Here is a 72,089-nt window from a genome sequence, read left to right as displayed (position 1 = left end):
TATTATACGGGGTGAAGAAAGTCAGAAAGAGAAAAACAAATATCATGTATTAATGCACATATATGAAATCTAGAAAAATGGTACAGATGAACCTATTTCTAGGGCAGTAATAGAGATGCGTCCATAGAAAACAGACTTCTGGACTCAGTGGAGGAAGGAGAGTGGGGGATGAATTGAGAGAGTAGCATTGAAATACAAATATTCTCTTTATTTTTTAAGTTACTCTTTGGTTTAAAAAAAAAGAAAAACTTGCATTCAGATTTTTTTAATTCCACAGTTCTCCAATGGTACTGTGTTTCTTTGCCCCAAATTTTGTCTTCACTAATACATTTGCAGAAACATGGCGAGTACTGGACATGGACTGTCCTTAGAAGCATCCAATCTTGGTGGTAGCTTCTACAGTAGAAGAGAGTGAGGCTTACGTATCCTGAAGGTTATTGTAACCTTCAGGTGGTCAAAGCATTGGGGCTTCAGCTTCATCCTCAGTCCTTCCAATGAATATTCAGAGTGAATTTTCTTTAGGATTGACTGGTTTGATCTCCTTGCAGTCCAAAGGACTCTAAAGAGCCTTCTCCAGCACCACAGTTGGAAGGCATCATTCTTCGGCATCAGTCTTTTTTACTGTCCAGCTCTCACATCCATACGTGACTACTGGAAAAACCATAGCTTTGACTATACAGACCTTTGTCCGTATAGTCAAAGCAGAGCTCACAGTAAAGGCGGGGATCATGAAAGAAAAAGTGTAGACTTAACAGTCCAAGTTTATAATCTCTTCTGGATAAGGATAAACCCAGGGAGCTTCCCCATTATTTCGGGGTGTCCCAGCACCTTCTCTTATGTGTACAGTATAATACTCTCATGTGTCTGGCCCTTAGTACCCCAGACCAGCTGGGAAGGCACCACTGTTCCCGCTTCAGTATCTCTTCATGGTGGTGAGGGGTGAAGCTGGCAGAGATGAACTTCACCCTTCTCCTTAATGATGGTGCATACTCAGAAAACGTTGGGAGCCAAGTGAAAGTCCAACTGTCAGCATTATTAATGGGCAAACTAACTAACCCCCAAGGTATAGGGCTCCCTGGGAACCTGGAATGGAGAAAGTGGCTTGGCTTGAGGACACAGCTGCTGCTTCTCTAATTGCACGTCCTGAAGCTGCCTGTCCTAGCCTGCCTGAGGACAGGGACAGTGTCTGGGGCAGTCACAGTACCCAGCGCTCTGCTGTGAACAGTTTACAGACCCACTAGATGCTGACTGAATCACAACTCGTTTCGGTTTAGCAGCCTTAACATCTGCTCTGCTCTAGAATTTGATGGAAGCGATGAATTGAATTTAGAGCTGATTTCCTTTAAAAATATTTATAGGAACTCTGAAATTTCCTAATTATCGGAAAATGTTATTTTTACTGAGTTTTGCATTTTTGTTATTAAATATTTTATTTTGAGATAATTGTAGATTCACATCCGAGTGTAAGAAATAATACAGACAGATCTTGTAGCTCTCCCCAGTCCCCACAGCAGCAGGACATTGACATTGATACCATCCAGATACAGGACATTTCCATCACTGTAAAGATCCCTCATGTTGCCCTTATTTGCCACATCCACTTCTTTCCTGCCCCCACCTTTTGCTTAATCCCTGGCAACGACTCTTCCCCATCTATGTAATTTTGTCAATTCAAGATTATTAAATAATTTGCAGTTCAGTTCAGTTCAGTCACTCAGTCATGTCCGACTCTTTGCGACCCCATGAATCGCAGCACGCCAGGCCTCCCTGTCCATCACCAACTCCCGGAGTTCACTCAGACTCACGTCCATCGAGTCAGTGATGCCATCCAACCATCTCATCCTCTGTCGTCCCCTTCTCCTCCTGCCCCTAATCCCTCCCAGTATCAGAGTCTTTTCCAATGAGTCAGCTCTTCGCATGAGGTGGCCAAAGTACTGGAGTTTCAGCTTTAGCATCAGTCCTTCCAGTGAACACCCAGGACTGATCTCCTTCAGAATGGACTGGTTGGATCTCCTTGCAGTCCAAGGGACTCTCAAAAGTCTTCTCCAACACCACAGTTCAAAAGCATCAATTCTTCGGTGCTCAGCTTTCTTCACAGTCCAACTCTCACATCCATACATGACCACAGGAAAAACCATAGCCTTGACTAGACGGACCTTTATTGGCAAAGTAATGTCTCTGCTTTTGAATATGCTATCTAGGTTGGTCATAACTTTCCTTCCAAGAAGTGTCTTTTAATTTCACGGCTGCAGTCACCATCTGCAGTGATTTTGGAGCCCCAAAAAATAAAGTCTGACACTGTTTCCATGGTTTCCCCATCTATTTGCCATGAAATGATGGGACCAAATGCCATGATCTTCGTTTTCTGAATGTTGAGCTTTAAGCCAACTTTTTCACTCTCTTTCACTTTCATCAAGAGGCTTTTGAGTTCCTCTTCACTTTCCACCATAAGGGTGGTGTCATCTGCATATCTGAGGTTATTGATATTTCTCCCAGCAATCTTGATTCCAGCTTGTGCTTCTTCCAGCCCAGTGTTTCTCATGATGTACTCTCTGTATAAATTAAATAAGCAGAGTTACAATATACAGACTTGATGTACTCCTTTTCCTATTTGGAACCAGTCTGTTGTTCCATGTCCAGTTCTAACTGTTGCTTCCTGACCTGCATATAGGTTTCTCAAGAAGCAGGTCAAGTGGTCTGGTATTCCCATCACATTCAGAATTTTCCACAGTTTATTGTGATCCACACAGTCAAAGGCTTTGGTATAGTCAATTAAGCAGAAATAGATGTTTGCCTGGAACTCTCTTGCTTTTTCGATGATCCAGCGGATGTTGGCAATTTGATGTCTGGTTCCTCTGCCTTTTCTAAAACCAGCTTGAACATCTGGAAGTTCATGGTTCACGTACTGCTGAAGCCTGGCTTGGAGAATTTTGAGCATTACTTTACTAGCGTGTGAGATGAGTGCAATTGTGTGGTAGTTTGAGCATTCTTTGGCATTGCCTTTCTTTGGGATTGGAATGAAAACTGACCTTTTCCAGTCCTGTGGCCGCTGCTGAGTTTTCCAAATTTGCAGGCATATTGCAGCACTTTCACAGCATCATCTTCCAGGATTTGAAATAGCTCAACTGGAATTCCGTCACCTCCACTAGCTTTGTTCGTAGTGATGCTTTCTAAGGCACACTTGACTTCACATTCCAGGATGTCTGGCTCTAGGTGAATGATCACACCATTGTGATTATCTGGGTCGTGAAGATCTTTTTTGTACAGTTCTTCTGTATATTCTTGCCACCTCATCTTAATATCTTCTGCTTCTGTTAGGTCCATACCATTTCTGTCCTTTATTGAGCCCATCTTTGCATGAAATGTTCCTTTGGTATCTCTGATTTTCTTGAAGAGATCTCTAGTCTTTCCCATTCTGTTGTTTTCCTGTATTTCTTTGCATTGATCACTGAGGAAGGCTTTCTTATCTCTTCTTGCTATTCTTTGAACTCTGCATTCAGATGCTTATGTCTTTCCTTTTCTCCTTTGCTTTTCACTTCTCATCTTTTCACAGCTATTTGTAAGGCCTCCCCAGACAGCCATTTTGCTTTTTTGCATTTCTTTTCCATGGGGATGGTCTTGATCCCTGTCTCCTGTACAATGTCATGAACCTCCGTCCATAGTTCATCAGGCACTCTATCTATCAGATCTAGTCCCTTAAATCTATTTCTCACTTCCACTGTATAATCATAAGGAATTTGATTTAGGTCATACCTGAATGGTCTAGTGGTTTTCCCTACTTTCTTCAATTAAAGTCTGAATTTGGCAATAAGGAGTTCATGATCTGAGCCATAGTCAGCTCCTGGTCTTGTTTTTGCTGACTGTGTAGAGTTTCTGCATCTTTGGCTGCAAAGAATATAATCAATCTGATTTTGGTGTTGACCATCTGGTGATGTCCATGTGTAGAGTCTTGTCTTGTGTTGTTGGAAGAGGGTGTTTGCTATAACCAGTGCATTCTCTTGGCAAAACTCTATTAGCCTTTGCCCTGCTTCATTCCGTATTCCAAGGCCAAATTTGTATGTTACCCCAGGTGTTTCTTGACTTCCTACTTTTGCATTCCTGTCCCCTATAATGAAAAGGACATCTTTTTTGAGTGTTAGTTCTAAAAGGTCTTGTAGGTCTTCATAGAACTGTTCAACTTCAGCTTCTTCCGCATTACTGGTTGGGGTATAGGCTTGGATTACTGTAATATTGAATGGTTTGCCTCGGAAACGAACAGAGATCATTCTGTAGTTTTTGAGATTGCATCCAAGTACTGCATTTCGGACTCTTTTGTTGACCATGATGGCTATTCCATTTCTTCTAAGGGATTCCTGCCCACAGTAGTAGATATAATAGTCATCTGAGTTAAATTCACCCATTCCAGTCCATTTCAGTTAGCTGATTCCTAGAATGTTGACATTCACTCTTGCCATCTCCTGTTTGACCACTTCCAATTTGCCTTGATTCATGGACCTGACATTCCAGATTCCTATGTAATATCGCTCTTTACAGCATTGGACCTTGCTTCCATCACCAGTCACATCCACAGCTGGGTATTCTTTTTGCTTTGGCTCCATCCCTTCATTCTTTCTGGAGTTATTTCTCCACTGATCTCCAGTAGCATATTGGGCACCTACCAACCTGGGGGGTTCCTCTTTCAGTATCCTATCATTTTGCCTTTTCATACTGTTCATGGGGTTCTCAAGGCAAGAATACTGAAGTGGTTTGCCATTCCCTTCTCCAGTGGACCACATTCTGTCAGACCTCTCCACCATGACCTGCCCATCTTGGGTGGCCCCACACGGCATGGCTTAGTTTCATTGAGGTAGACAAGGCTGTGGTCCATGTGATTAGATTGACTAGTTTTCTGTGATTATGCTTTCTGTGTGTCTGCCCTCTGATGCCTCTCTCAACACCTACCATCTTATTTGGGTTTCTCTTACCTTGGGCGTGGGGTATCTCTTCACGGCTGCTCCAGCAAAGTGCAGCCGCTGCTCCTTACCTTGGACGAGTCACCCCTCCTGACCTTGAACATGGAGTAGCTCCTCTTGGCCCTCCTGCACCCATGCAGCTGCCGCTCCTTGGACGTGGCATAAATAATTTGCAAGGAGTAGGTAAATAAATTCCAGAAATCTAGTGCATGGTATATAGATTATAGACAACAACCATATTGAATTATAATCATCAAACTTCCTTAGAGACTAGATCTTAATTATTCTAGGCACAAAATAAATGATACTATGTGACATGATAGAGGTGCTAACTGTTGCTACAGCGACAATCATTCCACAATATATAAAAGTATCAAATGAACGTGTTGTACACCTTAGATTTACTCAATATTGTATGTCAAATATATTTCAGTTGCGAGTACAAAAAAGAATGTTATATAAAATGAAATGATATATTATATAAGCTTTTGGGATTGCCCTTTTTCTAACAGCACAATTCTCTGAAGATTCATCCAGGTTGTTGTGTATATCGATAGTCAGTCCATCGTCATTGTGGAAGTGTTCCATGGAATGGATGAACCACAGTTTAGTCACATATTGAAGGACATGCAGGTTGCTTCCAGTTTTGGACTAATTACAGAGATGCTATAAATGTTAGTGCACATGTCTTTGTGTGAACATAAGCTTTTATTTCTCTAGGATAAACAGAGGGAAATTGTTGGCTTGTTTGGTAATTGCATGTTTAGTTTTTAAAGAAACTACTCAGCCATTTTTCAGAGAGACTGTACCATTTTACATTCCCACTAGTGTTGTATGAGTGATCTTCACCGCCCATTGGTGGTGTCATTATTTTTGATTTAGCCCTTCAGATAGGTGTGTAGTGATATTTCAGTGTGTTTTTAGTTTGCATTTCCTTAATGGCGAATAATGTTGACCCTCTCCTCATATATCTATCTGCCAACTGTACACCCCTTTCAGTGAAATGCCTCTTTATGTCTTTTGCCTATTTTTTAGTTGGGTTCATGCTTTTTCAAATGCTGAATTTTATGAGTTCTTTATATATTCTAGATGCTAATTTTTTTCAGATATATGATTTGAGGATATTTTCTCCTTATCTATAACTTGTCTTTTAATTCTCTTCACAGGGTCTTTGACAGAGTAAAAGTTTTTAATTGTGATCAAATCCAGTTTGTCAGTTTCTCAGATCTAGAAAGATCTTGCTTTTGGTGTTAACTCTGTGAGTTTTTTGTTTTTTGTTTTTTTTGTCTAGCCCAAGACTGTGAAGATTTTTTTCCTATATTTTCTTCTAAAAATTTTATAGTTTTACATTTTATGATTAACTTGTGACCCATATTTTAGTTAATTTCTTTATAAGATAGGACACTTAGGTCAAGGCTTTTTTGAGTTTTGTTTGTTTCTTGTTTTTGTTTTTTTTTTTAACTTGTGAATGTCCAATTGCTCCTGCACAAGTTGCTAAAAAGGCTATTTTCCCCCAATTGCATTGTTTTCACGCGCTTGTCAAAAATGGGTTTAGCATGTTTGTGTGGGTCTATTACGGGCTTCTAAAAGGTCTTGTAGATCTTCATAGAACCGTTCAACTTCAGCTTCTTCAGCGTTACTGGTTGGGGCATAGGCTTGGATTACTGTGATACTGAATAGTTTGCCTTGGAAACAAACAGAGATCATTCTGTCGTTTTTGAGATTGCATCCAAGTACTGCATTTTGGACTCTTTTGTTGACCATGATGGCCACTCCATTTCTTCTGAGGGATTCCCACCCACAGTAGTAGATATAATGGTCATCTGAGTTAAATTCACCCATTCCAGTCCATTTCAGTTCGCTGATTCTTAGAATGTCGACATTCACTCTTGCCATCTCTTGTTTGACCACTTCCAATTTGCCTTGATTCATGGACCTGACATTCCAGGTTCCTATGCAATATTGCTCTTTACAGCATCGGACCTTGCTTCTATCACCAGTCACATCCACAGCTGGGTATTCTTTTTGCTTTGGCTCCATCCCTTCATTCTTTCTGGAGTTATTTCTCCACTGATCTCCAGTAGCATATTGGGCACCTACTGACCTGGGGAGTTTCTCTTTCAGTATCCTATCATTTTGCCTTTTCATACTGTTCATGGGGTTCTCAAGGCAAGAATACTGAAGTGGTTTGCCATTCCCTTCTCCAGTGGACCACATTCTGTCAGACCTCTCCACCATGACCCGCCCATCTTGGGTTGCCCCATGGGCATGGCTTAGTTTCATTGAGTTAGACAAGGCTGTGGTCCTAGTGTGATTAGATTGACTAGTTTTCTGTGAGTATGGTTTCAGTGTATTTGCCCTCTGATGCCCTCTTGCAACACCTACCATCTTACTTGGGTTTCTCTTACCTTGGGCGTGGGGTATCTGTTCAAGGCTGCTCCAGCAAAGCACAGCCATTGCTCCTTACCTTGGATGAGGGGTATCTCCTCACCGCCGCCCTTCCTGACCTTCAACGTGGGATAGCTCCTCTAGGCCCTCCTGCGCCCGCACAGCCACGGCTCCTTGGACATGGGGTTGGTCCTCCCGGCCACCGCCCCTGGCCTCGGGCGTGGGGTTGGTACCTCAGCTTTGCTTAAAACTGTATCTACAGTACCTTAGTTTTGCTTATGAAATTTAACCAAACCAAAACAAAACAAAACAATAAAGTCTATCCAAAAAAGGACATAAAAAAGTAATGCTCAAAATTCTCCAATCCAGGCTTCAGCAATATGTGAACCGTGAACTTCCTGATGTTCAAGCTGGTTTTAGAAAAGGCAGAGGAACCAGAGATCAAATTGCCAACATCTGCTGGATCATGGAAAAAGCAAGAGAGTTCCAGAAAAGCATCTATTTCTGCTTTATTGACTATGCCAAAGCCTTTGACTGTGTGGATCACAATAAACTATGATCTTCAAGAGATGGGAATACCAGACCACCTGATCTGCCTCTTGAGAAATTTGTATGCAGGTCAGGAAGCAACAGTTAGAACTGGACATGGAACAACAGACTGGTTCCAAATAGGAAAAGGAGTTCATCAAGGCTGTATATTGTCACCCTGTTTATTTAACTTCTATGCAGAGTACATCATGAGAAATGCTGGACTGGAAGAAACACAAGCTGGAATCAAGATTGCCGGGAGAAATATCAATAACCTCAGATATGCAGATGACATCACCCTTATGGCAGAAAGTGAAGAGGAACTCAAAAGCCTCTTGATGAAAGTGAAAGTGGAGAGTGAAAAAGTTGGCTTAAAGCTTAACATTCAGAAAACGAAGATCATGGCATCCGGTCCCATCAATTCATGGGAAATAGATGGGGAAACAGTGGAAACAGTGTCAGACTTTATTTTTGGGGCTCCAAAATCACTGCAGATGGTGATTGCAGCCATGAAATTAAAAGACGCTTACTCCTTGGAAGGAAAGTTATGACCAACCTAGATAGCATATTGAAAACCAGAGACATTACTTTGCCAACAAAGGTTCGTCTAGTCAAGGCTATGGTTTTTCCTGTGGTCATGTATGGATGTGAGAGTTGGACTGTGAAGAAAGCTGAGCACCGAAGAATTGATGCTTTTGAACTGTGGTGTTGGAGAGTCCACTCTCGAGAGTCCCTTGGACTGCAAGGAGATCCAACCAGTCCATTCTGAAGGAGATCAGCCCTGGGATTTCTTTGGAAGGACTGATGCTAAAGCTGAAACTCCAGTACTTTGGCCACCTCATGTGAAGAGTTGACTCATTGGAAAAGACTCTGATACTGGGAGGGACTGGGGGCAGGAGGAGAAGGGGACGACAGAGGATGAGACGGCTGGATGGCATCACTGACTCGATGGACATGAGTCTGAGTGAACTCTGGGAGTTGGTGATGGACAGGGAGGCCTGGCGTGCTGCGATTCATGGGGTCGCAAGGAGTCGGACACAACTGAGCGACTGATCTGATCTGATTACTGGGTTCTGTCTTCTGTTCCATTGATTTATGTGTCTATTTTTCTGCTGACCCTAAATAGTTTTGATTACTGTAAGGATAAAATAAGTTGTGAAGACGCATGGACTAATTCCTCCTCTTTATTATTCTCTTTTAAAAGTTGTTTTAGCTATTGTGGTTCTTTTGCTTTTCCGTGTAAATTTAGAATAATCTTGTTTATGTCTATGAAGAAAATCTTCCTGGAATTTTGATAGTAATTTCATTAACTCTATCAGTTGAGTCTTCTAATACATCAACATGATGTGCCTTCTCCATTTATTTTGCGTCTTCAATTTCTTTCATGAGCTTTTTGTAATTTGTAACACGCAAGTTCCATACATACAATTTTAGATTTACATCTGTATTAGCTTGCTAATAGGGCTGTTATAACAAAGTACCAGAAACTGATGGCTTAAACAAACAAAAAAATTTTCTCACAGTTCTAGGGGCTAGAAATCTGAAATCAAGATGTTAGCTGGAATCTGAAAAGTAAAACAAATGAGTGAATATGACAAAAGGAAACATTCACAGATATAGAGAACAAACCACTGCTTTCCAAAGGGGAGAGGGAAGAGTGGAGGGGTTAAGGTTAACAGTACAAACTACTGTGTATAAAGTAAATAACCTGCAAGGATGTATTGTACAACACGGGCACTGTAATATAGACAATATTTCATAATGATTATAGATGGCCTATTCGAGTCCTGGGTCGGGAAATTCCCCTGGAGAAGGGATAGGCTACCCATTCCACTACACTTGGGCTTCCCTGGTGGCTGAGATGGTAAAGCGTCCGCCTTCAATGCAAGAGACCTGGGTTTGATCCCTGGGTTGGGAAGATCCCCTGAAGGAAATGTCAACCCACTCCAGTATTCTTGCCTGGAGAATCCCCCTGGACAGAGGAGCCTGGTGGGCTACAGTCCATGGGGTCGCAAAGAGTGGGACACGACAGAGTGACTAAGCACTTAGAAGGAGTATGCGCTTTTGAAGCTGTGAATCACTATGCTGCTCCCTTGTAACATATATAGAATTCTACATTAACTATACCTCAATTTAAAAAAAATTAAATAGATAACCAAATAGAAACAAAAGATATTAGTTTAGGTATTAGAATTGTTCTCTTCTGAGGGCTGTGAGGGAAGGCTCTGTTCCAGGCCTCTCTCCTTGGCTTGCAGACGGCTGTCTTCTCCCTGTGATCTCTTCACATCATCTTTCCTTTCTGTGTGTCTACCTCTTTGACCGAGTTTCCCCCTTTATAAAGACGCTAGTCATATTGGATTAGGGCCCACTGTAATGACCTCACTTTAACTCAGTTACCTCTGTAAAGACCCATCTCCCAATAAGGCCCCATTCTGAGGGACTGAGGATTCGGACTCCAACAAATCTTTTTTAAAGGGACCCAGTTCAACCCGTAGCATCACCTGTCTCCTAAGTGAGATGCCAGGTTGACAGTTCTTTATCTTCATTCTTTCCTTCCGGACTCCATGGCTTCTGTTGAGAAACCCACTTTCGAAGTGTTTTCTCTACATAGATAAGATGTTGTTTCTCTGTCACTGATCTCAAGATATTTTCTTTGTTTTCAGTTTTCATGAATTTGACTGTGATGTGTCTTAGAATGGATTTCTTCAGGTTTATCCTGTTTGGGATTTGTTCAGCTTATTGAATCTGTAGGTTATTATTTTTTTTTGCCAAATTTTGGCAGCTTTGAGGAGTTACCCTTTAAGTGCTTTTTCAGCCCTGCCCTCTTTCTCTTCTTCCAGGAATCTGATGAAACAAATGGTACATCTTCTGTTATAGACCCACAGATTCCTGAAGCTCTGTTTATCTGTTTTTCCAGTCCATTTTCTCTCTGTTGTTCAGATTGAGAAACATCTCTTGTTCTATCTTTAAATTCATGGATTCTTTCCTCCCTGTTCTCCATTCTGCTCTTGAACCCACCTGTAGCATTTTAAACTTATAGTTATTGCCTTTTTTAGTTCTAAAATTTCCAATTGGTTCTTTGTCATGTTTTCTGTCTCTTTGCTGAATGCTTTTGTTTCTTCATTGAAACATTCTACATTTGCATCGGTCCCGGGTGTATTCATAATTGCTCATTGGAGGCATTTTTATGATAGCTGCTTTAAAATCTTTATCAGTAAAGATTATTTATCAAATAATTCTAACACTTTTGTCATCTTGGTGTTGACAATTATTCATTGCCTTTTTTCGCTCAGTTTGAAACCTTTTCTATTTCTTCGTGTGATGAATGATTTTCTTTTGAAAACTAGATGTTTTTGACATTTCTGCATCTTATTTAAATCTGTTTCACTGTGTCTGTGACTCTGCTCAGGAAAGGAAGCAAGGGAGGCTGCCTCATTTCTGCCAGGTTGAGGTGGAGGTCTAAGTTCCCCACTGGCTTTCCATTGACACCCATGAGGGAGGGCTCCTCTGCTGGGGAGAGTTGGGAATTCTGACTTAGCCACTAAGCATCTGCCAATACCCCTCTAGTTGGTAGGAGTAGGAATGACTTATCGCCTCCCATGTAACCTCTATCGGTCCCACCAGAGGGAAACAGCCTCTTTACTCTTTGGTGATAGTGAAAGTTCTGACCCTCCATAGGCCTCTTTTGATGTCACTCCAGCAAACAGAAGGAGGGATCTTTCATTATTGCCAGGAGAAGCTGAGAGTCCGGGCTCCCCACATAGTCTCTCTTGATACTTCTGGGGAAGGGGGAGTGCTGCTGTCTGGCAGAGATGAAAGTCCCAACCCCCTCCTTGGTCTTCTCTAACATCATCTGCTGTGGCTTTGGGATGCCTCATCACCCCCCTGCCTGGGTGGAAGTTTAGGCTCCCCCCTTGGCCATTGCTGGCACAGATGTTGGTGAGACCACAGTTCTTTTGGAGGTGTTTGGCTAGAGTGGCTTGGTTATTGTCTAAGAGTTTTCTATCATGCAGTGCTGCCCCTTCCCTGATCTTTCGGCTAGAGAAAGCAGACTTTTGTTGGGGGCTTTTTAATCTACCTTTGTGGGTGATTCTGGGTGTGTTTTAGTCGCTTAGTCATGTCCAACTCTTTGCGACCCCCTGAACCCCAGGCTCCTCTGTCCATGGAATTCCCCAGGCAAGAATACTGGAGTGGGTTGCCATTTCGTTTTTATTGGGGACTTTCTAATCTACCCTTGTGGGTGATTCTGAGTTGCTGGCTGTTTTAGCTCTGACTTTGGGCTGTGAAGCAAGCAAATAAATGAAAAAACTCAGAGAACTCATCATCTTATTGTTCCTTGGGTCACAAGGTCCCTAGTCGATCTGCTTTCTGCTCTCCAGCTTTCCAAGTCTTCTTACGTTTGTTTCATGTACACTGTCCAAGGTTGATAGCTGCTCACAGTGAGAGGAGTAGGGAAACATGTGTCTACTCCATTTCCCCAGAAACAGAAGTCCCTGGAGACATTACTTAAAGATAAATGTCTTCCAGTGAAAAAGTAAGATGAAGAGGCTGTTTGGGCCAGGATGGAGGGCAAAGAAAAAGTGATTCCCCAAAGGGTACAAACAAACCAGCTATTCTTTGAGTCTACGGAAAGGAATCAAGGCAAGTTCATGAGGATATAACCTACCTAAAGGCACCTGTGGCCACTTTGAATCTGATAGGCACAGATCAGCTGGCTGGTATAGTTATTTACCTGATGTGTTTCATGTATGTTATACTCCTCTTTCACAGTTGGCACCAGTCAACACTGTGCAGAGGCTGTTGGCTTTCCAAAGTATGTCTGCTCTGCTTTATTGCATTTTCTGCCCTTTCCTCTTGAGAAGCAGTCCATGGAAATGGAAATACTTTACATGCATTTCCCTGGAGGGATAATTCTGTTTCTTGCAACTCTTGAAATCTTGGTAGTTACTGAGTAACTGCCATCTCTTGACATCTTGTGTAAAATGTTAATTATAAGTTCATTTGGGAGAAACTTTTCAAGATACATATATACAAAGAAAAATAGAGACCATGGGCTATGTCCACAGAATGAAGCAATTCATTTATTCATAATATAGGCAGCAGGGCAAGTCAGAGGGACTGAGGAAGCAGACCCAAGAAGTATTCTGTCCCCCATTGAAAATGTGTTATTTCTTCCCTTTCCTAGATTTTGCCTTTGGCCTGAGATTGAGTGAACTGAATGTCTGGACTCAGAAAGTTGCTTGAACAGTCTCTACCCATTAAAAGTGAGTTAAAAATAGACTGCTGATACTAAAAGTGGAGGTTAGTAGCATAAGTGTAAAACTAATGTAGAATTTTTCTGGTTAGAATATATTCTTAAAACAAATTGTAATGAAGTATCATAAAATTATCTTTTTGCTGACTAGTTGATGGACATAAATGTATACACATTTATAGATATTAATGCAAATAGCCATGAAAATATACATTCATATGTCTACAGACCCATTTATGTTAGCATAGATGCTTGCCCTTGGGGCTAACAGCCAAAAACTATTAATTCTTTCCATGAGAAAAGCAATTTTAAAGCTCATTAATTATGCCTGAAATTTACATTTTTATTTTTATTCCAAGCTTTGATTGCAGTCTATTAATACATGAAAATGTGCTTGCATTTTTAAGTACTTCTGGATTTCACAAGCTTTGTTGCCAAAGAGGGCAAAACTCAGTCAACACTTTAATTTACAGTCAAGGAAAAAGACCTTATTAAATAGAGAAATTGTCTTTGAAGAAGTGGTTGTAGTTGAATAAATGTTCTTAATGCCTGCTGAGGCCTTTTTTTCTTTTTCTTTTTAATTTTTTTTTTAATGAAAGTAAAATAGAGTTTTTAAAAACTCAAAAAGCACCACAAAGCTAAAAAGCACTACATTACCCCAATGCTCTCCACTCCCACATAATTTAATGTCTTAATTTTTTTGAATTTACATCTGTATTTTTCAGTCATATACTTACAGTGTCTAATTTTTTTCAATTTTAGGAAGTATTTAATTGAATTAAAAATAAAGACAGATTTACTTCTTTCTTTATAGTTTTTGCACCTTTTATCTTTTATTCCTGGCTTATTTCACTGGTTAGGACTTCCTGTATGACATTTAAGGAATTTTGCCTTGTTCTTGATCTTAGGGGTAAAAGTAGATTCATTTTTTTCATTTTGAAGTATCATGTTACTTGTAGACTTTTGTGGTAATAGATTCCCTTTGTTAAGTTGAGGAAGTTTGCCTCTATTCTCTGTTTGCTGAGTTGTGTTTGTTCGCTTATTTTGATCATCAATGGGTGTTGAATTTCATCAATTTTTTTTCTGCATCTCTTAAAAATATCATGATTTCTATATTGTCTGCTGATACGGTGAATTACAATGATTAATATAAAAATTCTTAAGTAACCATTGGGCCATGATGCATGTTTCTTTTTAAATATTTTGGATTTGAATTGTTAATTCTTTGGAAAGAATTTCTGTGTCTTTGTTCACACAATATCAGTTTTTAGTTTTCTTTACATGTGATACTGGGTTTTGGTATTAGGATTATGGTGGCCTCATAAAGTATATTAGGGAATATCCCTATCTTTTTTATTTCTGAAAGATTTTGGGTAAGATTCCTACTAGTTCTTTTTAAAATGCTTGAGAGATTTCAGTTTGAGTCCAGAGGTTTTCAGGAAGGAGGTATTTTATTATAAATCAAATTTCTTTAATAGTTATAGGATTGTCTATAGTTTTTATTTCTTCTAGTGTCTCTTTTCATAAGCTGTGGTTTTCAAGAAATTTTTAATTTTCATCTAATTATTAAAATTATTGATATAAAATTATTCCACATACCTGCTTATTACTCATTAAATATCTGCAGAAGCTGTAGTAATTCTTCTTTTTCATTCCTGATACTGGTTACTTTGTTTTCTTTCTCTTTTTCTTGATTAGTCTAGCTAAGAGCTTATTAATTGATTATATTCTTTAAAAAAAAATTCACTACTTTGCTGATTTTTCTCTATTGTCTATTTGCTATTTCATTGCTTTCTGCTTATTATTTCTCCTCCTTATTGGTTCTTCTTTTTCTCGTTTCTTATGGCGGGAGGTCAGAACACTGTTTACATTTTTCTAATATAAGCATCAAAAGCTATAAATTTTCTTTTAAGCATTGTTTTAGGTGCATCCCACCAATTTTTATTATATTGTGTTTCTATTATATTACAAAACCCTTTCTAATTTTCTTTTTAATCCTGTCTTTGACCCACAGGTTATTTAGAAGTATGTTCGTTTATTTTCAAATAATCATGTTTTTTCCAGGCATTTTTAATTACTGATTTCTAAGTTAATTCCGTTGTGGTTAGAGAACATACTGAAGACTTGAATCTTTTACGTTTACTGAAATTTGTTTCATGGACCTAAATATGGTCTTGGTAAGTGTGCCATGTGTATTTGAAGATAACGTGTATTTTACTACTGGATGGAGTGTTTTTGTAAGTGGCAATTACCTCAAGGTGGTCATTATTGTTCATGTTTTCTCAGTCCTTACTGATTTTCAGAGCACTTGATCTTTCACTTTTTGAGAGATGAGTGTTGAAATCTCTGTGATTCTGGGTTCGCCTCTTTCTTGTTACAGGTGTATCCGTTTTTGCTTCAGGTGTACTAAAGCTCTGTTATTACGCACATAAACATTTAGGAATGCTGTGCCTTCTTGATGAATTCATCCCTTAATCGTTATAAAATATACATCTTTATCCCTGGGTGGTAATTCTTTGCGCTGAGCCTACTTTACGTGATATTGGTATAACCACTCCAGCTAGTTAGTTAGCATGGTATCTTTACCTTTAGCCTATGTGAGTATATTTTAAATGTGTCTTATTCCCCATCCCCAGCCTTCAGCAGCTGCTGCCTTACCTTTGGGGGAAGACTTGCCTGCCTCACAGGCAATTTCTTTCTGCACTCCTGTCTTGTCTTCAACCAGAATCTTTCCAATTCCAATCTATTATGGCAGCCCACCCAACTATTAATTTCCTCCTCCTGTTTCTGGTGGGTTACATCTTCTGATGCTCTTTCAGGAATGAAAACAGGCATAAATCTCCTCACTCCTGCAAAGAGCTTTTTATTTTCTTCTGGGTTTTTGTTCCTTCCGGTTTCCTTGTGTTTTCAGCTCCATGTGTTTAATGAAACTATTGTTTTGTAGCTTATCCAACTTGTTTCATTGTCAGGTTGATACATTGGTGTCTTTCAGCTGTCTACATCCAAACCAAAAGTCAAAACTTGAATTTTTATTATGGAAGGAGGAAACAAAGTACTCTCATTTCCCACTGCCCTTGGAATCTTCACTGCTCTTGACATATATCTATCTTTCCTACATAGGCCGATCAAAACTTTTTTGTTGAATCAATATTTTTTTCTTACATCATTTTAACTGTGCAATTGTTGTTCATTACTGAACCACAACTCCTTGTAATGGACTTACTGGTTTCTCCAGGACATAATGAGTAGTGATAAGAATATAGAAAGTTCAGTAAAGAAAAACAAGACCCCAGATTCTCATAGGTTCTTATCAACTCGACCAGATTTGCAAAAACTTACTAAATCTTTTTTCTTCTAGTTTAATTAAGGTATAATTGACATACGACACCGTGTAAGTTGAAGGTGTACTGCATAATGAGTTGACTTACGTACTTCATGAAATGTTTCTTACAATGTTTAGTGAAGATCTTCCATCTCATATGGATGCAAAATTAAAGAAATGGAAAAAGTTTTTTCCTTGTGATGAGAACTCTTAAGATTTACTCTATTAACAACTTTCATGTAAAATTTACAGATGTGTTCATTGGTGGTGTTAGTGATAAAGAACCCACCTGCCAATGTAGGAGACATAAGAGATCTGGGTTGCACCCTGGTTCGGGAATATTCCCTAGAGAAGGCAATGGCAACCCGCTCCAGTATTCTTGCCTGGAGAATCCCATGGACAGAGGAGCCTGGTGGGCTACAGTCCATGGGGTCACGAAGAGACAGACACGACTGAGGTGACCGAGTACACACGCATGTTACATCCCTAGAATATTTATCTTAAAACTGGAAGTTTGTACCTTGTGGGTGTCTTCTTTCAGTTCTCCCTCTCCCCCCCCAACCCCCTGTCTCTGGTAAAGACAAATTTGACTCTTTTTCTATAGATTTGCTTGAAAAACTTCCTAAATCTTATTCTCTACACGCTCAAACACATCGAGAATCCTGTTGATGCCATTTTCTCCTGGAGCTTTTCCTCCTGGGACCCTCTGCTGTTCTCTTCTGGAAAGACTGTGCCATGCCCCGTGCATAGCTGACAATCTAGTTCACTTCTTCCCACACTGCATCTTTTGTTACTTCAATTCTTTGTCATCTTTTTTTCTTGGTTTATTCTCTTGTTTTGCTGCTGGACAAACACAGGAGCTGCCTGATAAACAGTGCTTGAGAGATAAAGAAAAATGTTAAGTCCTCAAATATTTGAAAATATGGTTGGCTAATAGCTTGGCTGACTACTGAATTCTAATTTTAAGATTGTTTTCCCTCTGAATTTTGAAGAAATGTCTCCTTTGCTTTCTAGCATTGCTAGAAATTTTGCTGTGGAAAAGCCCCATTCCATGCCAAGAACTGTTTTTCCTCTTTGCAAGCTTTTTAAGGATCCTCTCTATCTGTAAATGTCTGAAGTTTTATGATGAGAAATGGCTGATGAAACTTTTTCATGGACATTTTTAGTCTAGAAACCCATCTACTTCGGTCCTGGGTAGTATCCTTTTATTCTTTTCCTCACACTTTCCTCTTTTAATTTTTCTCGTTTTACCTTCTCTAACACTTACTATTTGGTTATTGGACCAAAACACTCTAGTTCCTCAATCAGGGATGGAACCCAGGCCCTCTGCATTGGGGGCGTGGAGTCTTAGCCACTGGACCACCAGGGAAGTCCCTGTGATTTTTAACATAAAAATGAATTATAATTTTAATAATAGTTTCTCCTTTTAAGTGGATATCTTCTTTTAGTTCTCTAACGATATTTTGGTGGTGGCATTTTAGTCACTAAGTCGTGTCCAACTCTTTGTGACCCCATTTACTGAGCCCGCCAGGCTCCTCTGTCCGTGGGATTTTCCAGGCAAGGATATTTTAGGGTCTTCTTTTATTCCTTGGAAATTTTGCTCTGCTTTTTTGATCTTTTTAAATTGCTTCTTTTTATTCTATCTTTCTAGTTTAAATATTTTGGTCTTTTTTCTTTCAGGTGAGAGATTTCCACATTTTGTTTGTTCTTGGCTGTTGATTGTAACAGTGTCCATGCGTGCATGCTAAGTCGCTTCAGTCATGTCTGACTCTTTGCAACCCCATGTAATAATTAGAATAAGGTATAAAAGTACTGGGTGGATGTGACTTGCTGACTAGTGGGCTTTACTCTAGTTCATTCCTATCCGTTTCTTAGACAAATGTGAATCTGTCAGTATTCCTATGTATTTTATCTCAAGTGTGTTGGTCCAGACAGGAAATACCTGGAAGTATCTCCTGTCTGGTGTGGATATAGACCTGGGTGCTGGCGTCTGGGAACAGATCCAGGAAGGTGGGTGGTGGAGGAACGTGGGGTTGAGTGTGCTACTATTTGATACAGAGACTTTGGGTTAACTCTTTGTTTTACCCCTTTCCTTACTCTTCTCCTCAGCTATCTTGATGATTCCAAGTTCAGAGTCTCTGCGGATCAGGTACTCAGGAGGATAAGCCTCCTATTACCTGCTGTGTTGGGGGAGGGGACCTCTGAATACACAGGGTGATTGAATGGATCTGGAGGCCTAATTTTAAGCCAGTCATATTCATATCCACCCCACTTCTCACCCTGCCCTTCAGAACCTACCAGTTAGTGCTCTTCCGCTCTCTTGGGTTCTAGTGAGAATATTCTTCTGCTTTACCTTGGCATCCTATCTGCTGACTATCGATATTAACTCCCCTCTTTCCTGTGAAGTCAGTTACCAGTTGCCCATCCACTTTCAGGCTCCCCCAAAAGTTTCCATCTCTCATCTGCAGTCATCTCCACAGGATTTCAGGAAGGAGCAATGATACACATCGATTCAATCCACCACGTTTAACAAAATTCCCTGACGTGATTTTTTTTAATGCATTTTAAATCAGGTTTATTGAAATATACATACAATAAGAGTTGCCCTTTTTAAGTGCATAACAGGTGAATTTTGATAAATGGACATAGTTGTGCAACATCACCTTAAGCAAGATAAAGACTGTGTCCACCACTTCCCAAAAGTTCCGTAGTGCACACGGGCAATCACATCCTCCCTCTACCCTGAGTTTCTGGCAACTATTGAACCATTTTCTCTTCTTATGGTTTTGCCTTTTAGGATGTTATATAAATGGAGTTTACAGTTATATAGTTATTAGCATGACTTTGGCTTCACTACTTAAAAAACCAGTATGGGAGGTAACATAGCGTCCAACCAAAGGATGTGCTCCATCACACGCATTGGCTAAAGTTCAGTGCAGTTCAGTCACTCAGTCGGATCCAACTCTTTGTGACCCCATGGACTGCAGCACATCAGGCTTCCATCACCAACTCCCAGAGTTTACCCAAACTCATGTCCATTGAGTCGGTGATGCCATCCAACCATCTCATCCTCTGTCGTCCCCTTCTCCTCCAACCTTCAATCTTTCCCAGCATCAGGGTCTTTTCCAGTGAGTTAGCTCTTCGCATCAGGTGACCAAAGTATTGGAGCTTCAGCATCAGTCCTTCCAATGAATATTCAGGACTAATGTCCTTTAGGATGGACTGGTTGGATCTCCTTGCAGTCCAAGGGACTCTCAAGAGTCTTCTCCAACATCACAGTTCAAAAGCACCAATTCTTAAGCATTCAGCTTTCTTTATAGTCCAACTCTCACATCCATACACGACTACTGAAAAAAAACATAGCTTTGACGAGACAGACCTTTGTTGGCAAAGTAATGTCTCTGCTTTTCAATATGCTATGTTGGTCATAACTTTTCTTCCAAGGAGCAAGCATCTTTTAATTTCATGGCTGTATTCACCATCTGAAGTGCTTTTGGAGCACCCCAAAATAAAGTCTCTCACTGTTTCCATTGTTTCCTCATCTTTTGCCCTGAAGTGATAGGACTAGATGCCATGATCTTAGTTTTCTGAATGTTGAGCTTTAAGCCAAGTTTTTCACTCTCCTCTTTCACTTTCATCAAGAGGCTTTTTAGTTCTTCTTCGCTTTTTGCCATAAGGGTGGTGTCATCTGCATATCTGAGGTTATTGATATTTCTCCCGGCAATCTTGATTCCAGCTTGTGCTTCATCCAGCCGGCATTTCTCATGATGTACTCTGCATGTAAGTTAAATAAGCAAGGTGACAATATAGACAGCCTTGACATACTCCTTTTCCTATTTGGAACCAGTCTGTTGTTCCATGTCCATTTCTAATTGTTGCTTCTTGACCTGCACACAGATTTCTCAGGAGGCAGGTAAGGTGGTCTGGTATTCCCATGTCTTTAAGAATTTTCCACAGTTTGTTGTGATCCACATGGTCAAAGGCTTTGGCATGGTCAATAAAGCAGAAGTAGATGTTTTTCTGGAACTCTCTTGCTTTTTTGATGATCCAACAGATGTTGGCAATTTGATGTCTGGTTCCTCTGCCTTTTCTAAATCCAGCTTGAATATCTGGAAGTTCAAATTCACATACTGTTGAAATCTGGCTTGGAGAATTTTGAGCATTACTTTGCTAGTGTGTGAGATGAGTACAATTGTGTGGTAGTTTGAGCATTCTTTGGCATTGTCTTTCTTTGGGATTGGAATGAAAACTAACCTTTTCCAGTCCTGTGGCCACTGCTGAGTTTTCCAAATTTGCTGGCATATTGAGTGCAGCACTTTCACAGCATCATCTTTTAGGATTTGAGATAGCTCAACTGGAATTCCATCACTTCCACTGGCTTTGTTCGTAATGATACTTCCTAAGGCCCACTTGACTTTGCACTTCAGGATGTCTGGCCCTAGGTGGCTGATCACACCATCATGGTTATCTGAGTCATGAAAATCTCTTTTGTATAGTTCTTCTGTGTATTCTTGCCACCTCTTCTTAATATCTTCTGCTTCTGTTAGATCCATACCATTTCTGTCCTTTATTGTGCCCATCTTTGCATGAGATATTCCCTTGGTATCTCTAATTTTTTTGAAGAGATGTTTTCCTCTATTTCTTTGCATTGATCTCTGAGGAAGGCTTTCATATCTCTCCTTGCTATTCTTTGGAACTCTGTATTCAAGTGGGTATATCTTTCCTTTTCGCCTTTGCCTTTTGCTTCTCTTCTTTTCACAGCTGTTTGTAAGGCCTCCTCAGACAACCATTTTGCCTGTTTGCATTTCTTTTTCTTGGGGGTGGTCTTGATCCCTGCTTCCTGTACAATGTCAGGAACCCCCGTCCATAGTTCTTCAGGCACTCTGTCTATCAGATCTAATCCCTTGAATCTATTTGTCATTTCCACTGTATAATCATAGGGGATTTGATTTAGGTCATACCTGAATGGTCTAGTGGTTTTCTCTAATTTCTTCAATTTAAGTCTGAATTTGGCAATAAAGAGTTCATGAACTGAGCCACAGTCAGCTCCTGGTCTTGTTTTGCTGTATAGAGCTTCTGCATCTTTGGCTGCAAAGAATATAATCAATCTGATTTCGATATTGACCATCTGGTGATGTCCATGTGTAGAGTCTTCTCTTGTGTTGTTGGAGGAGGGTGTTTGCTATGACCAGTGTGTTCTTTTGACAAAACTCTGTTAGCCTTTGCCTTGCTTCATTCTGTACTCCAAGGCCAAACTTGCCTGTTACTCCAGGTGTCTCTTGACTTCCTACTTTTGCACTCCAGTCCCCTACAATGAAAAAGACATCTTTTTTGGGTGTTTTTGCAATGGCTAAAACAAAATTTAGAAAAAAAAAAAAAAACGCATAATTCTGATAGACAGTACAGAGATTATTTAAAGACATTAGATCCAAACAGTGTAGATATGTTTAGATGAAATAATTAGGTCATAGTATACCTTGCCCACAGAAGACTTTGGCAAGACCAAATCTATTTGAAAAGTAAGGACTTTGAATCCTTTATTATTGTAGCCATAGAAATGGATCCATGTGTCCACTGGTGGATGAGAGAATCTTCCTGCATGTACAAAACCCCCAGATTTTGGGTCTCTGGTCACTAAGCCCTTTTACTTGCTTGAGATGGTAACCTCAGTTCTCTTTGGACAGTTACTACAGTTTGCCTGGGACTCTTGCTCATGAAGTCAAGAATCTTTTAACTCCAAGAAGGTTTAAAGTTGAGTTTAAAGGAGATGAAGTAGGTAGAATCCACAGTAGTATTACTCTTGTGTTAGGTTTAAGAAAATTGAAATAATCTTTGTGTGCTTATTGCATTTAATGTTTAAGACAAATTGATATTCATTATAAGTTTCACTTATTAAATTTATAAGAATTGAATTATTAGAAAGATTGTCTAAAAAGGGAGATAGTTGAAGGGCTTGAAAAGGAAATTGAATATATTAAATTTATAAATAGAGTTTAAGATGTTTAATTAACTAAGTTGTAAATTGTTCAACTGGAGTTGAGCAAACATTAATCAAAGGCCATCTTAAATGTGATTGTTGAAAGGAAAGCTAGGTTTTGGAATTTGTACTGTAGATAAATTAACTATTAATTAAACTTTCAAATAGCAAAAACTAGTCTTTTCTGAATCTAGATAATTGCCTTTATAGTAAAAAATAAACAAACAAAGCCCTTCATATTGATCCCGAAAAGGAAACCAAGACTCAAGAGAAGATAAGCAACTTGCTCAAGATCACAGAACTACTAGATGACATGTTTGATTGCCTCCAAAGCCAAAGTACTTAATCATTGGAATTATAAGTGTACAACCTTAAAAACAAAACAAAAAAACACTTCTCAGATACGTATAGTTTAAAAATCCCTTTCAAGAGGGGTACAATTTAGCATATCACTGCAGCTTATAAATCTCAATTGTGAAAAGAAAAGTACAGCCACCCCCAGGAGGAGACTTTGTATGTGTTTTGCTTATACAGAACATTAGACACTCCTTAGGGGTAACATTAAACTATGGACAGTTATTGTTGGAAATTAGCTTATTATCGAAATTAGAAGAAAGGTATATAAACTAGAATGATAGCCCTTAGGGAACATGACCCAGCTAAAAATTCATGCATGTTAATGCAAGAGGGGACAGAAGAACAATTAGAATATTCATTAACCGTTTCTGTTTATGCTTCTACCGTCAAACCTTAATATTTAAGTGAAAGCCTCTTTGATTATAGCAGCAAGAAAACAAAGTGTTTGCAATTCCCAACTAGCTGTCAATTTGTTAGTCTTGAATCTTGTACCAGGGAGCCTAAGTCCACAGCCTTTTCAATGAGCGAAAAATACTGGGAAATAGCCTGATTAGGAAAAGTGAATAGGTTTTCAATTCTCACAGACCTGGATTACAGGACTAGCTTTTCTTTCTTTCTTTTTTAAAAAATTAAAGCCATGTAATAATGGCTGTAGTATTAACCTTTCACGCTCAGTATTTGTGAAATAGAAATAATTGTGCCTACCCTTTAAAACTACTCTTGGAGATGTTCTGGTAAATCCTTAATCCAAGGAACACCATAAATGATAGCTATGGTTACCATTATTATTGTCTTCAAGAATGAAGACCTTAACTAGGGCAAATAACTTGACAATCAGAAGAAAATATAAAACTAAAACAATGCATTCATCTATATATTATGGTGTATGTGTGTGAGTGTATCGGTGTTTGTGGTATTGTTATTAGGGCTTTCCTGATGACTCAGATGGTAAAGAATCTGCTTGCAATGCAGGAGACCTGGGTTGGATCCCTGGGTCAGGAAGATCCCCTGAAAAAGGGAATGGCTACCGACTCCAGTATTCTTGCCTGGAGAATTCCATGGACCGAGGAGCCTGGTAAGTTACAGTCCATGGGGTGGCAAAGAGTTGAACACGACTGAGCAACTAGCACTTTGACTTTCAGTATTGTTATTATTGACTAGAGGGAAAGAAATCTACCAGATCCATTAGTTTTCAAAATTCCAGTCCATTGGAATTCCAGTGGAACCAGTCTGTTGTTCCATGTCCAGTTCTAACTGTTGCTTATTGACCTGCATACAGATTTCTCAGGAGGCAGGTGGGGTGGTCTGGTATTCCCATCTCTTTAAGAATTTTCCACAGTTTGTTGTGATCCACACAGTCAAAGGCTTTAGCATAGTCAATAAAGCAGATGTTTATCTGGAATTCTTTTGCTTTTTCTGTGATCCTGTGGATGTTGGCAATTTGATCTCTGGTTTTGTTGCAGGAAGGGGGACCCCTTCCAGGGCCCAAAACTGGGCTCTTGTCTAACACTCGGAAATGAATTGTCTGAGGAGACACATGTGCTGACAAAGCAAGAGATTTTATTGGGAAAGGGCACCCGGGTGGAGAGCAGTAGGGTAAGGGAACCCAGGAGAACTGCTCTGCCACATGGCTCACAGTCTCGGGTTTTATGGTGATGGGATTAGTTTCCGGGTGGTCTTTGGCCAATAATTCTAATTCAGAGTCTTTCCTGGTGGCACATGCATTGCTCAGCCAAGATGGATGCTAGCGAGAGGGATTCTGGGAAGTGGACGGACACGCGGTGTCTCCTTTAGACCTTTCCCGAACTCTTCTGGTTGGTGGTAGCTTATTAGTTCCGTATTCCTTATCAGGATCTCCTGTCATAAAACAACTCATGCAAATGGTTACTATGGTGCCTGGCCAGGGTGGGCGGTTTCAATCAGTGTGCTTCCCCTAACAGTTTCTCTGCCTTTTCTAAATCCATCTTGAACATCTGGAAGTTCACGGTTCACACACTGTTGACGCCTCGCTTGGAGAATTTTGAGCATTACTTTGCTAGCATGTGAGATGAGTACAGTGTGGTAGTTTGAGCATTCTTTGGCATTGCCTTTCTTTGGGATTGGAATGAAAACTCACCTTTTCCAGTCCTGTGGCCACTGCTGAGATTTCCAAATTTGCTGACATATTGAGTGCAGCACTTTCACAGCATCATCTTTTAGGATTTGAAGTAGCTCAACTGGAATTCCATCACCTCCACCAGCTTTGTTCGTAATGACGCTTCCTAAGGCCCACTTGACTTTGCACTTCAGGATGTCTGGCTCTAGGTGACTGATCACACCATCATGGTTATCTGAGTCATGAAGATCTCTTTTGTATAGTTCTTCTGTGTATTTTTGCCACCTCTCCTTAATATCCTCTGCTTCTGGTTCCTCATTTCTCCTTGAATGGTAGCACAATGGGGACTGAAAGAGCACTTGCTTGTCCTACAACCACCCCTGGCAAAAAAACTCTTAGCTCAGGTTTCCTGGAAACAGCCTCTAAGACAGAGATTTTAGAGTGTGCAAGAGTGTGTGTGTGTGTGTGTGTGTGTGTTTTGTCTGTTTCCCTGCAGTATTGTTTTTAAGGAGTTATATAAATTTGCCTGGTCTTTGTCCCAGGTTCCTGGCATAGAGCTTCAAAAACCCTTGGAATTTCCGGAGCGATAGGAGTGTCTTTGTTATGCTAACGATGTGAGTCAGGATGGGGCCCTAGAGTTTCAGGATGCGGACTGGATAAGGGCTGGTTAAGAGAAAGACCAAATGTGTGATTAAAGGGCTGGGTTTTTGAGCCAGCCAGACTGACAGGAGGGAAGGGAGGCTGGAGAATGAGTTTAATCATGTGCCCAATAGTTTAACCAATCACACCTATATAAGGAAACTTCCTAAAAACTCTGGAGTCTTCTAAAAGTTCAGTGGAGTGAGGAGAGGGCATAGAAACTGTCTTACCTTCCAAACCTTACCCTATTCATCTCTTCATTTGGCTAGTTTTCCTGTGTGTATCTTTTGTAATAAAACTATAATAATTAAGTAGAGTGATTTCCTGAGTTCTGTGAATCCTTCTAGTGAATTATCAAACCCAAGGAGGTCATGGGAAGCCCCAGTTTGTAGCCAGCTGGTCAGTATTGTGGTGGTCAGGAGGTTCCCAAGACTTGTGCCTTTGGGGAGACTTGTGTGCTGGGGTGGGTCATACAGAGGACTTCCCACATAACCTGTTGGGGTCCCCTTAACTCTAGGTGCTTAGCAGAACACTCAGTTGATGCTGGACCCATGGGGTCTTAAGGGAGAACAGGTGTCTCAGCAATACCTGTGAGGAAGTGAGGAAGCAAGATTGGGCAGAGGGGAAGTTGAAATGTAATGCTGTTGTGAGAAGAGCATCAGCTGATCCATGAGGGACTTTGAAACTTGAATGGCCCTTGTGAAGGTCGCTCAGTCGTGTCTGACTCTTTGCAACCCCATGGACTGTAGCCTGCTAGGCTTCTCTGTCCATGGAATTCTCCAGGCAAGAATACTGGAGTGGGTAGCATATCCGTTCTCCAGGGGATCTCCCCGACTCAGGGATCTAACCAGGGTCTCCTGCACTGCAGGCAGATTCTTTACCAGCTGATCTACTAAGGAAGCCCAAATGGCCCTTGAGGTATCTTACATTGAAATAAGAGCTCTGGCCATTTGAATCCTACATTTTGACCCTCAAGGAAGGGGCAGCATGACCTATGCAGAGGACAGTTCTTGGGAAGGGACTCAGCTGTAAACCACAGCACCCCACATTCATAGAAGCTGGGAACATAAGTGTACTGATCCTGAAGGGGGTTTGGGGCTGGTAACCACAACATCCAATATACCAACTCAGTTATGTACAGCTATCCAGGTGCTAAATATTGATGCAATATAATGCAATATAATATATTATAATGCAATATAATATATTCATGTAATATTAAGCATCTACACATATACATCTTTTCTCCATGGTCCAAAATAAAGTCAGCACCTTCCCTTGCTCTCCCTCTCAAAAGATGCTGAGCCAGATTCTCCTCAGAAAGAATGTGCATGATTGCTGCAAGTTTTTCCCACTTATAAGCCAGCCATAATTGTGTTGATAAAAGAATGTCATTCTTCATGTAATCTTTTGAAACCTAACTGTCCAATTAGCTGTATATTACTGTAGTTCATTTGTTTTGACTGCTACATAATATCTGTCTCTCTGACTATATTACAGTTTATTCATCTGTTCTGTTGATGGCATTTGGGATTGTTTTCATGTTTTTACCAAATCATGCTTCTGTGAGCATTGTTTATACCTGTCTCCTGTATATGTGCAACGAATTTCTCAATATAAGCTGAGGATGCATTGTTGGATAATAAAATCAGTTAACTTAGGAGATAAAGCCTGTTTTCCAGTTGACAGCCCTATCAGCAATGTAAAAGAAAGCCCATGGATTCACATCTCCTTTGACACTTGGTATTGTCCAACACATTCTGATTTTTGAAAATTGGACGGGTCATTGTGGTCTTGATTTTTACCTCCCTGATTTCCAGTGATGTTGAATATCTTCTCAGGCATTTATTGACTACATTTTCTCAGGAAAAAAACATCTATGTGTCTTGTTGATATTTAATTCCTTCTTGCAATCTTAAACCTTCCCATTAAGATCACTGTCTTTCCCCCTAAAGTTCCTCCTTTAGTGGTTTCTTTAGAGCGGTACTGCCGGTGGCAAACCCTTTTCACTTTGTTTTTGGAAGTGTCTTTATCTTTGTCCTCGTTCAAGAAAGACAGTTTTCATCTTGAACAGAATTCTACATTGGCAGCTACTGTCTTTCAGCTCGCTGAAGAAGCCACTCCATTGTTTACAGACTTCTGTTACTGCTGTTGAGAAGTTAGCTGTCAGTCTAATTATGGATCCTTCAAGAGCAATTGTTTTTTCCTGAGTGCTTTTTGTGTGTAGATAGATAGATAGATAGATAAAAATACAGATGGATGATCTATATCTATGTTTTGTATCATTTAAGACAATATTATTTAGGTATTGACCAATGATTCATCTTGTAAACAGATGTAAATGAATGGTATTATTAAATACAGTATAGTACTATATTTTCTCTTCCTTATGATTTTCCTAACAACATTTTCTTTTCACTAGCTTACTTTATTGTAAAGAATATAGTATATGATACATGTAACATTCAAAATATGTGTTAATCAACTGTTTATCAGTAAGGCTTCTGATCAACAGTAGGCTTGCAATAGTTAATTTAGGAGGAGTCCAAAGTTACAAGTGGATTTTCAACTGTGCAGGGTGTCAATACCCCTAACCCTCACATAGTTCAAGGGTCAACTGTATATCATATAGAAAGAGATTCATTTTAAGGAATTGGCTCACCCAATTTTGAACACCAGCAACACCAATTTTTATAAGAAGTGCAGACTGGCCAGAGACCCAGGAAGAGTCCGTGCTGCAATTCAGATTGTCTGCTGCAGAATATTTTCTTCCTTGGGGCAGTCTGTCTTGTTCCATTCAGGCCTTCAACTAATTGGATGAGGCCCACCCACGTTATGGAGGGCTATCTGCTGTACTCAACACCCACTGATTTAAATGGTAATCTCTTCCAAAACAGTGTCACTGAACCATCCAGAATAGTGTTTGACCAAATATCTGGGCAACGTGGCTCAGCCACTTTGATGTATAAAATTAACGATCATAATAGTTGAAGAAAAGGAGGCTTGGAGGAATTCAGTGATTTGCCTGAAGTTCCAACTCTTACAGCTATATACTATTGTCAAGGAGGGGGAATTTCCCCTTCTACCTCTCTTGAGTTCTTGTAGCTGGACTAGTAATAAAACTGACAAAAGATGGATTAACAGGAGAAAAAGAAACAAATTTTAATTCATGTGCATAGGGATCTTATAGAAACGGAAACTAAAAAGTGGCCAAAGCAGGCGGCTTTTATATTTTTTAGACAGAGAAATAATAAATTTGTGAAGAACTGACAGGACAAAGAAACTTAGGTTTTGGGTGTTCAATTAGTGAAGAATTTAAACAGAGTTTGGGCTTGAGGCAGTCAATTAAGGAAATCACAAGGTTTGTTTATACAGGCTTCTTGGCTCGAATTCCCTATTTCTAGTGATAAGGGTGTCTTTCTACTGCCAGATTCAGGGAGTGCACGTTTCTCACGAGATTTATTTCCTGCTTTCAGAGAAACAGAAAGGAGAGTCAGAGTGCTCCTTCTGCACTGTTTCTTAAGTAACTTTAATTCAAAATAATCCATATGCTATGAGGTATATTTTGGGGCCACCCACCTTCAGACCAACACTGATATGTGTGTGTGTTCGCTCAGTCACTCAGTCATGTCTGACTCTTTGCGACCCCATTGACTATAGCCCACCAGGCTACTATATCCATGAATTTTTCCAGGCAAAAATACTAGAGTGGATTGCCGTTTCCTACTCTGGTTGGGATCTTCCCAACCCAGAGACTGAACCCACGTCTCTTGTGTCTCCTGCATTGGCAGGTGGACTCTTTACCACTGCGCCCCTGGGAGATCCAACACTGTTATAGTACAGTAGGAATTGCTCTCCAATGAGGAATAGGTAAGAGATTTTTACTGAGAGGAGAGGAGCCCATGAGGGCAGGAGCATGACTCTGCAGTCAGTAGGCTGCATTCCACTGCTGTCTGTGCCACAGCTTCCATTCACTAATCCACCCTTTCTAAATTTGTGGAGATTAAATAACATTGAGCAGAGGACTCACCACTTCTATTCAGTCATTGCTAACCAATTTATAGTTTCTAGGATAAGACAGGAAAAGGCAATGGCACCCCACTCCAGTACTCTTGCCTGGAAAATCCCATGGATGGTGGAGCCTGGTGGGCTGCAGTCCATGGGGTCGCTAGGAGTCGGACACGACTGAGCGACTTCTCTTTCACTTTTCACTTTCCTGGAGTTGGAGAAGGAAATAGCAACCCACTCCAGTGTTCTTGCCTGGAGAGTCCCAGGGACGGGGGAGCCTGGTGGGCTGCCATCTATGGGGTCGAACAGAGTCGGACACGACTGAAGCGACTTAGCAGCAGCAGGGTAAGACACCTTGCAAGCAGTAAACACGGTAATTCGCAATGCAGTAGAGGTGTCACATCTAAGAGTGTCTTGAGAAAGATGCTCAAACACTTGAAGAATAAGTGAATTGCCCTGAGGTGCTTGATCACCATCTGTTTGGTTATATACATGGATTTTAAAAATTTCTTCAGAGCTGACTTCGCCTCTATATATCCACCTGTCAATCTGACAGCCCAACCTTCAGGTCATAGAGACATCTAACATCTAACACCTAATCTGAGTGGTTGGCTTTCCCTGTACTTACAATTCCCAAAGCTGTTGTTCTTGCACATCTTCCCCATCTCAGGAAGCAGCACCTTCCAGGAGCTCATCCAGGAGCCTAGAAGTCATTCTTGGCTTTTCCTTTACCTGAAGCTCACACTAACCCAACGCGGACTTTGTCGATTCTGTTTCCAAAGCATATCTCGAGTTCGTCTGCGTGTCTCCATCTTGCCTGCTGACACCTTGACCCTGCCATCAGTGTTGCTTCCCTGGACAACTGGTCCAGTATGCAAGTGGTCTCCAGCACCCAGTCGACTCTGTTACCATTAAGAGGAATCTGCTCAAATGTAAACTTCAACATAACATTCACTAGCTTAAAATTCTTCTTCCGTGGCTTCCTGCTATCCTTACAGTGGACCCCATCGTCCTGCCCAGTTCTCTCGTCCATCGACTCACTTTCTTCTTCCTCGTGACGCCTCTCCATCACTAAGCTCCAGACACACTGCCTTCTGTTTTCCTTTTTGTTCTCCAAACCCTCTAGGCCTTTCTTTGATCTCAGGCCTTTGCACATGCTGCTCCTGCTGCAGAGAACTTACTCCTGAATCGCAGGCTGACTCTTCCAGCAACTTTGTTTCAACTAAAATATTTCCTCCAGAGATTCCCTCTCAGCCATTCATCTAAAGTAAACCTGTCCTCCAAACCACCTCCCCAACACTCAGCCTCCCCGACTTGTATGATAACCTACAAAGCGGTTATCATAATTGGCTACCTTTTAAATCACTTGACTATTTATTTCTATTTTGTCTGGTCTTTCTTACTAGAATAACATTTGATGAGAGTAAGGATCATCTCTGCTTTGTTCACCATTTTATGTTCCATGCCAAGCAATGTAGTTGGTGCTCAGTAAATATTGAATTAATGAAAAACTGAAGACTTTTTTTAAAAAAAAATGTCAAATTGTACTCTTGAATCACAGGCTTGGAATCAATGCTTCTCTAACTCCATGAGTTTCAATCGTAGACTTGTTTGATTTTTGTGAGATTGGCTTGCCTCTTTTTCCTGGATGTGTGGGAGGGGGTAATCGACTTCTATAGATGTGCTTCTAGTCATTTGTGTCCTTATTACAGTTTTCCCAACTCCCGGCTCTTTTTAAATACATGTGGGCAGCTTGCTCTATAAAAGAACTTTCTATTGTGAATCTTTTTTTTTTTTTTTTGGCAAATGGAATGACTCATTCACTGATTTCTTCTGGACTAGCTTAAAGACAGATATACCTGAACTGCATGCATTTATATTTGAAAAACTTTGAAATTCATTTGACTTTTCGCGGTAGCTCTCAGTGGTCCTCAGCCAGACTGACTTGATGCCTTGGGGGCTCTGTTCCTGGCTTGATTTGCAGGGCTCAGCCAGATTTTCTCATCCAGCTCCCCAGACTCATGATTAGCACAGCCTGAGAATGACATTAGGTTTCTCCCCCAGAGAGTCATCTCTCCGCTAACTGAAATGCCATGAAAAGCAACGAAACTTTGACAGAGTATTATCATATTCGTGATAACTTGAGAAGCCTTTGTGATCACTTACGGTTAATTGTCGTCTGACTCACTCCGGATTCTTTATGCAAATCCACTAACCCACCCTTGTATCCCCACACCCCTGTTAGTCCTCAAATGCCAGGCTGGTGCCAGCTCCCTCTGAGGCCAACTAAAGGGAAGGGAGGTGCCCCTTCCCTCCACCCTACTGATGCTCAGCCTCACGGCTCTCCCTCTGGACCCTGGGCTCTTGTGCTGGTGTTCCCACCAGGCTTGATGCAGTACTCGGCTCTCCTATCCACATTTTGGACCTTGGCTTCCTACCCAGCCTCTGGCCTCTGCCATTCTGTTTGCTGGCATCTCCCACAGACAGAGATAAGTAGTGCCCACCCCCTCCCCAACTCCTCCCCCGGCCATAACCACGTCTGCACACTCTGGCTGCCTAGCTGGGGTCCCCACTGGACAGGCTCCCCCTACTCTGCAGAGGCTGGGGGACTGGAGGAGACTTTATCAACGTCATCCTTAATGGGGGGAAAGATAGACAAAGAACATGCTGTTTTTTGGTGCTTCAGAACTGCCCAGAGAAGAAAAGAAACTAAACCTGGGTGTTGGGGCGCAGAATTTCTTACTTAACCGCAACTGTGCGTGGGCAAGACCCGTCGCATCTCATGACTCTCCCACCCACGCTGCCACCTCCACTGGACTGCAGGCTCTTCTGTCCAGAACGGGGAGGAGTTTCAACATCAATGCCACCCAGTGCCTGATGAGCATCCGAATAGCAGGCACCCCCTGCAGCAGTTGACTCTGTGGCCCACCAGGCATTTACTGAATCCCAACGAAGTGCCAGGTAATGAGCTGGTGACAGCCACATTAAGACACAATCTCTGCCCTCAAGGAGCTCACAATCTGAGGAGGGACTCATATAACAAAGCAAACAGTTCCCTAACAATGATAGTTGCCATGAGAACAATTATACAAAGAATTATTGGCACAGAACGGATGGGATTGTTATCTTTGCTTGGAGTAGGGTGGTGGGGATCAGGGAAGGCTTCACAGAGATGGTGACCCCCTGAGCTGGATCCTGAAGAATGAGCTGGAGTTTTCCAGAGAGAACCAAGGGCGTGCTATCATTGAGACATGGAGGCAGGAAGGGTTTGTGGGATGGTGAATTTTTCAGGCCACAAGGAAAGGAGGGAACAGAATTAGAAGAAACTGATGGACAGGCTACAGCCAGAATTGGGATGTGAAAGGAAGTGGGACTTCATCTACAGGAAATGGCGGGGGGGCGGGGGGGAGGACTTCAGAATTTTAAGCAGGACAATGACATAAGCAGGACTAGGTTTTAGAAAAACCTCTCTGTCAGCAGCAGGGGAAGACATTAAGAGGTTGGGGGCAGGGTGAGCAGAAAGGATAAGAAGTTGACATGGGAAGGAGCAGGAAGAGCAGCTTGGAGGCTGCTGTCTGGTTCTGCTGTGTAGTAATGAGCCCCGGACACGGGTGGTGATATTGAAAGTGATACAAGAAGAGAGCCCAGAAAGAGTCTGCAAGTAGAGATGGAAGGATGCGATGATGGCTTTACACGGAACAAACAGCAGATGGAGGAGCAGGGGACAATGTCATCCCACCTGCCCTTTGTAAATTGCTCATGTCTCTCAGGACACATGGACGCACGTCATTATTTTGTTTGGATTTTGGGGGTTGTAGCCCGTTTGCTTTTTGAAACAATCCTCAAAGTTAAAGAAAAATTGCAGACACAGAAGAAAGAACTTTCCCCCCCAAACCACTTGAATAAGTTGTCAACACAATCTTCCATCAACTCTGAGCTCTAGTGTATTTCTGTGCACAGGGCATTTTCCTCCAGAACCACAATATAATCCCGAAGTCAGAATGCACATGGGTGTGTTACCAGTCTAACCTTCACACCTCATTCACATTTTTCTAATTTTCCCATCATGTCATTTAAAACAAAAAGGACACAGTCCAGGATCACATGTTGCATTTCATTGTCATGTCTCAAGACTCCTTCAGCCTGGAGCAGTTCCTTGGGCTTTCCCTGTCTTCATGACCTTGACCCTTTGGAGATTTTCAACTGGTTATGTTGTAGAATGTCCTTAGATGTGCTCTCACTGTTGGAGAAGGGAGTTAGTCCCTCACGATGAGATTCAGGTCATGCTTCTTTGGCTGGAATATCTGAGAACTGATGCTGAGGCCCTCACGTTGACTACTTTTGGGTGGTACCTCACTTTAGCAATACTGGTGCTTAATCAAGTTATGATCACTTGATTAAGATGGTCTAGTTCTCTGACCTCAACATCACATAGCCTATGTCCTCATGGACATGTAGGTATTCCAAGAAATGAAAATTATTACTCAGGTTAAACATGTATCTTCAAGGAATGCAATTGTAATAATAAAAATGTGCTTCAGTTACTGACTCACAGATGATCCTTGTGGCCCCTGAGGCTTCCTAAAAGAAATACATGATTTATACACCCAGAGCATCACCAAGATGCAGGCATCGTCTAGCTCCTCCCTACTCCCTCCATCAGTGATTCACCCAGAGAGGAAAAAGGATGAGCCCTTTCTCTCTTCCAGCAGAGGAGACCTTTGCTTGAGATTTACCCTGGCAGGAGTCACCATTCAGGACCCTTTCTGGAATGTTCTGGGTAACAATTTGAGCTCTAAGAATCTAGAGCAGGAGTATTCAAAGCACAGGGGTGGCAGCAGCATTCCTGGGAGCTTGTTAGAAATGCCAGTGCTTGAGTCCCACCCAAACCACCTGAAGCAGCATTTGGGGGTGGATCCCAGGCTCTCCAAGGCATTCATGTCCTCACCTGCTCTAGTGCTTTGGTCTGGGTTCTGGGATCCTACATTTCCATCAAATGCCCAAGTGATTCTGAATCTCTGGCTCCAGAGACTGCAAATTGCATACCAAACCTGGGATCTCCCAAATCAGAATCTGCATTTTAATCAGATCCAACAAGGCTCAAATGGCCATTAAAGTTGGAGAGGCACTGCCCAAGTGCTCTCTCTTCTGAGTTGTATCCACAGCCCTTGAAGAAAGTCAGAAAACAAAATGCCCCTCTGAGTTGCTTTGCAGTCGATTGAAATGAAATTAAGCGGGTTGTTGTTGTTCAGCTACTCAGTCGTGTCTGACTCTGCAACTCCATGGACTGCAGTATGGCAGGCTTTCCTGTCCTTCACTATCTCCCAGAGTTTGCTCAAACTCATGTCCATTGAGTTGGTATTGCCATCCAACCACCTCATCCTCTGCCACCCCTTTCTCCTCCTGCCATCAATCTTTCCCAGCAGCAGGGTCTTTTCCAGTGAGTTAGCTCTTCACATCAGGTGGCCAAAGTATAGGAGCTTCAGCTTCAGCATCAGTCCTTCCAATGAACATTCAGGGTTGATTTCCTTTAGGACTGACTGGCTGGATCTCCTTACAGTCCAAGGGACTCCCAAGAGTCTTCTCCAGCACCACAATTCAAAAGCATCAGTTCTTTCGTGCTCAGTATTCTTTATGATCGAACTCTCACATCCATACATAACTACGGGAAAAACCATAGCTTTGACTATGCAGACCTTTGTTGGCCAAGTGATGTCTCTGCTTTTTAATAAGCTATCTAGGTTTTTCATAGTTTTCCTTCCAAAAAGCAAGTGTCTTTTTATTTCATGGGTGCAATCACTGTCTGCAGAAATTTTAGAGCCCAAGCAAATAGAATCTGTCACTGTGTCCACCTTTTCCCCATCTATTTGCCATGAAGTGATGGGATTGGATGCCATAATCTTTGTTTTTTTAATGTTGAGTTGCATGCCAGTCTTGAAATTAAACAGGTACTTTTAGTAAATACCTTTCCAGGTTGATAACTTAATTAATTAATATTATTAATTGGGAATTAGTATCTTAAGAATTTATTACCAAATTGGGGCATTTGCACATGCTTTTCTCTTTCTGGAGTGATTTTTCTGGAAAATCATAAGATCTTGTCTCAATGTGTCACTTTCTCAGGAAGGTTTTACTGACTGCTGACTAGGCCGAGTCCCATGGTATGTGCTTTCTTAGCACCACAAGTTGTAATTTTACATAAATTCATGCCTGTGTCCTCTTTTGTAAGTGCATGGGAGTAGGTACCATGTCTCATTTTGCTCACTTTTATGTTTTACCACCTAAGACCATGTCTGGTCAACAATAGACTCTCAATAAATATCTGTTAAATGCAAGAATTTAGTAGGAGCCTCAAAGATAAGCCCTAATGATTCCCTCATCCTGGCATTCATGCTGGTATATAAATTCCCTCCTTTTGATTGTGGGCTGCATATTGTGACAGAATAATGAGCTGTCACTTTTAAGACTAGTTACAAAAAGACCATTGCTTTGTTTTTCATATCTTCTCTCTCTCTCTCTCGCCTGTCATTCTGAAGGATGGCAAGTTATAAACTCGAGTGTTATAAGTTGCCGTGTTATAAGATACCTCGTAGAGAGGTTCATTTGGGAAGGAACTTGTGTCTCTGGCCAATAGCCAATGAGAAACCGAGATTCACCAATGATATGTGAACGAGCATAAAAGCAGATCCTTCTTCAATTGAACCTTCAGATGAGACCTCAGCCCTAATCAACCCTTTCACTGCAATCTTGAAGAGACCCTGAGCCAGAGCTACCCAGCCAAAGTGGACCCAGCTTTCTAACCCATAGAAACTATGAGATAACAAATGTTTGTTGTTTGAAGCCATTATGTTTGGGGCAATTTGTTACACATAAATAGATGACCAATACAAAGTAAACTAAGGAATATTACATTAGGTGTCAGACAGTTTGCATCTACTGTCTTTAACCCTCCTCTAAAGATAATAAGTTATCCCTGCTTTACAGATGAAGATATGAATGATCAGAGAGACTGAGTAACTTGCCCTGGTCACAGCTTTTAAGTGGCACAAGCAGGCTTTGAACTCATATCTGTCTACCGCCAAAGCTGAGATCTTTTCAACAAGTCACTCCACCTCCACACTTAAGCTTGAGTTTTCACTTTACACAATCTTTGCCAAGGCAGAAAAGGGGAAGGAGAACTTCCCAGTTCTTCACATTCATACGGTATGAATCATCCTCAATTTTTCTAGGTAGTTTTAGTTCACCTTTTTTTATGAATCTTTCACAAAGATATTACAGACTGAATTTTGATCTTTTTCCAATTCCCACCACCACCCACTTAAGGTCCATTCTTCTGATTTCTCCAGCCTCACCCAAGGCTGGGCCAGAGTCATTTCTCAGACCTACCATCCATGACTCACTACAGAAAATGTCGTCCTTTGGGGAGTGGTATGAAAACTGGGAGATTGGAAGGAGGAATGAGTCATGCTCCACACACTTGATTTTATGCTTTATTTGATTAACTTTCCTTGATGACCAGCAGAGTCATAGGCCTTCAGATTTGGCCAGAAGAGAGAAATAGTGGGAAAAAACAGTATGGGAGTAGTAGTAAGAATCCCTTTGAAATTCCACAATAAAAATGATAATTACAGAGGATGAGGATTGCAAAGTAAAGTCTTGAGCGTATATCAATACACATGGCTGAGTATTCTTGGCAAACTCTTTGTCAATAGGCTTAGTAGCAGAGGGGACCCCCTAGGATTTGGGAGAAAAGGAAAATCTGCTGATCTGAAGCAGCTGCTACTGGTGTGACAATTATGTGACGTCTCATGTTAATCTTTAAAATTCATGCAGAAAGATGCCATTATGTTACATGACAAATGCACATTTGTTCGATACAAAGAGATAATGTCTTCCCCAGATTTTCAAGTCCGATTTATATTCAAAGAAACTCCCCATTTCCTTTGGCTTTATACAACTCCCCCACACTCACCCACCCACAGACCCACACCCAGTATGTATGCAGAGAAGGAATTAAGAATATGTTTTTTCCATTGCTTAGATTGCTTCAAGGAAGAATGACTTTGTCAATAAAAAACAATCTTTCAGGGATGCCCTGGACAGAAGTATAAACAACATGTTAAGTTACCTAAAATAGAAAATCAATTCTAAAGCTTCTGACAAAATTCTAGATTTATGAAATAACAGGGATTGTCCTAGAAGATTTGTTTTTTCTTTTTTCTCTCTAAGCTTGTTCTCGTCTTACGGATAGCTCTGCTATTTAATACCCTCTTGGCACTAGGCTTATTTTCCTCCCTTGATTGCCTCTGAATGTACTGTAATCCTCTTTTCTGGTTACTGTGCCTTTTAGTACAGGTAAATCAACTGTATCCAGTGGTGAGACAGATGCCACATGAAAGGAGGAAGTTATATTTACTTTATCTGACCTGTCCCTCACCTCTGGGGTTGAGAAACAGATATTTGAAACAGTCCAAGGGCTTCCCAGATAGGGCAGTGGTAAAGAGTCAGCCTGCCAATGCAGGAAACACAAGAAACTGGGGTTCAATCCCCGTGTCAGGAAGATCCCCTGGAGAAGGAAAGGCACTTCACTCCAGTATTCTTGCCTGGAAAATTCCATGGAGCCTGGCAGGCTACAATCCATGGGGTCACAAAGAGTCAGACATGACTTAGTGCACGCACACACACACACACACATACACGGACTCAGATATGTGGAGGAAACAGATGGGAAACAAGTGAAGCATTGAAGGGTTGACAAATTCCAGCTCTTTGATTTTTGTCTTCCTGGGAGTGGTTGGGATAGAGGAATAATAGGCTTACGAGTAGGGGAAAGTTTGCAGTTTTTCATATTCTTCTTTGGATGTTGACCAAAGGAAGGATGTGGGTTGGAGGTGTTCATTTTTTGTTTTGTACTCTGACCTTTTTCTCAGCCACTGCACACTTTCAAATATAGGGGCTTCTAATGGATAATTCTGCCATTATACATCAGTTCACTCAACAAATGCATATTCAATTCAGTTCAGTCGCTCAGTCATGTCTGACTCTTTGCAACCCCATGGACTGCAACACGCCAGGCTTCCCTGTCCATCACCAACTCCCGGAGCTTACTCAAACTCATGTCCATGAAGTTGGTGATCCCATCCAACTATCTCATCCTCTGTTGTCCCCTTTTCCTCCCACCTTCAGTCTTTCCCAGCATCAGGCATATTAGTACCTACCAAATCAGGCTTGAAAGGAAGTTCATACCAAAATAACCGAGCAAATGAATTTCCACTAGAGAAGTGCTCTATGCCTTTCTCCAGATCTAGAGTTCCCATAGTTGGCACGCCTGAGGGTTGGACTAGCCGAGCAAATTAACACAGGCCTGGAGATGAAATCAGAGACTCAGACAGGTAAGGATTCACACAATAAATAGGCAATCCTATGGGCAATAGACAAGACTTAGGTGCAATATTTTGCAAGGAATTTGTAAAAACCCAGCTCATTCATCTTTAAAATCACTTATTTATTTTTATTTTTGACCACACTAGGTCTTCTTTGCTGCACACGGGCTTTCTCTAGTTGCGGTGAGTGGGCTTCTCATCGTGGTGGCTTCTCTTGCTGTGACGCACAGGCTTCAGGGCATGTGGGCTTCGGGAGTTGCAGCTCTTGGGCTCTAGAGCTCAGGCTAAGTAGTTGTGGCACGTGGGCTTAGTCGCTCTGTGGTATGTGGGCTTCTTCCTGGGCCAGGGATCGAATCCATGTCCCCTGCATTGGCAGGCAGAGTCTTATTCACTGCGCCACCAGAGAAGTCCCATTTTTCCTTTATTCATCAAGCATGTATTGAACACCTACTGCGTGCCGGGCACTTCCCAGGCACTGGGGACACAAGGGTGAATTGCGTGCAGCCCCTGCCTCCCAGTTGCTCCCTGTGCACGGAGGAGCAGGTGTGCACTGTTTCCCCCTGCACAGCTGGTGAGGAGATATGGGAGGGACCGGAAGCCAGCTCACAGCCTCCCAGAATGCTGGGACTTCTGCGGCAGAGAAGTCCCACTCCGTTCCCCTGTCCTTTCTGAGCACAGTGAAAATTCCCAGGATGGCTGCTGTTACCTCTTTATTTAAGAAGGCTTCACATGCCTCCAGACCACTATCACTTCCTTGTGAAATAGAGCTTTCTTCCCCAAAGTTTGGCAAATCAAGCCTGTTATTGGGGAAGGAAGTCTATGACCAGAAAGGGCAAGAAATGCCTTCATTTACTGCCTCTGAACCCTCAAGCCCAGTCCAGAGAAACCTGATGCACATGCTCCAAGATAAACATCTCTTGAGGAGTCAGCTCGTCAGTGTTTCAATATTTATTTAGTAATCTTGCTATATTCATAACATTGTAGAGTAAATGCTGTATCCTCACACTTGGAAACTTTCAGTAGAGGTGGGGATATGAATCAATGTATTAAAATAGAAGTTTTTAAAAATCACACATTTAAATGGTACACTAGACGTGGGGAATGATGCATAAGAGGACAAAGATGTCCTGGGAAAGGTAAACAGAAAGGGTTCACCAGAGAAGATTTCTGAGAAGAGGTGTGCTTAGAACTGGATCTGGAAAGACCACAGTGTGTGTGGAGGCAGGCTGGCAGCTGACCTCCTCTGAGATTCCATTTCCTCATCCAGAGAATGGATATAATACACACAGCTCATAGGAGCTGTGGAAGGACGAAATTCAGTAGCAGTTTCCTGGGATGGTGCCCGGGTGTTTAGGAGGCATCAATGAATATCAGAGTCCCTTCCTTGTTTTATTTTATGCTACTACTCACATTTTTTTAATATTTAATAATAGATATTATCTATTCTTAAATAGGTAATATTTATATCTATATAATATAATATCTATATAATAATAGATATCATTTCATGGAAATGAAGTATAGTGACTTCTCACATTTTCTGTCTGGAGCAGGAATTACTTTCTAAAACAGCAGAATAATATAGTTAAATATTACAGATTTAAAGGAAAATGCATGGAAGCAACCTAGATATCCACTGACAGATGAATGGGTAAAGAAGGTGTGGTACATATATACAGTGGAATATTACTCAGCGGTAAAAAGGAACAAATTTGAGTTAGTTGAACTGAGGTGAACGAACCTGGAGCCTGTTATACAGAGTGAAGTAATTCGGAAAGAGGATAACAAAAATGGAATCTAGACAAATGGTACTGATGTACCTATTTGCAGGGAAGGAATAGAGACACAGACGTAGAGAAGGGACTTGTGGACACGAGAGGAGAAGCAGAGGGTGGGGCGAATTGAGTAGCATTGACATATACAGACCACCGTGTGTAAAATATAATAGGGATCTGGTGGAACCTGCTGTATATCACAGCATGCTCAGCTTGGTGTTCTGTAATAATGCTGGACCTCATCGGGATAAGAAACTCAAGTACTACATCCCGGAAGTTGTTTACACTGGTATCTACCCACCTTATGCAGGAGGAAGAGGATTCCTCTACTCCGGCCACCTGGCCATGTAACTGACCGGTTCCTTCTCTACCCCATCCATGATGTTTATACTGGAATGTGCCTTCAGAAACATGGCCTCACTCCAGAGAGATACAAAGGCTTCAGGACATTTGATAAAGAAGAGAAAAGCAGGAGTAACATTTGTTCCTATGTAGATTTGATGTTGGTACATAGTAGAGAACCTCAAGAGATGATTGATATTTGGTCTCGGTTGCAGAGTGCTCATTTAAAATGCTGAATTATGTGCAAACTACATTTTACATAGAAATATATCTCAAATAGTTCCCATTTGTGCTCTCGTCCATTAGAGGTCATTTCTATGTAAAACCATCAAAATTGCCTTTATAGGTCATGTCCATTTGATGGCCTCTAAACCCTTCAGTTCAGATGGTAAAGCGTCTGCCTGCAATGCGGGAGACCTGGGTTCGATCCCTGGGTCAGAAAGATCCCCTGGAGAAGGAAATGGCAAGCCATTCCAGTATTCTTGCCTGGAGAATCCCATGCATGGAGGAGCCTGGGGGGCTACAGTCCACGGGGTCACAGAGTCGGACACGACTGAGCAACTTCACTCATTCACTCGCTCAATGACCTAGAGAGGTGGGATGGGGAAGTGGTGAGAGGGAGGATCAAGAGGGATGGGGTATATACATACTTATGGCTGATTCACATTGTTGTACTGCAGAAACCAGCACAACATTATGAACAATTACCCTCCAACAAGTTTAAACAAAATATAATGAAAGAGGCCCAAGAAAGGTCCCTGACCCTTCACCATGTGAGGATATGAGGAGACATTGGCAGTCTGCGACCTGAAAAAAAGCCTTCACTAGAACCCTACCATGCTGGCACCCTGACCTCCAACTTCCAGCCTCCAGATCATAAGAATAAAGTTCTGATGTTTATAAGCCAAAAACAAATAAATAAATGAAAATGCACAAAAAGTAATCATAAATCTATGTTAATAGGCACATTATATAATGGTTTAACATAACTATGAGTTTATATATTTATACATATAATAACAGCCCCATTGTATGTACCTATAACATATATACAGTTAACACATATTAATATTTATACAGCATATAAATAAATATATAAACACATTATATAAAGATTTAATTGGTGAGAAATAGCATCAAGGGGGCAGAGATAAAAAGGAATAATATTTTATTTGGCTTGTCCTAGTCTGAAGGAAGCAGTGGGTTGGTGGAGCTCACATCACAGCAGAATCTCAAATGAGTGATTTCCAGTCTCCCAGAAATGCTGTCTTAATCTCACGTTAAGCCCCCTTCAGTTGCTAGTTAGACTCACTTAGACTCAAGTAGATGCTGGATACGCAGTGCTGTGTTCACCAGCCAGTCACTTGCCTGAGGCGTGGTGAGAACTCTCCAAGGTATGAGAACGGTTGATCTTGCCAAGCACAGCCATCATGGAGCCCCGCCACAGTCACTCCCTCAACCCAGAGAGGCTTTGCATCATGGGCTGGAGACCTGGAGCAGAGGAGGCTCTGCCTGGGGTGTCTCCCTAGCAGGGTGAGTGGTCACAGGCTTGCCCTGTCCAAAAACCCCACCTCTCCTCAGGCTCAGAGAGAAAAAGTCAGCCCGCTGTTCCAGAGCTCTGTGAGAAAAAAACACGCTAAGCCCTCAGGTTTATTCTGCAGCATGCACTGGGCCACACTAGCAATAGCCAGCAAAATACTTGGCTAAGAAGTGCTCTTCATTTGGAGCTAAACCTACTGCTGCAAGTTGTTACCATTGTGAGGCAGATCGGCTTCCAGAGAAACTCCACACATTCCAGCTCTTAATTCCTCTGAGAAAAATGTGGGCCTGAGCAAGCCACATAGCGGCTCTGAGTTCCAACTCTGGTTCTGAGATTTAGGTATTGGTATGTGTTGAATTATGTATCTGAAGAGATATATTGAAGTCCTAACCCCATTAGTCCCTCAAAATGTGACCTTGTTTGGAAACCAGGCTTTTACAGAGCTAATTGAATTAAACTGAGGTCATTAGGGTGAGCCCTAATCCAGTGTGACTGGTGTCCTTATGAAAAGGGGACATTTGGACAAAGAGAGGCATGCAGAGAGGGACAATGATATGAAGACAGTCGACCACCAGTCACAGGACACTCACATCTCCAGAGTGAGGAACAGCCAAAATGTCTCCTTCCGAGGGAGAGAGGCCCTTCGGACACCTTGATTTTGGGCTTCCAGCCTCCAGAACATGAAACAGTGGATTTTTACTGTCTTAAGCCATCCAGTTGGTGGTACTTCATGACATAAATATATGTATGTGCTGAGTCGCTCAGTCGTCTCTGACCCTTTGCGACCCCATGGACTGCAGCTTGCCAGGCTCCTCTGTCCATGGGATTCTCCAGGCAAGGATACTGGAGTGGGATGCCTTGCCCTCCTCCAGGGGATCTTCCCAACCCAGGGATCGAACCTGGGTCTCATGCATGGCAGGTGGATTCTTCACCAACTGAGCCACCAGGGAAGCCCAAATTTTTGTATAGTATTTCTCACTAAAAGAGACTAGAATTATTGGGAAGACCATTTCAGTCAGAACATCTAAGTTCTACCAAGGCAATTATGGGGTTGCAAAAACTGCAGAAAGGGAAAAGGAATCAGAGACACAGGGTGTTGGCAGCTGGTGCTGTTGGGCTGAAGGCGGCTGTGGGCACAGTTCAGCAGACAGAACTCTTTCTTCGGCCTCCCCAGGGTGTTCCCTGTCCGTGTGTCAACAGATAAATCTCAGTGTGTCGGCCATTTTGTTCCATAACATTTTCACTTGTCAGCAGCTCAGCTCATCCCCAGGTCTGGAGAGAGGCCCACGTGACATTCCTGGGACACTGACCGCGCTGTCAGGGATGAGTGGCCAAGAGGAACATTTCTCTGTCCTGGGCTGGCTCCAGTCAAACTTGGCCATTTCTTGCTCGTCCCTGTTTAACGGTGCTGTGGGAAAAGGCAAAGGGTGATGATTTCTGAGTTACCTTCCTGGAACTAGGAGGAGCACCTAAAAAAAAAACACACAAAAAAACAGGAAAAGTGAATTCCAGTGAAGTTGCTGCAAGTCGGGGGCTGTGCTGGCTGAAATGACAAGCCATTATCTGAGTAGGGGCAAGCAGCATGAGTCACCACAGGCAGGTAAGCTGGCTGACCGTCCTATCTGGAATTCTAGCCGCACCTTTGCAATTGCAGTCCTATGAAGTCGAGAGTCTGTTGAGTCAAGAAAAATCTGCAAAAAAAAACCAGACTCTTCAAAGAATATGATATCTTGTATAAACAATCACTATACCTCCCGGGGCGGGTGGTGGGGGGGAAATACACCCTCACCTGTGGGCCAAGTCGCTTCAGTCACGTTGGACCCTGAGACCTCATGGGCTGTAGCCTGCCGGGCTCCTCTGTCCATGGGATTCTCCAGGCAAGAATACTGGAATGGGTTGCCACGCGCTCCTCCAGGGGATCTTCCTGACCTGGGGATAGAGCCTGTGTCTCTTATGTCTCCTGCATTGGTAGGTGGGTTCTTTACTGCTAGTACCACCTAGGAAGCCTTAAAGTTACTTTTGATGATAAGAATAATGTCAAATCACACTAGAGCAAATTAAAAAATTAAAACAAAATAGAAACAAAATCACCCATAATTTCATGACACTAATACAACTTCTCAGATCTCAAAACATAAGGGAATTGTTAAGTAAAATATAGTATATTCATATGGTTGGATGTTATGCATCTAAATGAAAATTACAACAAATTTTACCTAAATATTTAGCAAAACTGTTTACCTAAGGAAATCATAATATTAAATTCTGTGTGTAGTACGATCTGGAAAAGGAATGCTCAGAAGGAAATACACCAAAATATTGTGGGTCAGTTTTACTTTCTTCTTAATAGGCTTTGCACTTTCTAAATGCTTTTTAGTTTTCGGAAGTTACTATCAACCCAGAATTTGGTAAATGTTCAGTTTTACTTCCTTCTTATTTTTCTACCATCTAATTATTTACTTGTTTAATTCAGCTGAAATTTTTTCAAGAATGCCATGACCCTCCCCTAGCTTTTTTTTTTTTTTTTCTTCCCCTAGCTTTTTAAAAAGTTGTCAACAGATAACCAAAGGATGTTAAAATGAGAAGAGGTTTTTGGAAATCAACTATTTAGAGGTGGAAACCGAAACCAAAACTGCTTACCATCAGTTCACATAGCCAGTGGCAGGGCTGGGACAGCAGGATTTCTAGAACATCTATCTCAGAGCTTCATCCTCAGTGTTAGCTGTTCAACATGGCCCTGTGCCCAAGTTAATGTGCACAAGAGTATGTTCAACAGAGATTTAGAAATTGCTACAAAAGACATATACATGACATTGACACCCATTGCTTGCACTCTGTTAATTCAATTTCTGTTTTATTTTTCCCTGTCCTCTGGGATCTACCCTCAGGTACCAAGTTAGTGCTTATTCCTGGCCCTGTGAACTGTTCAATCATCACCCAGCAGTAGCTTTCTTGATCACAGATGATTGTCTACAATGAGTTCTCATAGGATTGGCCCAGATACCCATGAGAGTCCCTGAGACACATCTGGAGGACCCACAGGGTCAAAATGAATTTCATAATACGAAGACGTTGTTTGCTTTTGCGCTCTTATTCTCGCATCAGTTTCCAGTGTTGTTTGCCAGAGGCTGCTGAATAATGTGCAGATTGAAACGGGCTGAACACAGGAGAAGGTATGAGACTCCAGCTGTCTTCTGTTAGGCCAGGTAGAAAAGAGATTTGCCCAAAGTAGAGCAGTGCCACTCTTCTCACTACATTTTTTAAAAAGAAAATATAGCTATTTTCATAAGATGTACTAATTTGAAATGTTATTATGTTATTGAACAGTGTTTGCTATTTCATTTCTAATGTCATATCAATCGATATAGATCCCACATCAACAAAACTTCCCTTTGAAGCATGTCAAGGAGTCCTGAGATCCTAAAAAAAGAGAAGAACTGCTACTCTGCTATCCCCCCTGAGGGACCCAGGTGCCACATAGCCATGTCCCCTGACTCTTGCTGCTGCTTCAGAACTGAAAGCCCTTGAGCATCTGATGCCTGGCAGAATGGATGGTGTGGAAGGAACTTTCTGGATCATGAGGTTGAGGTCTCTAGTGGAAGATCTCACTGTGACTTCCTTCTGGGTCTCAAGTAGCAAGATGTTGAGGGGACATTCAGGGAAGGAGAGAGGGCTCCGTTAGAATGGGCTCTTGTTCCCTGGCAGGTGGGGGTCTAGGGGAAGAAACAAGGGAGGGGGAAGAATGAGAATTAAGAGAAGAAGGCTAGAGAGTAGTGAGCTGCCCTATGCGTTTCACTCTGCTTTCAGACCTAAAATATCCTCAGTCAACCATAACCCGTTTATCTTTAGTACCGATATCTGATGCAACAGAATTTAAAAGAAGACTTCACAGCCCACGGAAGAATCTCTCCGAAGCATGAAATTCTTTAATTTAGAACAGAGCATGCCATTAGACTCTTATAGATAAAAGGTCTGAATGCAAATTCTTATGGACTGTTTATGCACTGGCTGAGGGGCAAGATGCTTAAGCTTGGCTGTGCATTAGAATCACCCAGCTTGCTTGGAAAAATCCACATGCCAGGGCCCCAGGGGCAGAGCCGAACGTCAGGATATCTTAATCTCTCCAGAAGATTCCAAGGTACAGCCAAGTTTGAGGACCATGGAACTAGGGAGGTAGAAATCAAGAACACAGTCAAGTGAAATGGATGGGGATGTTAGTGCCCAAAGGAAAGGGGGGGATGTGAGGAGCCCAGAGAAACAGCATCTCCTTCACACCCTAGCTCCAGGCCTGAGCGGGTCTTCTTCCCCGGTACCTCCCGTTTGGAGAGGCTGGCGGTTGGTTTTCCGCATTCTTTCTCCTTCCAGCCAGGCCTTTACCCAGCTGGTCTCCAGAAAGCTCAGCCCTTGGACAAGGAAAGGAGAGAAAGCTTGGCAATTTTCTCTCCAGCTCTTCAAATCAACAATTTTGGTCACAGATCAGGCTGCTGAATCTTTTCACATCTGAAACTCAGACTTTGACGTGCTTGTTTTTCTCCCCCGGTCTGACTCACAGGGTGAGTCATAGCGAACCTTGTTAATCTCCACTGGACCACGGGAAGCAAGGGCAGAGGGGGCAGGCTTCCTCTCCCCGCGAGGGCTGGGCTGAGGCTGAATTCTGAGCTAGCGTCTCAGCTCCCGTCCCAGCTCAGCCCCCTGCCTCCGAGATTATTCTTGGAGCCCTGCCTCCGTTTCTGGCAGAAGTGATAGTTAGGGATCAGTAAGCCCAAGGCTCCAGGGATCTGTGGTTGGGTTACCCACTGATTTCTCCCTGGCTTCTGTGTTCCCTGAGGTACCTGAAAAAAACCATAACACTCAAAACTTTCAGGCTGAAGGAAGCTTTGGGGTGAAGAGGGTGGTCTGATAAGATAAGTATCTTAGCAGCACAGAATGCCAGGAAGACTTCTTGAAATCAAGAGAAATGCAGCTCTCTCTCTGCTAAGACAGTTATCAGAGATGTTTATATTTATTCCTGTTTCCTGGAATGTGAGAAGGGAATGTGACATTCTCTCCTTCTGATGCTGCCCACATATCTTCCCGGCCGTCCGCGGTTGCCCAGGCTCTGATGACTCTCGTCCATGGACGGATTTAGACTGGGGCCCAGAGGGGCGAGGTGATGGAGAGGGTGCTGCACCCCGGCCTGGGTGGCACCCGCCCCATGTATGGGGGTCTGACAAGGGGGGAGGGGGAGCGATTCACAAACCACCCACCCATTCTTTCCACAACCATCTGCTGGGGAAGTGAGATAGGCACAAGGGAAGACTTGGGGCGAAACCAGCTTCCCGTCCCTGTGGGAGCTCACAGCTGAGCAGAGGGGCAAAACAGTCACAGGGCAGTGTGGAGAGAGCACCCAGGGATACCCCAGGGTGCTATGGGCGCGGAACGGAGGGGGTTAGTGCAAACTGTCTCGAGGTGCGGAGGGCTCCTGGGAGACCGAGCTGCTGGGGGGTAGGGGCGCTGGGGAATCCAGAAGATGGGGATCGGAGAAGCCAGTAATCACAAATGTCTGTGATGTTGACCCTCCTGACCCCAAAAGATGGAGTAGGGCAAAGTCTAAAGGAGTGACCTTGTCACTAGGCTGGTCCCTGAGTGATGTGACTCAGACTCTGGAAGCTTCTCTTTCTCCTGCCCCTGCTCGCTGGGCGCTGGGGAGGCTCTCACCCACCTGGACCCCTGGGCACAGCTGCTGCTGCTTCACCTGGTGCCACTCTTCGGCCTGGCTCCCAGGTCCACTCTGGACGCCCCATTCCTGCCTGTCCCACTGAGTGGCTCCAAGGTCACTTTGCCGTTGGATGATGACTCAGAAAGGCTTTTACTCTTTGCTCAGCAAAGGAGTTCCTAGTGTATTTGCTCATTCTCAGTCACTAAGTCACATCCAACTCTTCACAACCCCGTGAACTGTAGCCCACCAGGCTCCTCTGTCCATGGGCTTCCCAGGAAAAACACTGGACTGGGTTGCCGTTTCCTTCTCCAGGGGATCTTCCCGACCCAGGGATCGAACTCACATCTCCTGCCTTGGCACTTGGCGTGCACACTCCCATTTTCCCAAAACAATATCATGAATTATGGCTACATCAATGCCCAGGCATTGCATTATTATGATTTTATGAAACTTCTCAGATGGGCCATTTAATACTTTACAATTGCCTTTGCTTTCTTGTTCAACTATTAATACGATGTTCCTAGAGTTAATAATTTTTCATATTATTCTTTTCTTGCCCAGTTTCCTATGTCTGTATCTCAAATGTATCCCCGTACTCTGCCAGAAAGTACAGATCTCCTTTCAAGACACCCAAACATATCCACCATAAGTTTCATTTTTTTCCCTTGGAGACATCCTTCCAGAGCCCCAATCTGCCTGCTGGATTTGTTGCTTCTTAAGGATGCTGCCCCATTATTGTCAGTATTACAGTGTGGGCATGTTTGGGGGACACTGTTCTGCCTACTGGGGCTTCCCAGGTCTCACTGTGGTAAAGAACATGCCTGCCAGTGCAGGAGACATAAGAGATGCGTGTTCAATTCCTGGGTCAGGAAGATCCCCTGAACAAGGGCATGGCAACCCACTCTAGTATTCTTGCCTGGAGAATCCTATGGATGGAGGAGCCTGATGGGCTACAGTTCATGGAGTCACAGAGTAGGACACGACTGAAGTGACTTAGCATGTTCTGCCCACCGCAATAAAATCTGTTCCACTCCAGAGAGACTGAAACGGTAAGTCAACCAGCCCTGCCCTCACCCCATCCCCCTCTCTTTGCCAACCAACAACTTCTTGAATGTGTAGCTGTAAAAATGCAGTCTCACAACCTTGTCTTCCGAATCACAAAAAGTACTTCATCTCTCTTTTCAGGAGTCAGAAATCTGTGTTCCCATTTTACAAAGAGAAGAACCAAAGCCTAGAGAATATTACCATTTTGTGTAAAATCCCAGAAGGCAAAGTGCAGTCTCATTTCTAGGGCTGGTGTCTGTCTTCTACATGTGAAAAAGTGAAAGTGAAAGTTGCTCAGTCGTGTCTGACTCTTTGTGACCCCCTGGACTATACAGTCCATGGAATTCTCCAGGTCAGAATCCTGGAGTGGGTAATCTTTCCCTTCTCCAGGGGATCTTCCCAACCCAGGGATCGAATCCAGGTCTCCCACATTGCAGGCAGATTCTTTCCCAGCTGAGCCACAAGGGAAGCCCAAGAATACTGGAGTGGGTAGCCTATCCCTTGTCCAGGGGATCTTTCCTACCCAGGAATTGAATAGGGGTCTCCTGCATTGCAGGTGGATTCTCTACCAACTGAGCTACCAGGGAAGCTCATGTGTCCATGTGACATCTGTGCAATTTGTTCCAGTTGATCCTGGATAATGTGACAGACGAGGTGAGAGACTAGATAATGTATTTCCACTAGATCTCTCCTCAGAGAAAAGTTCCACCTCAGCTTGCTCTCGGCATGGCACAGATGGTCATTCTCCACTCAGGTTTACTTCTACAATTTCCTTTTTATGGGCATTTTACTCCTCAGTGAGAGAATCAGGTGGTCAGATGACTTTTACAGCCATGCATGATGGAAGCCCATGACAACATTTCCATGACTCCCACCCACCTCCTCTTGCCCAGGCTGTGACAACCGCACTCCCAACACCCTCCCAAGGAGCCTGTGGAGGCTGGGTCGGAGCTGGTTAAGAATCAGCAGAAACAGCCCTCTTCCCTTTATTCTCAGAACTCTGGTGTCCTATTTCTATCTAATCTGGTGTGCATGCTCTGTCATGTTCAACTCTGCGACCCCATGGATTGTAGTCCACCAGGTCCCTCTGTCCATGGAATTTTCCAGGAAACAATACTGCAGTGAATTGCCATTTCCTCCTCCAGAGGATCTTCCTGACCCAGGGATCAAACCCACATCTCTTGAGTCTCTTGCATTGGCAGGCGGACTCTTTACCACTGGTGCCACCTGGAAAGCCACTTATAAACACATTTCAGACCTTTTGGTTTCTCTCGGTTCTTCTGAAGTTCAAGTTCACATTCAAGATTGCTACTATCAGTCCTTCTCTGTTCGTGGTCAGGTCGCCAGCTTTGGCAAAATAGAAATACTGTCAACGCTGCCTCCACTAGCTTCATCACATGTTATAGAATGAAGCGTAAGTGCCAATAAGCTCAACATCTGTATTGAGAAGTCAGAACTCTGGGGTTGAGGGGAGGACGCGTGGAATGAAACTGCTTGGAAGGAGAGAACAGGGGTAATGGAGGGACTGGGGGGCACTGACCAGGCAGGAAGTGAGGTTGCTGTGAGATAGCTCAGCGCAGGCAGTAAGAAGCCACACTCAGAACCTTGAGCATGCAGACGTTTGAAAAGTAACAGCAGAGGAGATTTGAATGCTCACTGCCTTTTGTGTGTCTGTGTGTGTGTGTGTGTGCCCATGTGTGCCTGTGTTCTATTCGACACAACTCTGAGAGTCAGAGCAAAACAATAGGAGACTGTGCTACTGAGTCCCACCCTGGTTCAGTTCAGTTCAATCACTCAGTCGTGTCCAACTCTGTGACCCCGTGAATTGCAGCACGCCAGGCCTCCCTGTCCATCACCAACTCCCGGAGTTCACTCAAACTCATGTCCATCGAGTGCGTGATGCCATCCATCCATCTCATCCTCTGTCGTCCCTTCTCCTCCTGCCCCCAATCCCTCCCAGCATCAGAGTCTTTTCCAATGAGTCAACTCTTCGCATGAGGTAGCCAAAGTACTGGAGTTTCAGCTTCAGCATCATTCCTTCCAAAGAAATCCCAGGGCTAATCTCCTTTAGAATGGACTGGTTGGATCTCCTTGCAGTCCAAGGGACTTCTCCTCAAGAGTCTTCTCCAACACCACAGTTCAAAAGCATCAATTCTTTGGCGCTCAGCTTTCTTCATAGTCCAACTCTCACATCCATACATGACCATTGGAAAAACCATAGCCTTGGCTAGACAGACTTTTGTTGGCAAAGTAATATCTCTGCTCTTTAATATGCTATCTAGGTTGGTCATAACTTTTCTTCCAAGGAGTAAGCGTCTTTTAATTTCATGGCCGCAATCACCATCTGCCGTGATTTTGGAGCCCCTCCAAAATAAATTCTGATACTGTTTCCCCATCTATTTCCCATGAAGTGATGGGACCAGATGCCATACCCAGAGTAAAAGAATAGAGCAGTCAACCCTTTACATCCACGGGTTTCGCATCTGTGGATTCAACCTACTGCGGATCCAAACCCTCGGATGGGTAACCGGAGGACACCAAGGGCCAGGTGCACTGTACCTAATTATATAAGGGACTTGAGCACCCCCAGAGTTTGGTATTCACCTCGGATGGGAGTTGGGACCAACCCTCCCCAGACACTGAAAGACAACTGTAAAAGCTGGTGTGCTGCCTCCCACTTCAGAGGCAGCCGCTGTGATCACCATATTATCTGCATAGCCAACCTCTCAAGCCACAGGAGTTTACTGTAAGGAATTGTAACTTAGTAAAATATGCACTTCAAAGCCAGAGGAAAGTGGGTCTTTTCCCAGCTTAACCCCAGACCATCCCCACCCAACCATTGGCCTGCCTCTCCCTCCTCCTTCTAAATATTCAAATACTTAAGGAAACCTCCATTTCTGCCCCATCCTAGGTCAGATCCCCCATTCTCTGCTCCTTAATACCCTGCCCTGTTCCTTTGTGCACTTTGCGCAATTATACTTAGATAAGTAATTGCAATTAGTTCTTAAATTTGCCTCCCTCTTCTCACCGCTTTATGCCTGTTGTCTTGATGTTATGTAATTGTCAAATGAGTGAATTGACATTTCACAACTACAAGTCTCTATATCATGTAACAACAAAAATCCAGTTCAGTGAGATGTCAAGGGTAAATTTTCCTTTTTCCCTAAGATCAGATTGTTTCCTTTGTATGTCTGTTTTCAAATCTAAAAGCCCAAATGACAAAGCTAACCAGAGGCTGTGCATTTAAAAGGGTGGCTGGGACGTTTCTGGACACATAAGGTAGGTAAGTCACTTCAGTCGTGTCCAACTCTGTCCAACCCCATAGACGGCAGCCCAAAAGGCTCCCCCGTCCCTGGGATTCTCCAGGCAAGAACACTGGAGTGGGTTGCCATTTCCTTCTCCAATGCGTGAAAGTGAAGTCGCTCAGTCATGTCCGACTCTTAGCGACCCCATGGACTGCAGCCTACCAGGCTCCTCCATCCACGGGATTTTCCAGGCAAGAGTACTGGAGTGGGGTGCCATCGATGCCCTTAATGTATATGACGACATTTGGTGACCGCGATGACTAAGCTGCTCTTCAGTGCTCATTGAGATAGTTATAGATTTCTATTTAGAGTAAATTTAGCTGTAATGACAGCAACAGTCAGCACCATAACAGCCAAGTCTTAAGAAGCAGCTTTCATCCAGAGAACCACAGGCTCCCATTTAGCCTGCTCGGCCTGCCTCTGTCAGACTGCTCAGGTGGAGCCTAACAGACCTCCCAGCACCTTCCGGTCCTGCCTTTATTCGAACCCTCACTGATATCTCCAGTCTACATCATCACGCTTTATCTGAACTCCCCTAGCCCCTCTGTGCTTAACGACACGATCAAACATTCGTCTACTTGTCTAACAAATACATCTTGTACAGCATCTAAAATGTACCAGACTCTGTGCTGAGCATTTGCAAATATGTTGAACTACATGTGTGTTACGTTAGTCACTCAGTCATGATCGGCTCTTTGTGACTGTAGCCCACCAGGCTCCTCTGTCCATGGAGTTCTCCAGGCAAGAATACTGGAGCAGGTTGCCATTTCCTTCTCCAGGGGATCTTCCTGACCCAGGCATAGAACCCAGGTCTCCTGCATTGCAGGCAAATTCCTTACTGTCTGAGCCACCAGGGAAGTTCTAATGAAATACATGGTTCCCTATTATTTCACAGGTACACGTTTCATGGAGGGCATGAGGGTGAAATTGAGGGCTATGTTGTATGTAGTTTAACCCCCAAAAGACTCAGAACGGTGTTCAGTAATAGAGTTAATAGATGATGTTATCTTTGTTTCATGACTAATGAATTTAGCACATGGCAGAGAGGGCTGACTAATCCAAACTGAAAGGGAACTGATGTGAAATAAACCAGAGCAGAGAACCATGACAAGGAAGAGTATAGGCAGAAGCTGACAAACAGAGACGCTCTTACGGAGGGCTAAAGCTGGAAGACCCTAGCCTTTGGAGTCCACACTGCATCGTTCGTTCCCCAGTCACTTCCAAAGAGGACATTTGGACTGCGGCTTTTGTGTGACACTGCTGAGCGAGGTGGAGAGGTGCACAAGAGAATGCATTCCAGAAAGCACTGGGAGACAGAAAAACAAAAGGAGAGGAACTGGAGGAATTCCGTGTGTGGGAGGTGTGGGCACAGAGTCAGGCAGCGCTGGCTTACTAGCATCACGAACACGAAATCCGAGTGGGCACAGGAGTTTCAGGTTGTTCGAAATGCACTGAATATTCAATGAACATCCCCTGCTTCGTGAGGCTTGCCAAAATACATCCTATTCTCTCTGACTTGCCTTTATGAGCCTCTATCCATTCCTTGCTTCCTGAAACGAGCCCACTTATGACCCAGGTCAAAATTGGGATTGTCCTCCCCCCAGGCAACCTGGCACCTCTGCTCCGGTGTCCAGCCTACTTTTTCATTAAAGCAAGATCTTAAGAATGGTGAGGATTTTAAATTCTCACTACAGTGGAACCACTGACTGTTTTACTGCAGTGCCAGAAAGAGCTGAGCATTTGATGTTGACCTCCGGAAAATATCATTACATCTCTACGTTTTAGAGGCTTTTTCACTTCCTGTTTAACTTAAAATAATGTTCTTTCTCACACTCAGTGAATCCCTCCCAGGGCCACGGGATAAGCCAGGTCACACAGTGATCAGAGCAAAGACCCAAGGCAAAGCACTGCGATGGTGAAATCCATCCATGGTGGGTGGATTCCCAAGACTGGAGGAAGTGGGGAGAAGGAGGGGAAAGGGGACATTTTTCTGTATCTGAGGCAAAAGAAATCTCTTTAAATTTCGAATAGTAATCAGTTAAAGAGGCAGATACCTACAGCTCTAGGATTACAACTGACAACTCTCTCCTTAAAGTTGAAAGCAAGAGCAGATGGAGAAACAGAGTTCTTAGCATTTGGTCTGCGCTCAGCCCTTATAGAAGAAAGAGCCCATTCTAGCATGAAGAGACATGGGAAGAGTGCTGGGAGGCAAAGAGGGAGAGGGTTGGAAGAGCAGGATAAAGACATTTAAATAGGACACACACAGAACTAGCCAGGGAGGTTTACTGTAGTCCTGCCTGGGTTAGAGTTTGCCATTTTCTTAGTAAGGAGTAAATGGAGGTTAGTGAGTGGTTATCTGTTATTTACCATGAATATGGTGATTTGCATCATAAATGCGCAGCAGATTGTATAGGACCTCAGTTTCCTTCTCTGTGAACTTTCTTGTCATCACTGTTGTTGTTTTAGTCACTAAGTCACGTCCAACTCTTTTGCAACCCCATGGACTGCAGCCCACCAGTCACCTCTGTCTGTGGGATTTTCCAAGACAGAATACTGGAGCAGGTTGCCATTTCCTTCTCCAGGGGATCTTCCTGACCCAGGGATTGAACCTGGGTCTCCTGAATTGGCAGGTGAGTTCTTTACCACTGAGCCACCAGGGAAGCCCAATTAGATTTTTTTACCCTCCCCTAAAATGACTTCAGTTTTAACTGGATTCACCAGGTATGTTGATAATAGAAGCAAAGCCCCAGACTTAGGGCTATAGCTTATTCTCCTTTGATGTTTATCACTGAAATGATCCTACTCTGTGCGACATTCTGGATATCCTGGACATCAGTCATGTTCATTGAGCATCACGCTTTGACCTCTAGCTTCAGGCAGGAAGACGAGCTAAGGCAGTGGCTGGAAAGATGTCGCCCAAGGATGGCACATAAGTGATACCCACGCTGCCTGGCCCCCCTCCTTACTCAGAGCAGACATTGCTCATCCATTAGGCACTCCTTGTCGAGTCACTGTCTCACGATTATTTTCAACATCGCCACAAGGAAGCCACTATAAATCAATTGATGTTGGTAGATGAGAGAAAAGAACATACTTGCCACCCAATCCTATCTTTGTTGTTTTCCAAAGATAGTCATAAAAATCATGTTCAGCGAAAAGTGTCAGAATTTATCCTGAATATATCCTTCAGAGTAAGAGTTCAAAATCTTAATATTATCTAGACACCCAGATATGAATGAACCAATTATACTGACAGAATTGAAACAATACTCTAAGTATTAGTCATATGTGACTATTATATAACATATACATGAAATATATATATATATATACAGACATATAAAATATATATGTTAAAAGAAAACAAAGTCTGTGTTAGAAAGCTCTCCCAAGTATTAATAGATGCTCTCTAACCTGTGAAGACCTCAGTTCTGGCTGTCGTCTTGGATCTGGTATCCAGGGGGGCAAACCAGAGAGGCAGCCCCCAGTGCAATTTGCAAGATGTGTTCTGACGGTGCCAGCCGTTGCTGCAGCTGTGAGTCAGAAACCTCAGTGGGAAGGAGACGGTGCTAGTGGGCTGGTTAAGGGGCCTCCATCAGGGAGCATGCGTTGGCAGCTCGGCAGAGGGGAAGCTGGTTTGAGAGCCTGAAGATTCCCTGAGGGAACAAGAGAAAGGCTTGGAATACAGGTCAAGAGATCAAAGCACAGCAGAACCCTTCTCTCCACCTCCCTTGAGCACCATGGCAAACCAGAATTGTACTGTGGGCATGAACTGAGACTCCCACTGCTACTGTCCAAGTCCTCCAGAGAGTCGAGGTGGGAAAGAGTTCAAAGAACTCTCAAACATAACTTAAAACCCCAAGAGTCACACCGAGTAGCACCATAACATTCTAAAGCTGAAACTGCCTTTCCTGATCCAGCCCCCATCCGGCCTTCTCTTAGCACAGATGAGAAAACACAAGCCCAGGGAGGTCAAAAAGTTTAGCAAAATTAGACAACAGAACTAGGATGAGAACCCCAGAGACTTGAGCCTGGACCCTGGACTTCTCCTTTCTTCCAACCTTTCCATAGACAGCGGCCTTGAAAATCTATGATCAGGGGACTTCCCAGCTCAAGAGATCGTGACCAAATTGCTGGGTCATTGAGTTGTCACCACGTTGAGGAATTGTCCTTTGAAGGAGGTCCTTCTTGGCAATGCCCTTTCAGAATTTCAGTGGATGTCCAGCATGAATCACGAATGCGCTCCCACAATGTGGCAGCTTCAGACTGAGAGTATGAAGACACAAATGGGTCAATGAGGAGAAAACGAATAGCCTGCTGACACTTCTGCTTCCTTGAATGAGGTATTAGGCCTGAATTATTACAGCAGGAAATGCTAAACTGCGGTGGAAAGAAAAGGTGTGATTACTCATGTCAGTGTTAAAATTGCCATTTTTCACAAAGGGATTAATCACCAGCCACAAAACCTGCTGAACTTGGTATAAAGTACTTTCCTCTTCCCCATGAATTTTCCCTCTTGGCAGTAGGATTATAATATGATTGTGTGGTCCCTTCCAGAAATTAAAAACAGATATTAAGGAAACTCTCGAGGATGCCTTCGGTCTGTTCTGGGTTGAGGAGGTTTCCTTGTCAAGACCGAGATCAGAGCATGGCAAGAGAGGTGCTTAGCCTGCAAAATCTAAGACGGAACTCCCTCTCTGGATCATGCGGGTTCAAGGTCAGCACCAAGAACGAATGCTTCCTCAGTTTTCTAGGAGCCTCCCTTGCCTCGCTCTGGTCTTGTCCCCAGTCTTCATTTGCCGTGTGACTTCCAAGGATCCTCGATGTAGGTGGGAAGAGCAGGATGGGTTAGAGTCAGGACAGAGGGGACATTTCAAACAGAGAAACTTGGATGGGGTGATGCTGGGGAACCTAACACTCAAACAGCAAAGGTCCTCCTGCTTAGCAGTCCACACACAGGGGTGAAGGGACTTCTGATCTGCACCCGGAAGATGGGGCCCAGAAGGAATGATCTGCAAGGCAATGGGTCCCTTAAGCTGATGTTCTGAGTCTGAGATCTGGGTGAACAGTGATGAAGTAAGGGGAAGAACAGGTCTGGTTAGGAAGACATAGTGTTAGGAAGGCTGATCCAGCCACAAATAGAAAAATTTAAATCCCTAAAGCAGGAGCCCAGGCACTAGGAACTGACAATCAGAGAACCTTCGGCCTCCAGACTGACTCCAGATTCAGCCAGATGAGCTGTAGACATGGGTTTTCCAGGTGACTCAGTTGGTAAATAGTCTGCCCACAATGTGGGAGACCCAGGTTCAATTCTTGGGTTGAGAAGATTCCCCTGGAGAAGGAAATGACAACCCACTCCAGTATTCTTGCCTAGAGAATTCCATGGACAGAGGAGCCTGCTGGGCTACAGTCCATGGGGTCACAAGAATAGGACATGACTGAGTGGCTAACACTGCAGACATAGGTGGATGGAGAAGGTGATGAGCTGGGCAGACTGTGCATCTGATATTTCTCCTCCACAGTGGCTCCCTTGCTTTGCTTTGAAACAAAGTGCCTGCCTCAAAGACTGAAATCTTTGCTGACTGTTAAAAAGTACCATGTGTCAAGGAGTCTCTGTTGGGATAGCTTTATTGTAGAATCAAGAATTGAATTTTTGGTAAGAAGACACTAGAAAAGCGTTCTAGTTCAAAGATTTTTAACCTGGTGTTCATGAATGGGCTTCAGCGTGTCTACAAATCTCCTCAATTAACATGCAGAATTGTGTGGTTGTTTATTTTTATGGAGAGAACTCATCGCACTGTGAAATTGGGGTCATGGGGAACTCTAACCCTGAAACTATCCAGATTTCTCATTTAGGATGAGAACTTGACACACAGAGAAACTTGAGCTCTTTATCAAAGGCTTTGTTTGCATCCATGTACATCCAACTCATATTAGTCACTCAAGGAACATTTGTAGAGGGACTTCCCTGGAGGTCCAATGGTTAAGACTCCATGCACCCAATGCAGGGGGCATGGGTTTGATCCCTGGTTGAAGAATTAAGATCATGCATGCCATGCAGGATGGCAGAAAAAGAGAACATTTGTAGAGTGAATGGGTGAATAGATGGATGGTTGAATAAATGAATGAATGAAAGTTCTTTGCTCTTAGTCCACTTACACTTTCACCTCATCCTCATCACTCCCCATTGGTCTCTCCAGCTCCAACGGAGTATTGAATGTCAAGCAGGTGACCTCAGGAATGAAGGACAGATGTCTCCAAGAGAGCTCTGGCTGCTCATTCTGCCTTAGGGGACTATCGCCTGCCCTCCCCTCCTCCCAGTGCTCCCACTGGCTCTTTTCAACACAAGAGGAGCTGGGTGCCCCAGGTTAGTGAAACAGGCGCCTGGTCCTGCTCTCTCTGCTCAGCGAGAGGCTCCGACTCTGGGAATACTCTGCCTTGTTTGTTTTTCAAGAGAAAAAGAAGGGAGGTTAAATTCTCATGTTAGAAGGGAACATCTGTCTTCTGAATGTGAAAAGGTGAACGTGTTAGTCACTCAGTTGTGCTCGACTCTGTGGCCTCATGAACTGTAGCCCACCAGGCTTCTCTGTCCATGGAATTCTCCAGGCAGGAATATTGGAGTGGGTAGCCCGCCTCTTCTCCAGGGGCTGTTCCTGACCCAGGGATCCAACCCTGGTCTCTTGCATCGTAGGCGGACTCTTTACCGTCTGAGCCACCAGGGAAGCCCATCTATCTTCTAACACCTGGAAAATGGTTTATTGTAAAGCCATGATAATCATTTTTGATCAGGCATCTGCCCCTCCCACAGCTCCAGTTTCTACCAGGTAGCGGCAGTGAGAAGGGCCACAGTGACCAGCTGTGAGGTAAGGTGCTTTCATATTATCATTGGCTATTAACCGATGCTGTCTTCCTCCTTCCCTCCTTCCTTCCCTCCTTCCCTTCTTCTTTCCTTCCTCCTCCCCTTTCCTCTCTTCCTTCCCTCACACATTTCTTTCCTTCTTATGGCCATCAGATTAAGTGCTGGTGGTACAAGGTTGAATAAGATATGGTCCTGCCCTTACAAAAATCTACAGTCTAGCTATGGGCAAGGTATAGAGGATCCCACAGAAAGGAGTTGTCCATTCTACTCAGAAGGTGAAGGAAGCCCAAGATGAAGTAAATAAGGACTGAGATGAAGTTGAAAAGACTGTTGCCAGGCAAACACAGGAAGTTGGCCTGGGTCCTAGTGCAGAGCCCAGAACATAAGACTCTTGGTTAACTCCCGTTGAATAAAGAATCTGTCATTTTCCCTCCTGTGATCGGTACAGTGTCTACCACTGATGTAAGGGCTTCCCAGGGGCCGGACCTTGCGCTGGTGCTTGGCCTGTGATACTGCCTGGACTTCTCACACAAACCCCACCTGGCAGGTGCCATCTGTTTTGTAGATGAAAGCACCAAAGTTCAAGGAGGTCATACAGTCTAGAACCTGGACCCAACCACATCTGACTCACCCAGAACCTGATCCCCAAACCCTTGCCTTTGGGTCCTCAGTGAATTGGGCCAGACACCTACTAAGGTCTCCAGGGCATATGAATCTGAGTCCCCATGTGAAGGATCCAACTGAAGGCAGATAAAGCTCATACTTGGGGCCCATGAGGCTAATACTCAGAGATTCCAGTGCCTGGGGTGGGTTCCAAAGTCCAGAGTCAGGACTGGAAGGGTAGAAAGTCTCTTTCTAACAATGAGATTCATTTTCATGTCCGTGGAGAATTTAACAGAGATATTTTCTTCCACCATAAGAGGGGATGACTTCAAACTGTTTTCAAAATGCACATTTTTAATGTGCTTTTATAGTACTTTGGAGTACTTTACATGGGTTCCCAAGCCTCTAAGAATTAAAAGGACACTCGTGCCTGGGGGACAGTTCTAGAGACTGATCCCTGGGTAAGTGTGTAATAATAATAATAAAAAAATACACAGAGAGCAACTGAAATTAAACCCAGAGGGATATCTTTTCATTCAATTTCGAATACCTAGAAAATGACTTGGCAGCTACAGAATAAAGAGAAAGAGCAGAAACCAAAGTCAATGCCAACTTACTTAAGTTTGGATTCTTTTCCCAAGGGAATACTTCTGAGGCTCTACAGATGGTCATGTCTGAGGCCCCCTTCTGCAGATGGGACGGTGAGGGTCAATAGAGTCATCTCAAGGTCAAAGCAAGGTCATACCAAGTGAGCCATGAGTGAGAAAGGAAAGAAGAGAAAGTATATCTGTGTCCTACAGCTACAGCCCTGGTGGGCCCCTAAACTGTGGCTAGAAATTTGCTGGCAGTAAGGAAGATGGGAGGAGGGGTGGAAGAGCAGCTCCCTGGCAATGTGACTCATTGCTTTGTGCAAAGGAAAATGAATCTATCAAGGAGAAGATCACATGCTGAGGTATATTGAGTCATTTATGGCTGTCATTCATCTCCAGGACTTGATCTGGTCAACTGGGGCCTCTTCCGCTGTACTTGGGACCCCCAGCCCTCAGACATATGGCTGTCCCTTGCGATCCTTTTAAGATTGAGTGGCACCAAGAAGATCATTAAATATCCTGGACTGAAGAGGAATCAGAACAATGAGAATGTGCTTAAAGAATGAATGGGCCATTAAATAGGGAAACAGGGGTAATAGGGTCAACATTACAATATACAATCCAAAGGGCAGAATTGTCTGGTACCTTCAGCCCTATCAGGAGAGAGGGATATGGCATCTGGGGGATGCTAATAGAGGTACTCACCAGAGATAGAGGACTGGAGTGTAGATATATTTTATAGGATTTTCTGTGATCTAGTTCTCCAAGTTCAATCTGATTCTATGGTCCCCAAATAACCTTCTTATAAATACTTCAGTTTCCAGACACCTTGATTCTAGGAATAGAATATGAGCATGTATTAATACACTGGGCTTCCCTGGTAGCTCAGCTGGTAAAGAATCCACCTGCAATGTAGGCGATCCCGGTTCGATTCCTGGGTTGGGAAGATCCACTAGAGAAGGGATAGGGTACCCACTCTAGGTACCTAGAACAAACCACTCATTTGTTCTCAGCTTCTACCCTCTCACATACAGTCATCAGCCCTGTGTGTACAGAAGCCATCCAATCCCTGGGAAAAATAATTACTCTGGTTATAAATAAACTGCTGGTGTACTTTTTTGTCCATGCAGGTGGTGTGTTATTGAGGGAGTGCCTTCCAGAGTCTGTGGACCTCATCGGTGAAGGCGGGTCCCAAAGTCCATTAATTCTCTCGGGTAGTAATCACCATCTTAGACACGTCTTGGCGTCCAGCCTTTCTTCACCAGATGATGCTCTTCCTCTGTCTATCCCAATGCTTCTCTAAGTCCGACATTCCCCTCAAAGGTACTGCTGTTGGCTGGTCTCTCTCCTGAGTTGATGCCTGGGGCCATGCAGATGGTGCAGGAAACAGGGCTAGTCCTGACTTTGTCTCTCACTTTCGCGTGGCTGTAAGACATTTTGCCTCTTATGGGCCTGTTTCCCTTCATTCCCCCACACCAGGGAATGCTACCTCTGAACCCTCCCACAGCCCAAATGACAGCAGGTAGCTCAGATGGTAAAGCATCTGCCTACAGTGCAGGAGACCCAAGTTTGATGCCTGGGTCGGGAAGATCTCCTGAAGAAGGGCCTGGCAACCCACCCCAGTATTCTTGCATGGAGAATTCCATGGACAGAAAAGCCTGGTGGACTACCGTCCAGGGGGGTCGCGAAGAGTCAGACACAACTGAGCAACTAACACTTTCATAGGAAAAGGATGTTCAAAAGCATCAAATGCTTTACAGATGTGATGGTGGCCCTAGTGATAAAGAACCCACCTATCAATGCGGGAGATGTAAGACACGTGAGTTCAGTTCCTGGCTTGGGAAGATCCGCTGAAGGAGGGCATGGCAACCCACTCCAGTACTTTTGCCCACTCCCATGGACAGAGGAGCCTGGAGGGCTACAGTCCATGGGGTCGCAAAGAGTCAAGCATGACTGAAGCAACTTAGCACACAACACACATACTTCTGTATTTGTGCCAGCTCACTTCTTAGACATGCTCCATATACAGTTATCAAAATCATAATTCTCTGCTCCAACCATTTGCCTTTTAATGGGCAGAACTCCAGGACAGATGGCCAGATGGCAAGAGATCTGAGGGTGACCTTATTTTGACCATCCTGGTGTTTTATTACCAAAAAAATTCAATTCACGTCTGTCAACAGATCAAGATCTTTTCCCTTAAATATAAGTCCATTTCCTCCTAAAAGAATATGGGAAATGACCAGGAAGGATTTAATTCACAAAGCATCTTCATTTACTTAAAGACAATCCTAATGACACCTTCATCTGTAAACAAACTAACAAACAAAAATTCCAATTATCTTGACTCCTGTATTTCCTAACTTTTATGTTGTGTTCCATGTATCCCTGTTTTTATTCGTTAGCTAAAAGTCTGAGCATCTGGAGCAGTTTTTCTTCAGTATCAATCAATGTAGTCTGAGAATCTCTGTTTTCTTACAGCTCTTCTATTAACAGACCATTGAACAACTGTTCTGGACTAAAGTTGTATATATTCACTCACCTAGAAATTCTCTTTAAATGTTATCTGCAGTGTCATTGTCTTCATTGTCATAGTAATAGGGTATTTATAATATAACTAAATAAATAAATTCCTAATATGGCTAAGATTCTAGGGGAGGAAACAAGAAACTCATCTTTCCCACTGACATTTTTTTTTTTTTTTTAGAAAATTCTAACGATTAATTTGCACACTGGATGCTGTGTGGTCCCAGCTTATACAAATCTTCCAGTTTATGTACCTATAGTGAAGTAGTGTTCACACAGGGGCTGGAGCTGCTAAGGAAAAAATGTGCTTATATAATAAAAATTGGCAGGAAAGCAAAATAATTCCCCACTCACAAATCATTTTTCTCAGTCCACTGTCTCTGTGCCATTCTGAAAAAAATCCGGAAGTCAAACCAGCCTTCGTTATTTTTAGTCCACCCAAAATTTTACTCACTTGGGGCATGTGAACATGGGTCTATCTTTAGAACCATCAACCAAAATGCCTTGGAATCACAGATTATTAGTGCCTGGGCAATTCTTGAGATGATTTTTTTTTTTAGCCTAGGAACCTCACTATGTAAAATTGAAGTGGAGTGGGGGACGTGAAGTCTCGTTTATTTGGGCTCCCCCTTTACCTGCTTCTTAGGGGCTACCATGTAGTACTAGGGCTCAAGAACCGCTGGAAAACCACTGATCTAAGGCAAAGCCATCATTTTGCAGATAAAGCAGCAGAGACCCACTGGAGTGAAGTGACTTACTTGGAAACCACCGCCCCTCCCCCGCCAGTTGCCAATGAAGCCAGGAGAGGAATTCAGGGCTCCTGACTTCCAGTTATGCATCTTCCCATCACCCAGCACAGAAGATACTGTTATAACAGAAATTACTTTTTTCTTTAGTATTAACCAGAAAAGTTCAGCTGAGAAACAGATGACTAGTTGGGGAAGTTTGCCTACTGGAGGCACGAGGAGATCCAATGACTTAATCGAAAATACACAGTGGCTTTTTTTGTTTGTTTGTTTTTTGAGAGGAGAGTGAAAAGTGCAAGGGGAAGCATACATTTATTTCCTATATGGTCTGCCGTGGCGTGCTTTACTGACGGATTCTTGCTCAGCTGAATTCTTGCCCTGTGTGACCTAGAGCAAGTCACTTAACTTCTCTGGGCCTTGCTCTTGTCTCTTTCAAGGACACAGCAGTGGCGCTGTGCAGGCCTTTGGACACACGGTGATCCGTTGTCTTTCCCAGATCAGCCCCATCCTACCTTCCTTCCTTGTCTCAGCATTTCATATAAAACTGCTGCTAAGGCACTTCAGTCGTGTCTGATTCTGTATGACCCCATAGACGGCAGCCCACCAGGCTCCCCGTCCCTGGGATTCTCCAGGCAAAAACACTGGAGTGGGTTGCCATTTCCTTCTTCATATAAAACTAGGACATCCTTTATCTTACATTATGTCTATTTCCTCTGTAGGTATTTTGAACACTGAATAATTGTCTTCCCACTGGGCATTAATTTCTTTGGGCACAATTATGTCTCTTTAATTTATTAACATGTGTTTTGCATTTCTTCCTCTGTAAGTTTTGTCTCATAATGCAGGGACACAGACTCCAGCAAAAATTCTCCCTCTGGCATTTCCAGAAGCCCTGGCTGGTCTCATGTGTTCTTCTGTACAGTCTGTTCAGCTCCCCTTTCCTCCCTTCTCTGCTCCAGGCCTCTCTGCCTGGCACTGTGTCCATTTGGCACCATCGTGTCTGCCTGGCACCACTGGCACCTCTACTGGACACAGCTCTACCCTCTTCTCACTGCTGCTAGCTGCAGAAGATTCTATAATAGCTCCCTGTATTTTCTCTCTTTTCTGATGTATGTGTGAGTGAGTGAGAGTGTGTGAGTCTGTACTTAGAATTTCCCCCGATTTATTTATTCCCCAGGCTACTGGATGTCTAGATTGGATTGTGTCTACATTACAGAAGGAAAAAATACCATGCAAAGGTGGAGGCGCTGTCCAATGAGACTGGAAGATGCAGTGTCTTTTGTTCTAACGAGGCAAATCTTATGGGGCTCCTGGAACAGGACTGGTCACTAGAAAGACCAAACCATGATTAGAAGAAGCTTGGAATGTTCAGCCCCCTTCCCCTCGCCCCCATCCCCATCCTCCAGAGATGGGAGAGAGGCTAGAAAATAAGTTAATAATCTATCATACTTACATGATGAAACCTCCAGAAAAACTTCAAAGGATGGGATTTGGAGAGTTTCTGAGCAGGGAACAGATCTATGTTTTGGGAGGGTGGTGCACCCCAACTCCACGAGAACAGAGGCTCCTGCACTCAGGACCCTTCCAAACCTCGCCCTGTGTTTGTCTTCATCTGACTGTTCATCTGTATCCCTTATCATACTGCTTATTATATGAGAAGCCAATGAACATCAGGAAGGGCTTCCCTGAGTCCTGTGAGTTGTTCTAGCCAGTGGTGGAACTCTAGAGGGAGTCACGAGAACCTCACATGTATAGCCAACTTGGGCTGAAGTTGTGAGTAACCTACTTGCTATTGATGTCTGAAGTGAGGGGCAGTCTTAGGGGACTTTCACTTGTGGAATCGGCACTAACTCCGGGTACTTAGTGTCAGAATTGTTTGGTGCAGAAAACCTGAACCTCTGGTCACAGGGTATTTTTCTGTTTAAGTAAAGGAACACAGGGTGTTTCTTCCAGAAAGTTGGATATTAGCAGTGTCTGCCATACATAATATGAGGGGCTGTAATGGAGACACTTCTGGGAAACTGCATTTTCATTCTCTTTCCCACAGAAGACTGGGTGGTGGACAGACACCATGGTCTCCTCCTACCACGGCATGGCAACAGCTTTGTAACTCCTTGGAGTCTTTAGTAATTGGGTCACCAGATTGGCTATCACAGATGACTGAGCTTGGTCTTTCTGTCCCCCAGACACACATCACATACCTCACGTCTACCGCCCCCTCCCTCAGCGAGGACCATCGAGCACATGAGTTCCACTTGGACGGAAAAGCAGCGCTACCATTGCAGCGCCGTGGGTTCATGGCACAGCCCTGAGGCTGATTATGGTGAGTCCCGCATGTCATTTGTAATCCTGCTACTTCATAGTCACGAGCTGCAGAGCACAGACAACTAGCTTCCTTGTGATCTAGAGAATCTATGTTCTTTCGTACGAGATGCCAGCCTCTTTCTTTGCGTGCCCTTGTGAGAAATTGAAATGTTCTCCAAGTCTGGAGACAGACTTCCGAGTGAACTGCATCTGAACTTTTAAAATTCTTTTTTTTTTTCTTCTTTTTTTGCCCTTGGTTTAAATCTCTGTGGAGCTGATCATAATTTTCAGGAACACAAACTAAAGGTTTTGTTGCCCGTTGAGCAAAGTCGCTGCTTCCTATTGCAAAATAACTGATTCCTATTCTCACTGCGTCGGTGTTTTCATTAAAATTTCCATTATCCTTTTCCTTCCAATGCAGTTACAGATGAAATTGGCCTGACTGTGTTTCTCAAGCAAAATCACTCCTGACTCAAAATATACAAAAAGGGATAGAAGAGAAGAGCCACATTTCCCCCAAATATAGATCATTTTGATACAGGGAGAAAAAAAAGTAGTGTTATTAGCTTCATCAGCCATGCCAGGTCCAGAAAAACAAATCTGGATTGAGATACAGTCATGGTGGTAAAGGTAGAAGGGATGATAACCAAAGATACTCGGTGGACTCCCCTGGTGGTACAGGGGTTAAGAGTCCGCCTGCCGACGCAAGTTCAATCCCTAGTCGGGGAAGATCTCACATGCAGCAGAACTGCGTGCCACAACTCCAGAGCCCTGCAACCAGAGAAGCCACTGCAATGAGAAGCCAGAGCACAGCACCAAAGAGTAGCCCCCACTCGCCACAGCTAGGGAAGGCCTGCAGGCAGCAATGAAGACCCAGCACAAACCCCCAAATTAATTAATTATTAATGTAGTTATTAAATTATTAAAGTTAATTAACAAACACAATTTTTTAAAAAAGATTCTCTAGGACTAATGGCGACCTGTTTGTCGAGGGATTCCTCTGAGCCAGACGCTGGCCCCAGCCCTGATCTGTGCAACCCAGTCACTCTGTATAACATGGGCTGGTCTCTAACTGGCCTTCTAAGGGCACTGGAGGGGTAGGCCTGTCACAGCACAGAATGCCAGTCCTGGCTCTGCTTAGTGCCCATGACCTTGACCCAAGGCTCTGCAATCTCTGAGCCTCAGTTTTTTTTTTTCTGATTTTATTTTATTTTTTTTTTAAGGTTCCATAACAATCTTACCCTTTTTTTTTATTGTGCTTTGCTCGAAAACCTCCCCTAATTGGCTCCTCTATCCCATAACATTTTCTGTTATCTCTAGCTTGAGATGATAGTTAAGGTGGTAGCTTGGACCTCTCAGAAGTTAGTTTTCCTGGGTATCTCCCATGTATACAGAAGGTATATCTGTCATTAAACTTCTACTTGTTTTTCTCCTGTTAATATATTTTTTTTTCTTTTGTGACTGGGCTTATTCCATTTAGCTATTTTCAAGGTCTATCTATGTCGTAATCTGTGTTAGAATTTGCTTCCTTTTTATTTTATTTTATTTTTTTTATGTTAATAAACTTCTGTTTGATTTTGTCCTGCTATTCTGTCATTTCTTACAGAGATCCTCAGCTAAGAACTCAGAAGGGTAAAGGGAAATAAGCCTCTATGTTACCCTAAGTCAGCTTCAATAATTGCCATAGTGAGCAGTCTTTTTTTTTTTTTTTGGGATGAAATGTCCTATAGATATCAATTAGGTCTAACTGGTCTACTGTATCGTTTAAAGTTTGTGTTTCCTTGTTAATTTTGTTTAGTTGATCTATCCATAGGTGTGAGTGGGGTATTAAAGTCTCCCACTTTTATTGTGTTATTGTTAATTTCTCCTTTCATACTTGTTAGCATTTGTCTTACATACTGCGGTGCTCCCATGTTGGGTGCATATATATTTATAATTGTTATATCTTCTTCTTGGATTGATCCTTTGATCATTATGTAGTGACCTTCTTTGTCTCTTTTCACAGCCTTTGTTTTAAAGTCTAATTTATCTGATACGAGTATTGTGACTCCTGCTTTCTTTTGGTCCCTATTTGCGTGGAAAATCTTTTTCCAGCCCTTCACTTTCAGTCTGTATGTGTCCCCTGTTTTGAGGTGGGTCTCTTGTAGACAACATATGTAGGGGTCTTGTTTTTGTATCCATTCAGCCAGTCTTTGTCTTTTGGTTGGGGCATTCAACCCATTTACGTTTAAGGTAATTACTGATAAGTATGATCCCGTTGCCATTTACTTTATTGTTTTGGGTTCGAGTTTATACACCATTTTTGTGTTTCCTGTCTAGAGAATATCCTTTAGTATTTGTTGGAGAGCTGGTTTGGTGGTGCAGAATTCTCTCAGCTTTTGCTTGTCTGAAAAGCTTTTGATTTCTCTTTCATACTTGAATGAGATCCTTGCTGGGTACAATAATCTGGGCTGTAGGTTATTTTCTTTCATCATTTTAAGTATGTCTTGCCATTCCCTCCTGGCTTGAAGAGTTTCTATTGAAAGATCAGCTGTTATCCTTATGGGAATTCCCTTGTGTGTTATTTGTTGTTTTTCCCTTGCTGCTTTTAATATTTGTTCTTTGTGTTTGATCTTTGTTAATTTGATTAATATGTGTCTTGGGGTGTTTCTCCTTGGGTTTATCCTGTTTGGGAGTCTCTGGGTTTCTTGGACTTGGGTGATTATTTCCTTCCCCATTTTAGGGAAGTTTTCAACTATTATCTCCTCAAGTATTTTCTCATGGTCTTTCTTTTTGTCTTCTTCTTCTGGGACCCCTATGATTCGAATGTTGTAGCGTTTAATATTGTCCTGGAGGTCTCTGAGATTGTCCTCATTTCTTTTAATTCGTTTTTCTTTTATCCTCTCTGATTCATTTATTTCTACCATTCTATCTTCTAATTCACTAATCCTATCTTCTGCCTCTGTTATTCTACTATTTGTTACCTCCAGAGTGTTTTTAATTTCATTTATTGCATTATTCATTATATATTGACTCTTTTTTATTTCTTCTAGGTCCTTGTTAAACCTTTCTTGCATCTTCTCAATCCTTGTCTCCAAGCTATTTATCTGTGATTCCATTTTAATTTCAAGATTTTGGATCAATTTCACTATCATTATTTGGAATTCTTTATCAGGTAGATTCCCTATCTCTTCCTCTTTTGTTTGGTTTGGTGGGCATTTATCCTGTTCCTTTATCTGCTGGCTATTCCTCTGTCTCTTCATCTTGTTTAAATTGCTGAGTTTGGGAGTCCTTTCTGTATTCTGGCAGTTTGTGGTGTTCTCTTTATTGTGGCGTTTCCTCGCTGTGTGTGGGTTTGTACAGGTGGCTTGTCAAGGTTTCCTGGTTAGGGAAGCTTGTGTCGGTGTTCTGGTGGGTGGAGCTGTATTTCTTCTCTTTGTTCAGTCGCGCTGTGGGGAGGGAGTGAGGGATGCTGCAAACAAATGACACTGGCGTGCGCTCACAGTGCCTCAGCCACACTGGGTCTGCCCCCGCTCACGGCGCGTGTAGCCTCCCTGCCCACACTGCTCAGGCTCTAGGTTGTTCCGCCGGGAACAATCCAAGGCTGGCCCTGGGTTGCATGCACCTCCCAGGTCCAAGCCGCTCAAGTTCAGGCACTCAGGTAGTCCTCAGAGGCGCAGACTCAGTTGGGCCTGCGTTTTGTGCTCTTCCCAGGTCCGAGCAGCTCAGGTGATGAGGTGTTTTCTGAGCCTCAGTTTTGTTATGTGGAAATCACTAATGCTAACACTAATCACTAACACTAATCCAACACTATGGCACTTCCCCTGTCCTCCTAGTCTACATGGTATTGGTCAAGTCGAATGTGTTAGAAAGTGCCTTGTCAACTGGAAAATGCTATTCCAGCACAAGAAAGATGGATTGGCAAAAGTCATAGACAAAAATTGGTGTGTGACTCAGCCACCACCCCAGCATGACTAAGGTCAGTCTCTCTCCTCCTCTTGGAGACTGGTGTCAGCCCTGGGCTTCATAGGGAAATAGAGAGAGAAGGGCTTTCACTTTGTTTGCACGTAAGTACTCTTGACAATTTTGCAACATACCTACTATATATATGTATCATTTTTATAATGAAAAATACACCTTTAGATTTAAATAGTGTTGCCCTCAGTATAGTTTGGGCATTAAGGACAAATTTGCCATTCCTTTTCCAGGGGATTTTCCCTACCCAGGGATGGAACTGGCGTCTCTAGCATCGCAGGCAGTCCCCTGCGTTACAAATGGATTCTTTACTGACTGAGCCACCAGGGAAGCCAAGTACAGATTAATTATTTCTAACGAGGGACTGACATTTTCTAGAAGATTCCAGACATCTAGAAAGCATACCCAAAGCCCTGTAGGGTTCTTCTGAAGCAGTCTGTGTCTCTCAGGCAAGTCTAGCCGCTCAGGGTCATGTGCCCTCCCCTCGCCTTTATCTCTGTGCACGGCCAGCAGACGGGAGGACTCTCAGGCTGCTTTATATGGATTTATAACTACTCTGAACCAGCGGGCAAACAGAAAAATGTGAATTTTGGCAGCTGCTTTTGTGGGCACCGACCTCGTGGGACTCATTCAGTCCCAGACCTCACCCTGGGAGTGATTTCCCCACATCCGCTATAATTTATCGACGAGAATTGTTTCTCTTCCTGAGGCTGAAGGAATTGCCCAGTGCAATTTTAAACAAAGCATTTCGCGGGTCAGAGCGATGAACTGAATCATCATTTCCTCGCACCACCAGCCCTGCCCACGGTAATGTTTCTCCCTCCATTGTCCCTCATTTTTAAAGATGCTCTCAGCAGAAATCATCTCTGGACACTTCCCTTTGTCCCTGTGTCAACCCAAAACAAAGGCAAGCCAGCGTCAGCCCAGCCTTGACCCAGCCGGGCAGCTAAGAACTCATGGCATTGTTCCACAATGCCTCAGCTAAGCAATCTTTTTGAGATAAGCGTTTCCAATATTACATGGTGTTAACTTAGAAATATGTAGATGCCAATTTCCCTGCTGTGCATCTTTCTACATTTTGGACAAATGAATGAAATCACAGGACAGTACCGTCCTTATTATTTCCAAGGAACTTCATGGTGGGGCTGAGGGACAGGGTTACCTGTTCAGGTTATGATTGTAAATTCGTTTTGCTCTAAGGATGAACAAATGCCACCATCTGAAAAAATTGATTAAATGTGTTAGGGTTCAGTTCAGTTCAGTCGCTCAGTCACGTCCGACTCTTTGCAACCCCATGAATCACAGTACACCAGGCTTCCCTGTCCATCACCAACTCCCAGAGTGCACTCAAACTCACGTCCATCGAGTTGGTGATGCCATCCAGCCATCTCATCCTCTGTCATCCCCTTTTCCTCCTGCCCCCAATCCCTCCCAGCATCAGAGTCTTTTCCAATGAGTCAACTCTTCACATGAGGTGGCCAAAGTACTGGAGTTTCAGCTTTAGCATCAGTCCTTCCAATGAACACCCAGGACTGATCTCCTTCAGAATGGACTGGTTGGATCTCCTTGCAGTCCAAGGGACTCTCAAGAGTCTTCTCCAACACCACAGTTCAAAAGCATCAATTCTTTGGCACTCAACTTTCTTCACAGTCCAACTCTCACATCCATCCATGACCACTGGAAAAACCATAGCCATAGTACTTTGTTGGCAAAGTACTATCTCTGCTTTTGAATATGCTATCTAGGTTGGTCATAACTTTCCTTCCAAGAGGTAAGCATCTTTTAATCTCATGGCTGAAGTCACCATCTGCAGTGATTTTGGAGCCCAAAAACATAAAGTCTGCCACTGTTTCCACTGTTTCCCCATCTATTTGCCATGAAGTGATGGGACCAGATGCCA

The 72,089-nt window shown here is 43.0% G+C and overlaps 1 long non-coding RNA gene across 3 annotated transcripts; it reads right to left on the bottom strand.

Moving 5' to 3' along the window:
- Window positions 1-42,171: 42,171 nt before the first annotated feature.
- Window positions 42,172-61,718, bottom strand: LOC133239952 (uncharacterized). Of its 3 annotated transcripts, XR_009734053.1 has the most exons (5): window positions 56,669-59,578; window positions 56,022-56,263; window positions 44,350-44,489; window positions 44,201-44,251; window positions 42,172-44,029 (listed from the first exon to the last, which is right to left on the bottom strand). It is a non-coding gene; the product is annotated as an uncharacterized LOC133239952 (long non-coding RNA). The 3 variants fall into 3 exon arrangements; XR_009734052.1 differs by lacking the exons at window positions 44,201-44,251; window positions 56,669-59,578 and adding an exon at window positions 61,365-61,718; XR_009734051.1 differs by lacking the exon at window positions 44,201-44,251 and having other exon boundaries at window positions 56,669-59,574.
- Between the last annotated feature and the right edge of the window lie 10,371 nt (window positions 61,719-72,089).

The sequence above is a fragment of the Bos javanicus genome, chromosome 27 (genome assembly GCF_032452875.1).
Source record: "Bos javanicus breed banteng chromosome 27, ARS-OSU_banteng_1.0, whole genome shotgun sequence".
Lineage (NCBI taxonomy): Eukaryota > Metazoa > Chordata > Mammalia > Artiodactyla > Bovidae > Bos > Bos javanicus.
The sequence above is the reverse complement of the archived record's forward strand: the minus strand, read 5'-3'. Positions and strand labels throughout refer to the sequence as shown.